The sequence below is a fragment of the Sphaerodactylus townsendi genome, linkage group LG03 (assembly GCF_021028975.2).
Source record: "Sphaerodactylus townsendi isolate TG3544 linkage group LG03, MPM_Stown_v2.3, whole genome shotgun sequence".
Taxonomy (NCBI): Eukaryota; Metazoa; Chordata; class Lepidosauria; order Squamata; family Sphaerodactylidae; genus Sphaerodactylus; species Sphaerodactylus townsendi.
The window spans coordinates 128,989,937-129,049,269 of NC_059427.1; the positions used below are offsets into that span (position 1 = coordinate 128,989,937).

The following is a 59,333-nucleotide window of genomic DNA, read 5'->3' on the forward strand; positions in this document are numbered from 1 at the left end:
AAGTTTCAACGGCACAGTGGAAATTCAAACCTGAATTTCCTAGGTTTTAGTCCAACACTTTATTCACTTTATCCACTTTACCACACTGGCTACATGTTCCATACATTACAAAAGCCCTTTCTGGTACTTAGTGAGGCTCTTCTTTTAATAGCATGGCTATATTTCAACCCAAATGGTGAGTACTTGCGCTAAGGCAGATGGGAGACTTCTTAATTACTTATAGAGCTACAGAATATATTCAGTTGTATAACGTGATCATGTAGCCTCTATCTACTGGTTACGGCCAAGGCAACCAAGACAGATCCAGCATCTTTAAGCCAGAAAATGTGATTTCTCACATGATCCAAGCATGACTGGAGCTCTACTTCTCTGTGCAGTACAGCTTTCTTGCTTGACTAACCAGGATAAGTACAGAAGGCTTTCAAGTTTAATCACACGACAGCTTGGGAAACATGAAACTTATAACGTTTTTCCGGCCTCTCCTGCGAAGGCTGCCTTTCCAGGGCAGAGAGATGGGAGATGAAACCAGTACTTTGTTACCTAAGGTAAAAGTCAGGATTTTCAGTATGTGCCGCCTTTCTGATTTGCCCTCACCTTTTCAGACCTTGTGCCTTTCTTCTTTGGATATGCTGTTGCTTTATTGTGGGGTGGAGTTCATTATCTGTCTCTGCATGAGGATGAATAAACTTTCTAAAGTTATGTGCATGTGTGTAGAAGCAGTTGTGGTCCTGAATTAGAGGATTCTTTCTATCCTGCTCCACCTTCACTGACCATGGCCAGTAAGAATATTCCATAACATCTATATTTATAACATCTATACTTGAAATTAAACCTGAGTTCACTGGAGCTTTTTTCCAAGTACTATGCTTAGGAGTGATGTGAAGACAGAAAATCATGAAAATTCTTTAAAAAAAAAAGGGTGAGGCATTATAAATTTGGTCATTGAATTGGTTCTTTACTGACATTTCACATGCAAGAAACAATATCATGTTTACACATACCACACATTTAGAGTACTAAGACCGAAGACAGTTTTCCTTCATTTGCCAGTTGTTGTCATCTTTAATGAGGAGAGTTGCTTTTTTAAAAATCATGGATTAGAAGATCTCTTGTCACTTCCACTTGTACACTTCTTGCTTCTGCCTCCTCTTGGATGAGATGGAGTCAGGGAGAAAGAAGTCTTTGTTGCCATTGTAGCCACAGCAGAAGGGGAACATCCCTAAAGTGAAATTTAAAACAATCTTTCCCTTGCCTTATCTAACTCTCTCCGCCCTATGTATGTGTCAAGGGTTTTTAACAGTACAGCATAGGGTGAAATAATACTTACTATACTCTTTGTCCCCACATCTCTGATTGTTTGCACTCTTTACTTCTCTCCTCTGCTGATCAGACAAACAAAGTGGATATATTTTATTCATCTAATGAACAGAGCTTGTCACCAAATCCCACCAGAGTAGAAGAAACTGGCTGGCCTAAGAAGAAGGTGATACCACGGCATGTTCTTCAGCCTTCTTATCACTCTCTGGACTCTGTAAGCAGCTGTGTGAAATACTTGATCTTCTTTTGGAACATGGTTTTCTTTGTGGGAGGGCTGCTCTTTTTGGCAATAGGGATCTGGGGTCTTTTTCACAAGGAGTCCCTGGCAAGTGAGCGGATAACCTATTTGGATAGTGACCCAATGCTCTTTTTTGTATTAGCGGGTCTAGTAGCTAGCACAATCTCTCTGCTGGGATGTTTGGGGGCACTTTTCGAAAACACTCGACTCTTGAAACTTTTCAATGGAGGAATCATCGTATTTGTGATTGTGGAAGTCTTGGGTGCAATCATACTCTTTTCTCTAAGACATCAAATCAAGGCCTCCTTGAAAGATTCCCTCATGGTGGCAGTGCTACGGTACCAGGATGATGCAGATCTCCAGTTCATAATGAATGAAATTCAGGCAGGTCTGCAGTGCTGTGGTGTGGAGTCTTACCAAGATTGGAAAGCAAATTTGTGAGTACAAACCTATTTGTTGTTCTTTCTGCTCTGTTTTAATAGAAATTTTGTCAGAACAAAAACTTCCCTCTAGCAATATTTTGTCCAGTTTACCAAATATATAACTCTTCACTAAGGCCCTTTCCGCACGGGCAGAATATGGCGGCCTGGGGACGGCAAAAACGCCATCCCCAGGCCGCCGATCTTCGCGACATTAGGCCCGGGACGGTGCCGCTGGCCGCCGCGTTTCCCAAACCAAGCTTCCCCAGCATGGTTTTTTTGGAAACGCCGGCTTGGAGCCGCTTTGCCGCGGTGTCGAACGAGCAGCAGCCTCTCGCATGACCTCACCCCCCCGGGCGACTTCATCATGAAACTACAACGGCCCCTCACGAGACGTCGCCGGAAGTCCTGGAGACCGCGCCCTTTGCCCTGCGTAATTCCCGGAGCCGGCTCACAAGAGGAAGGGGCGGTCCCTGGCCTCGGCGATGCGTCGAGGGTCAACCGCTGGACTGGTGAGTCAGCTCTGGCCCGACGGCAGCTCTGCGCCGTCTCCAGCCAGTTCCTGGGACCATCCATGCGGATAGTCCTAGCATCGCCGGGTCAAGCGTGGAGTTATTGACCTAATTCCTTCCGGCCCGTGCGGAAGGGGCCTAACTTTCTCTCCCTTCTAAAAAACTGAAATTAGAATTTATCAAGAGGTTTAACACAATTTCCACTCCCCAGGGTTGAACAAGGACTTAGGATTTCTTAGTTAACTATAGGTATTAGAACTTTGCTAAAGAAACCCTCCTTAGATAAAAAGAAGTTGTCTGACTACCATTCACTGACTAATCTACCTTTCCTGGGGAAGGTAACAGAGCAACCAGTGACTGATCTCTGAGCCTGGCTGAGAGAAAATAAGCAGGGAAAGAAGCTGAAAGTGTCAGAAATGGCAGATAAAGGAAGAGTTTGTTATGTCTGTTCTACCCACTACTTCTCTGCTACAAATCATCATTACTCATCTTGTTCTCTGATAACAACTGGTGCTGGAAGACTCAAATCATGTATTGTGATATATAGTTCCACTCTCACTAGGAAGCAAGCCGCAATATATATATAGACTTCCAAATAAATAGGCACAGGGGAGGATTGTTAGTTTTCTTTGCCCCTTGCACCTGACCTTTCACACTACTGACATTTAGATTGTAAACAAGATCCTCATGGCAGAGACCTCTCTCTTCTCTCTCTTTTCTTCTTATTCTATTCTATAAAATGCCACTTATCTAGATAACACTGTATAAATAAATCTTCATTCCCTGTGATACAATTGCTACAGAGGGTACTTTTTAAAATCCTACCATTCTGGATTGAAATCTTTCCTACAAAACAATCCTATTAGCCTCCTTGAATTTCTAATCTGCCTGGCTGCTTATGATGCAGTTGATAAAGGCCCTCTACTTCTATTCTTTGCTGATGTTGCTTTCTCTGTTTTTAGACTTGGTGTTTTCAAGTATTAAAGTCTACTTGATTTCATTAACTACCAAAATCATAACAAGAGAGGCTCTGATACAGTTACTCTGACATTCTGTATTGAAATAATGGAACATATTATTTGTCTTTCATTTGAGCATGATTCATTTTCTCTGGGTTGGGGCCAAAGTCTGTAAAGAAGTCTCACTGCTGGAGCAAAACATTTATAGCATCTGATCTCCTGAATAATTTCAGTTCCTTATAATGGCATACTCTGAGGTATTTTCATATTCCCTTACGAGAAGTCTTAGTGGATTTCTCATAATTATTGTATTCTCATCTTTCCCCCACTGGTAGGAATAACCATGCTTAAAATTTTATGTACAGTAGGACTTGTACGTGTATGTCCCCTCTGGACAGATGTGTATGTATTTTCTGGTATGGTCATGTTTAACCATGGAAGTTGACTGTTCGCGGGTGTAGTCGACCCACGTGGTCACCGTAAGAACGAGACGAGACGCGGAGATAACATCTGGTGGAGATCGCCAGCAGCTGGAGCCCTCGGAGGTCCGTGTTCCTAGCTTTGTAGTCTCCCGCAGCTGGTTCCTGGCACCTTTTATTGTTATTCTATCGGGCTGGTGGGAGGGAGGAAGGCGAGGGAGGAGTTCCGCAGAGCTGGAGGCGGGAGGTCGGGAGATCATCATGTGATGCGATCTCACCTGCCTAACGGCGGAGAGGAGCCGCAGCTGCCTGAGCTCTAATCCTCACCTGGGGGCAAGACTCCGCATTGTCCCTGCTTCCGCATTTGTTTGAGCAGAACAGTTCCACGCACCCGTGGACTCACTTAGAGGATGAGGTAAGAGTGCGGTGGCGACTCAGAAGCCGTTTGAGGTCCGCTATGCGTTCCAACGTTTCTACTACGGTGCTTCTTGGTCAGCAGTGCATTACTACATCTCCTCCTTTTTTTTACATTTTGTAGTGCGGACCCGAAATGCTAAAGCGCGAGGCAATTTAAAGGGACGCTTTGTCTCCTCTCCGCCTGCCTGGGTCAAGCTGACTGAATACTGCTGCGTAACATTAGAACTTGGTTCTGCGGAGTAAGGGAAATTCAGGGCTTCTTACACAATGCTATAGGCAATATTAGGACACACATTGAACGTAAACAAGATCCTATAACGAGGCACCACAATTAAACCAATGCAGAGCTGTACAACAGCACTCAATCCATCCTCCCCGGCAGCCAGTTCCAGAGTGGCTGACCACCAATGGGGTAAAACGGCCATACTTCAGGATTAGATACAACTTCTTGCAGCTCACGATTCTCTCATATGAATCCACCGGGAATTATCAGAAAGATTAAAACAACACATATTATGCACATTCCCTACAACCTTGGTGTGATGTAATAACAATAGAAGTATTAATCAATAGCGGCACGGTGTTGTCTAGGGTCGCTTTGACGAAGTTCCTGCTGCTCGGAGGCCAGGGCATCCAGGCGATGGAGGCAGAGTTGATGGACTTAGGCGCAGGCCAGCCGGCCATTAGTCTTAGTGACATTCAAGTAAGCGAACCGGGGACTCCCACTCAGGGAAGCGCGTGAGACCTAACTCCGCTTCGAGAGGGCGACCGCTGGGCCGCTCCGGGGACAGGAGGGGTCGAAGGAAGGCAGAGCTGAGCTGCGGCCCGTGGCGTCTCGGAGCTCCCCGGTGGAGCCTGGGGCAGAACCTACGGTGAGGCCCGACTGAGGCAACAAAGAGTTCCGGGCAGGGAGTCGGCGCGGAATGTAATTAAACGATTCTCTCCCCGCAGGTTCCAGAACCAGCCCCTGGGGAGCAGGATGTTTTCCAACACCGGGGAATCGTCCTCCATGTGTGTACCGCAGTTCCAATTGGCCGAGCAGCCGACGTATCGGGCCCGGTCGGTTCCCGTTTGCCTATTGCGCCCGGTGATGCGAGGCGCAAGTGATAGGTCGTGGTTAGCGACAGTCTTGGTGAGGCCAAGGGAGAGAGCTTCAGCCGGAGGGTTTGGACGACGGGTCCCCAGTCGGTAGCGTCATAGAGTATCTGATGGATGAGGTATCTATGAAGGGGCTTAGCCCAGACTCCGTAGGAAGTTCCTCCGGTACGTTTATAGACGGGGAGCAGGCAGGAAGCCAGCAGGCTCCGACTCTAGAGTACCAACCAGGCAGAAAGATGAAGACGCTGGCATGCCGCAGCAAACTGCTCCCAGATGTTGGTCTGAGTGAAAGCTTCGGCCAGGTGGCCGATCGCCATGCGGCAGGAGGCAGCAAGAGCAGGTAAAGGATGGTGAGTCAGCCGAGTTGGGAGCGGTGATGATCGCAGCGAGAGCTGCACAGAGGTTCTCGGTGTCTCTCGGGTGTTCCTGCAGCGCCCAGCAGCTCTAGGGCTTGGCTGGTGGTCGCCTATGAAAGCGCCTCCCCAGGTCATCTGGCTCCTACGCTGGCGACCGCGCTCATATGCTGAACCGACTGGCCATGGATCCTTTAGAGAGATGTGTTCCATCTCCGGATGGGGTTGGAGTCTCTTCCCATGCCATTCCATGGGTTGGCCTGTCATGGTTAATCCCGAGTCCACAGGGACCTGTAGGAAGAGTGGGACTGAAACACACCCTTCCCAGGTTATGGGGGGGGGCCGGGTCCCGCCAGGTCTGGGGTTCTAGAGCCGGATGGCGGGGAGATCCGGGATCGAGTTTTGAGTTTAGAATTTAATATAATAAAGGCTTTGTTTTGCAGCCCAGAAGGTTGCTTTTAATGCATCCTCCTGGGGGCGCCTACTCCTCTTTCTTTAGTTGTTTGACAGGAGGGCAGGAGGTAGGCTGCACCCTGGTGGGAATTACTTCAGAGGCGCCATCAGGGTGCGCCAAGGCTGAGGGTCCGAGCACCGCAGGGGGGGAGGGAACAGAGCGGGTCCTGGGGGGGACAGGGTATGCATGCTTAATCAGCAATACAAAGGGGGCTTTGGAAGCGCCTTTAGGGGATGGGTGTATCCGGGGAATGAAGCAATCAGAGGCTGATTAGAAGGCAGATTCCTCGCATACCACAAAGGAAAAAAGAGGGGGGGTTCTTTGCAAGGGAGCGTACTTACCGTGTGACCTTGGTGGCTACTTGCCGAGGAAGCTGGATGGTGCTAAAATTTTTTGATCTAATTGAGTCTTTGGGAATTGCTGCCCTTGAGACCGGTATCAGCCCTTAAGGGTCGGCCGGCTGAGCCTGGCGCTTTAACGCAAGTGGTAAATACCGATAAAGCGTTGTATGCTTGGCAGCCATAACCCAACGGGTTTTGGGTATTAGAGGCATAATGGCGGCAGCCCTTTTAAACTGTGGCCTGTCCTGACAGTGCTGCGGTATCAGGACGAGGCCCAGATTTTTAATCCAGGGAGGGCCAGTCAGCCAATTGGCCTCCCGCCTCTACTGGTGAAAAAAACAGAAGAGAGAGGGAGAGGAGGAGAGGGAAACTGGTTTTCTTCACGAAATTAGAAATGTAATTTTCGAAGGCACGCATTGGGATCAATGATCTGTGATGGCTTTTACCCATCCCAGACCAGAAGCCGCTTTTAACCTGACTCATGAGGTCCCTTCCCAGAGATTGACATGGATACCTAAAATGATGGGAAGCTGGACTGTGAGCTGCCGCTCGAGTCTCTGGGCGCATTAATCGTGGATGGGCGGATGCTCTGGCCTCGCTGGGTTCTTAATCCCCCCCCCACCCCTGATGTGGTTAAGCCTCGGTCGGGCCACTGGTCGAAGGCCCTTTTCCGCTGCTCTGATAGACGGCAATATCAGCGCCGGTGTCCACCAGGTCTCCTTGAACTTATCATCCTTCTATGGCGAAAGCTGACTCCAGCGTATGGCGGGAAGGCTCCCCTGAGTAAACGGCTTCCACCGCTGGCGACGGTGGAGTGTAAGGTGGCCAAGCTCATGTTGCTGCTGGGGCTTGTAGCGCCTTATTGGGTAAACGCTTGCAGCGGCATGGCGCGATAAGTAAGAGAATCAACTGAGCGCCAGCTGGTCTCGGCAGGCAACTCCTGTGGGATGTTTGTCCAGACTTGGAGATGGATGGGTCCTCTTGGTGCGTGGAGTCGATCACTCGGGACGCATGCGAACAGTCCCTGTTCAGCGGCAGAGGCTAACTTGGCAGCACTAAGCCCAATAGTCCCGGTAAAGAGGGGATGGCCTGGAAATCATACTGGGCTGGGGCGACAAGAACCTCGTGGGGAACTTAAAAGGAGATGGAAGCTGGAGTGCATGCGCAGCCAGAATGCCACGCAGAGGGTGTGGTTTTGGCAGGGGGCCTTGGTGTTTGGGTCTGCTTCTAGTATTCTCTCCTTGGTCCTGGGCTGGGGAGACGCCCGAGGCGGGAGTTTCCCACGGGCAGTCAGCTTCTCTCAGTGGAAGCCTTTCTTGGCAACAGCGGCACCGGGTTTTAGGTGGCCTTCTCCTCCTGGGGGAGGACCCTCCCTCCCATCGGGGTTGTAGAGGCCTCCCCACTGGCTGCCTACACTCCCTTCGAAGTGTCCGGTCTGCCGCAGTTAAAGCGAGGAGTCATCCCTGGAGGCTGCCTCCCACGTGGAGAGTGAGCGCGGCAGGAGAGCCCTAGCTTGGTGGCGGAGGATCCGGGACCGTCCTGGCAAGCCTTAAGCATACCGCCAGTTCAGGATTTTTGCCCAGGCCCGCGGATTGCCCGTTCACGGCACTGCGGTGAGGCATTCTCTTGGCGACTGCGACCTTATGAGGAGCTTCGCTTTGGGCCTCTTCGCCATCCTACCTGCCTCTCTGAGCTGCTTCCTGGTTTCGCTAGTTCACAAAACTCCGCATAGGGCTCCTTGAGGGTTTTGCCGGATGGAGGAGAAACTCTGGGCTGGCTGGGCCGGCATTGGGGACTTTGGATAAAATGCCTTATAAGAGAGCGCACCTCCAGAGGCGCACCGTATAAGTGGCCTCAGGCAGGAACAAATCTGATCGTTGGGGTTGGGCGGCTTAAAAGCATCAAAACCGTGTAAAGCTGAGCTGCTGTGTAGAGCGCCGCCGAGGCGGCTCCTGCGCTGATGCATTGCTGGCGGAACTCGCTTCCCAGATCACAAATTGTGCTGGGCTCAGGAGCATGTCACGAAAGGTGGTTTCTCCAGTCAGCCCGAACTATTATTAGGTGATTCCTCGCCGATTGCTCTCCAGCATGCCCCTCTCCTCAATCACGTGGAGCTAGTGATTCCTTTACTGCCTCTCGCATCAGCTTTCTTGGCGGAGCTCCAGTGAGTGATGTTATAGTTTAAAGGGCGGTACCACAACTCCGCCTGAATGATACGCCACCCTCCCCTCAGTATCTGTGGAAATGGACGGGAACACAATGCAAGAATCTCGGTATCGCCTTCCTCCGTCAGGGTTTTCTTTCTTCTGCAGATCGCGTGGCTACATACGTTCTCTGGCGTGAGGAGTTTTTTGAAACTCCAAGGCCATTACGCATTATATGCTTGAAGCCGGAGGAGGATGCAGTGGCTTCGAGGAAAATGAAGGCGGAGACAGGGAGGGGCGTTGAGCCGCTGGAGAGTTTGAAATGGGTGAAGGAGCAAGGGGGGCGGTGAAGGAGGACAGGCGCCCAATTTAGTGGATAGAGAAAAATCTCGAGGTTGAAATTGGAAGGTGAAAGATCGAAGGAGGGCGGCCTACAGCAAAGGGAGCCATAGAGTCTTGCAGGCTGATGGCTGACAAACATTCTCCACGCCAGTAGCAGCCGTATCAGACGGAGCGCTACAGGCTCCCAGCGAAGAGTCGCCTCGGAGTTTTCCCAGTCCTTAAGATTCACCGTCCCCCCCCTCTGGGTACCATGGACACTGAGCTTCAATCTCCTCAACCACCTCCCATGCAGCTCCCTTCTCTAACTACGGGGACTCCTGCCGCATTTCGCTAACAGCTTTCAGTTCGGCTAACGCGTGCTTGTCATAAGCCCTGCTTTTGCAAGTCCCCATACTCACCGGCGTTCGACCGGACTGACGGTGAGAGTGTCCTAGGACGCGCGGTTCTTCTGGATCTGCGCCCGATTCAGAGGACAAGGCGATGCAACAAACGTGGTCCCTGGATGCGCCCGACCAGCGGACCTGTATCGCCGCCCTTCCCCAGGCGTGTGACGAGCAGGGGGTGGAGGTTCGTGATTCCCCGGTTTTGGCACCAGGGGCTTGTAGGGTCGACTCCACGTGGTCACCCGTGAAGAACGAGACGAGACGCTGAGATAACATCTGGTGGAGATGCGCCAGCAGCCGGGAGCCCGGAGGTCCGGGGCGGTTCCTAAAGCGAAGCCCCCCGCGTGCTGGTTCCCTGGCACCTTTATTGTTATTCTATCGAGGCTAGGAGGGAGGAACGGGGGGAGTTCCGGGAGAGCGCCGGGAGGGCGGGAGGTCGGAGATCATCATGTGATGCATGAAGCCCACCTGGCTACGCAGCGGAGAGGAGCTGCATGGCGTCTGGAGCCTAATCCTCACCTGGGGCACTCTACTGTCCCTGCGCCCGGTGATTGGAGCCAGGCAGTTCACCACCCGCGACTCGCCATAGGATGATGAGGAGAGGGGTGCGGAATTAAAGCATTGTGAAGGCTTGCGAGGGTCCGCTTGGCGCCCCAACGCTTCTACTCACGGTGTGCTGCTGGGTCAGCAGTGCATTACTACAGCGGGGACTCGATTTTCCCCAGTCTAGCCAAGCCCACAGCCTACCTTCAAGATCACTGGTAGGGTTGCCAGCTCCAGATTGGGACATACCTGGAGAGTTTGGTGGTGGAGCCTGAGGAGGGCCAGGTTTGATGATGGGAGGGTCTTCAATGGGGTGTAATGCTATAAAGTCCACCTTCCAAAGTGGCCACCTTCTCCAGATGAACTGATCTCTATAGCCTGGAGATCAGCTGTAATAGTGGGAGATCTCCAGCCATTACCTGGAGGTTGACAACCCTAGTCATTGGGTCTGTCAGGACAGGAGGAAGAACTCCTTGTTGTTCTGAACAGCAAGCAAGCTTGACCTGGAAGCTTTTATAGAAGTCACAGAATACTACATTACCTGCCTTGGCCTGTTGTTTGGCTACCAGTAGTAGTTTCCCTGTAGTTCCTCTTTTGGCTAGAACTGAATGTGGGTGTACACAAACAGAAACTTCATGCACTAAGCTCCAGGTTCAGGACTTGCTGCAGGCTTACTAAATACGAAATACTAAAAAGTATTCTCTAAGTGAGCCATGCTATCCATCCCATATAGACCCAGTGAAGAATAGATTATAGTCTTAATTGCATGCAAGCCCAGGTGCTGGATGTGGGGTTTTCTCTTCACAGACTCCATTGGCCTTCATCCTGCTCTTAACTACTTTTTAAAAAATTGTTAATTTTATATACCGCTCTCCCCTTTGGAGAGGCTCAGGGCGGTTCACAACAAGGTTAAAAACATACGATTAAAAATTTCTGCACTTTAAATACTAATTACATAAAAACAGAATCCATTTAAAAATGTGGATGGTGTCTGGCTACCCCCCTCCCCCCCTTGTGCCCACGGGAGGCCAGATGACATGGTATCTATCTTTGTCTGGCTGTCTTCTATACATAGGTGCAGAAAAGCAAGTGGATATTATGAGAACCTTGGCAGTGGGATAGTACCACTCCATGTTGGACTGGCAAGTAGAGTGACATTTCCTGTTTGTTAACTTACAGGTATTTTAACTGCAGCTCTCCAGGTGTACAAGCCTGTGGCGTTCCATCTTCCTGCTGCCTGGATCCCCTGGAAAATGGCACCATCCTAAATTCCCAGTGTGGCTTTGGTACCCTGGGCCTGGAGGAGTTTGTGGCTCAGAGCATCATATATCTTGGAGGTTGTGTTCCCCAGCTGAGCAGATGGCTTGATAATCATGCTGGAGCAATCAGCTCCTATTTTGTGTTTCTCATTGTGATTGAAGTAGGAAGCTTATTACTAGCCACTAAGCTCCTGGCGGACATTACAGTTGCTAGGACTCTGTATTAGAGCTTCATGGACAGAACATATTTGGCCTCCTGTCAGCACAGATAAAGGCAATTTTACTCATGACCTTCTGAGGGCAATAAAACAAAATAGACTCACAGTTATCTTTTATTAGTTAACTGCTTGTGACATTGCCTGTTTTGTAAAAAAAATGCCTGTTATACATAGATAGCATCTGATTATCTTAACTCGAGTGCGATTTGCATGTCATTGTAACCTGATAAACAGCATTCATTCATCACAATCTCAAAGCTTCCCTTTCCCAAATATTTTGGGTACATCTCACTTGGTACAGCAAATGTTCTTAGAGTTTTAAAGACACAACTTCAGATATATCCTTTTACAGCATTTTGCATTTAAAATGTAAGTTCTGTAGCAACAAGATGCCATCATGCTCTATGAAGCACTCTTGTGTTGCAGTAAAGGAGCAAGAAGCCAAGGAGAGGCTCATAGGAAAAAGGGAATGCTTAAATCAAACCATTCATTCTTGGTAGACTGCAAGCTTTAAAACACCTTGCTTCTCATTTCCGTGAGGACAAGCACACAAACGCTCTAAAAGGAAGCACCAAACACCCCTTGTAATATACTATGAACACACTTTAGAGAACAAGTTTTAGAGAACAAGTAAGCCAGAATGTGGCAGAACAAACTGAGACCATGGCATCATGTGGATTCTGGCAAGAACACAGGGTACTTGGACCTAGTAAAAAGGGAGTAGAGACTAGTGTAGGGCAAACACTGAAGGGCTCCATCCAGAGTAAACAAATGCTTCACCATTGACTTGTGCTTATTCTCCTCTGACTGAATTATTGTAGCTGAGTGTTGGTCTTTAACTAATGGAAGCTAAGCCCTTTGGGGATGAGAAGTTCCCTGCTGGGGCTCAGAGAAACAGATTGGATCCATTCCTAGCCCCTGATTTTGTTTTGTTTTTTTAACCCTATTACAGGGTTTTGCTTTTTATTAATGATGCATTATATAGGAATGAATTCTGCTCTCTTCACCTTTTCAGCTTTATATTCTTATCATACCAGTCAATAGATTGGCTTCCTGTTCTAAATTTATCTCCTATTTGTAAGGCATTGTTGCCATGTAGTTGACAGTATCTACAACTTGCTTGGAATAAAAACAGCTGTTGTGATAAATGAAAAATGTGTTTTCTACTAGGAATGAGGAGATGAGTCATAAGGGGAGGGATGCTTGTGGCAGGACAAAGATAATACAGCTGGATGACTAGGATGAAGGGCAAGGCTTGTATCAGATTGTATGTATTGAGCATGCTTAATAGGCTAATGCATATTAGCTTCTCCTGCTCTGACGACAAACTGTATTATAATGAACATACAAAAAGAATATGAGAGGGGGCCACATATTAAGGAGTAACATGTAAATAGCAGGACTGGAAAGTTGTGACTTTAAGTACCCTTAGCCAATGGGGGAACAGAGAGGAGGTGGCGAATTTGGAAGAAGGGAATAAACATGCTGTGGATATGCTTTTGGCAGAGTCTGCCCTTGTGGGGACGGCTCCCCTTTCTTTGCAAATAAAGTTACTTAAAACTCTCTTCTGTTGGCTTGATATTTGGTTAAGAAATATTGGGCACCACACCATTGTGTGTTTCCAGGGGAACTGCAACCCAAAAGACTGTATCTTCTAATCTTTCCCATTTTTTTATTTTTTATTCAAATTGTGCAGGAAAACCTTTGTACTGCAATCAGAGGGGCAAGTGGCAAAGTGTAAAGAATAACTGAGCACATTAAATTAACCAGAAGAATCTCACTAATAGAGTGGGAGAGTTTCTTGATTTGTGGGCGGGGGGGGGGATCACATATTCAGTTTCTTGATTTGGTGGGGAGGGTATTACATATTCAGGAAATGCCTATCACTTTGGTATCCTGTATTAGTCAATTGTTACCACAGGCCAAGAATAAGAATCAAAGGAGGCATTGGCAATCTGTGCATTTCAGTGGCGTAACTCCCATTGGGCAAAGTGGGCAGAGCCTTATGGTGGGCGCCAAAAGTGCAGGTTCGTTTCTTGGTTTTTTTCTATTTTCAGTGTTTTTTCCGTTTTTGGCCTGCATGGGGCGCAATTTTTAGGCTAGCAGCACCAAGGGACTTAGGTGTAATGCTGGCAGCGGCTGATGGGAATTGTAGTCCATGAACATCTGGAGCACCATAGGTTGGCCACCCCTGTTCTAGGGCAACTTCAAAGTGCTGATGTTACTCTTTAAGGTCATGTATGACTTTGGGGAAATGTCCCTGCCACGTGGGACATGTGCTTCGCATACTGGATCTTTCTAACTATAGTGGAAGCCCTCCATTTCTGCGGGAAAAAAACCAAAGGAATTGCAACTGAATACACAGTTGAAGTAGACATGAAATCATGCACACAATATTGTTTTTCTCTCACCTCAACATCGTCTACCAAGAATAGCCCATTTATCTTTTCCCTTAGGGAATAATGGACATTATTGCTGTCCGTGGCTCATGCGTGACTTACCTTGAGGGGTTGTTATAAGGATTAATGAATGAACATTTGTGAAGTGTTTTAAATACTCAAAATTCACAATATGTGTGTAAGTCTGTATACACACATACACTCTTACAATCAAGATTCTGTTTTCCACTTTGTTGTTCTAAGTATAACCACTAAATGTAAACAGAATTTCTCATCAAAGAAAACCAAGCCACTCTCAAAATGCCCTGATATTTTTTCTCCCTTCTCTAACTTTCCCCTAACACAGTAAAAACACTAAATTGTTTTGAAAAACATGGATAGAGTGTTCTAAATAAGTTATCTGTTTTATTTCAACAATATTCAGGTTGAAAAACACAATACATGGATTCAAAAATAGGTGGACTTAATTTGTAAACTTCTCATGGCAAGGACCTGCTTTTTTTGCTCATGTTACGCTGCAAAAATACTACATACTTTAAGCCACTATATGAAAATTTATGGAGAACAGAACTGCCAATGTGTACTAGCGTAGACATTCAGATGACAAGATTTCATGTACTAGGTATGCATATGAATCATGGGCCATTTACATATTTGTGGTCTCCTTCGCATTGATCGTAAATTCCCTTTGGGTTGATTCTCAGTTCTACACATATTTTTCCCTCTTTAGAACTCACCACACTCTCACATTAGAACATCCCCACAGTTTCCAAAAGCTGTAAAGTGCAACTTTTTGTCTCCCTTTGCAGGGAAAGCAAAGGAGATCATTGTGTGTTAAGCTTTCTTTGGGTTTTCTTGTTCCTCTCCACCTTACCCTGCTCCCACAACAGCAGTTTCCCAGGTCCACCATTTCAAAAAGGTTTTTTAAAAAGAATTAAATGCTGAAGATCTATCACTGGAGCAATAGACTCTGTGAAATTAACATGAAATTGGTAAAGGAAGGGGAAAAGGTGGAAGAGGGAAAAGGTGGCGAAACAAGTGCTCCCAAACGGAGGCGTTGCATGAAAAGAACAAAGTGCTTAAGTGAGTAGGCAAACTGGTGGCTTGGCTAAGGACATTTCACAAGAGGAAACTCCATGTGTAAACAAAAACATACAGGAAAACCCAACTGCAAAGCAAATGCTGCAGGGTAAGTAGTGCATGCATAAATGGCCATGGTATAACAGAGGAGGTCAAGGGTTCACGGCAGAAAGTGATTCTTCTGCGCTTCAAGAGACAAGATAATCGGTGAAATGAACAACTCACCTGGCCTGCTACAGCACTGTTCTCTGCTTCTTCACTCTGAAGCTAATCCCATTGAGTTCTATGGAATTTATTCACAAGTAAATAGGTATAGGCATTGCAGCCTTAAAATATTACTTGTGTGTGTTTTATTAAATATTAGCTATGGACAGACTCACTAAGAACCCAGGCCTTGGTATATGTTTACTACTAAGCAAAACAAAACCCAGATGTGCAGAAAAATATAAAAATGTAAACAAAAATTAAGGAGGTTTTTTTTAAATCCAAAAAAGCAATATGAGATGCTTGGGCACAGTCTGACATTGTAGGGAAAAAATGAGTATGGGCAGCATTTGGAGCTGCTGCAGATGTTCAAAATTGCACTTGGGATCAAAATACCTTTAGCCACACCATTTAGTTTAGGCTAACATATTGCCCTGTTTGGCAATACATGGTGGCAAATAGAAACAACAGTTGAAACAGAAGGGATCAAGAAAGGGGGAAGTAGTAGTGCAAAAAAGGGAAGGTAGGAAATGGATGCTGATTCAGTGGGGAAGGGAAATAGGAAAGAGGGAGAATGGAAACAGAGACAGCAGGATGCAAACGGGGAAACCAAGCAAGCAAGTGGGCAGAGGAGCGGAGGACAGGGATTCCCCTCCCCTGCAAGTTGTTCATAATACTGAACATTCGATAACACCACACAACTATTGGACCAGAATCTTAATGCCTAGTGCTGCCTTGAGTCAAAGAAGATAAAGCAAGAAAGTAACTATGTAAATATATAGTGCAGGGAAAGTAGGTTGCTTGATACTTTAAGAACACTTTAGTGTTGCAGGGCAATATAGAGAAGGTGTGACTGATCTTCACTGGAAAGTCTGACAGTATTGTCTTCGTAGGGCAGCTAGGTTCAGTTTAAGCATGCCATAACTAAGATCAATATTGTCTAGCTTAGCCTCAAGTGAAACATACATGAGTGCCAGAATACTGTACATAATTCCATAAAGTAATGTAATGCAAGAATCACACCATTTCAAGCACAAAAACTTAACAGGAATATTGGGCTTAAGAACCTAGGACCCACATAATAAAATTAGTCTTAAGTGGCCTTATTCAGAAAGGACTATAAATACTTAGGATGTCTTCAAAATTTGATATGTCTTGGGACCCTGGTTCTCACAGGTAGCTTCACCAGCTAAAGAATTTCAGTTTTTCTTCATGCGGAATTTTATTTCCATTTTTAAAAGCATCTTTATGTTCTCATCCTGTATATGCTTCTCCACAGCTGCTAGTGCCTGTTCTCCACCATCCTGGTAATATTTCAGCAGCTCTTCTGTATATGCAATCCACACACAGTTGGGGCATCCACTCATGCAACAGTTAGTGGGAGGCAGCAGTGTTGGGGGTGTGGCAAAAAGTGGTTCTTCCTCCTTTGAAGACCCTGCTGACTCCTCAGAGTTAGACTCCTTGCTGTTTAGAGGGGCAGCATTTTGAGAACCAGTTCCATGGGCATGTACATGATGTTTTTCACAGTCTGTCAACACTGTAGGGAGCCTCCACATATTGATCATACACTTATGATAGGATCTGTGAAGGAGCCAGGGCCTTGAGATACTGAACTCCTGGATATGTCTGACCAGATACATGCACTCCTAACAGGAATAAAAAGATATAATTAAACCAGAACTGATCATCTCTTCCTATATTCCCCCCGCCCCTCCTCTTTCCAATAAACTCAGCCCAGGATTTGGCATGCCATATTGGTCCTGGAGTACTATTCTACCAAACTTGATAATTATAAATTCAGAAATTCCACTTCAAGTTACAAGTGTTTTAAAAATCACATCAAACCTTTTTTCCTTTTCCCTTTCTATACACTATATCTAATTATTATCACTCTTACACACAAAAAGGCAACAATCAGGATTTCACCAAATGGCTCAGTAAATGGATTTTGATTCTAATAAGCCTGGGAACCATCGGAGATTAAAATGGTCTGCCTTGCTTCAGACTGCACTCATGACATTTCAGTCCTCATAACCACAAACAGAAAACCAGGAGTGCAAGAAGAAATATGTTAACCTTGATACATGTTATGCTTGCTTTGTAATGGCAGGTTGCTTTATGAAACACAGAAAATAGGAAAAATCCAAAACTACCAGCAGTGTAATCAGTTATTAAGCTATCTCAATGTACTAAGGGCAAGGTTTGAAATTCCCAGGGACTTTTCAACAAGGTGAATGTTAAGCTGCAGGGGGAGGATGCTTAAGGCATGACAAAAAAAAAAAAAGCCCCAAATCTTTCTGTAGCCTGTAGAGGAAAACTGTTGCAATATTAATGGATCAGGTAGTAACAAGAGCAAAACAGATTTCAAACATAATATGGGGGAGAACCCCAAAAGTTGACCTCTAACAGTCCCCTGCACGTGTGGACCAAGAAATGCGTTCCAGGTAAACACAGCTGCCATTAGGCTGGAAAAACTCGTTAGCTACCTTTTGTTGACCTCTGGCCCGGAACCTCCTCGGTCTCCCCCCCACCCCCCACCCCGGTTTCCTGCAACCCCCTCCCCTCACCTTTCCATGCCCGGCAATTACAGGCTCCCATAGCCCTCGACTGCGCCGTACGGCACACAACAACAACATAGCCGACGCCGAAGTGGCTTGACAACTATTATACACCCCGCCCTTATACCGGAATTGATACTTCTCTCGTCCAATGGTCGAAGCCGCTCCTACTGCCATAATCCAATAGGCCGAGGACCAGCAAGTGAGCCAATGGAAGCGAGGTTCCTGGTCAGTCTTTGACGAGACGCCCAATGCAAACTAAGGGACGGATCGTATAGGCGGGCACAAAAGAACGTGAACCAATAGGAGCCGCGCTTCAAGGTAGTCGGGAAGTATAGGGTAGGCACACGTGGATAGTTCCCGTCTAAGGAAGCAACATGGGGAAGCAAAAGGTGAAGTCTTTTTCTGGGACTGGAGGTGTAGCTTCTTCCTTCGCGAGGAATGGAATAATGGATAGTAATAGGTCAGTAACTACAGCGTTAATAATAGTAATAATAAGGCATTCACAAAGTTTAAGTTTACGTGTTTGGAGAATTTCGCAAGCATCTCTTTATTATCGTGTAATTAGCATACGATGCAGGGTTGTTATAAGGACCGAGTGATCTTACAGCAACCTTGTAAAGGTGATCATTGTTACAATCATCCTTGTACGAGGCGGAGAGGAGTAATCATTGCCTATATTCACCCACTAAATTTAAGGTGCAGCCTGGTATATGTGAATTTCCCCTAGTACTACTTAGGTCACAATTTGCATTACTGTGCCACTGCCACTCCTTTGAATCGTTCATCTCTTTTCCTATTAAGAACTCGGGAGCATCCCATGAGGATGAGGCACTGTAAAACCAGCACAACCAAACACTTTTTTCGCACTACAAAGTTAACTCATTAAACTTCACATTGGCTGTGATGGATTCTTTGAATAATGTATTAGGCAGTATGGCTGAATGAACTTCTAGCTAAAAATAGTATGCCTCTGAATAGTTTGCCTCTACATGGCAACAGTTAGGAGAAATATTGGGGAGGTTTGCTTATAGTAGTTGGCTGCATGGGACTCTGGGCTTGATAAACCACTGGTCTGATCCAGCAGTGCTGCTCTTATATTCTTAGGCAAATTCTAACTCTTATTTCATGCATTATTACCCCACCCCTTTGATCCAGCTATGATAAGGGATCTTTGTCAGGTTTTACTTAAAGTATCCTTGCAATGATTAAAAGTATAAGATTAATGCACCATCCTATACTGTAAATAGTTGTGACCCACTCCCCCTACCCTTCCGCCAAATCACGTAGAAATTGAACACTTGCAGTTTTCTCTGTTATTACCCCTTCATGCTGGGAAAAGCTTCACCTTCTGAATTTTTGTTTGTCATGCAGATTCTGGGTGTTCAGGAACTGTGAAGAAATGCATTTCAAATTGACAAATGTACATGCAATGAACTGTGTGAAGTAAATGGCACTAAAAAACAAAATACTTAATTTATCCCTTTCCGTGTAGACAGGAGTGCTATGTTTTGTCTTTAAGAAAGTCAATTGCATTTTCTATCATCTGTTGCTCCTAAGATAGAAGGCTTACTGCTATAAAAGTTCATGACCTACATTTGTTTTGGTGGTGTGGGAAGTCTATGGACAAGAACTGCAGAGACTTATTTGTGTTATCCTACCAGTAGTGGTGTATTGGATAGCACAGTGTCTGCAACTGTCGCTGAGCCCAAGATTCCCTACAGTGCACTCTGTCATACATGGGAATACCTGCATAAATGATTAAGAATAACCATGGGTGTTTTTTCTTGGCAAATGTCTCATATGTATGGTTTTAAACCTTAGAATTCTAGTGTGGAGCAAGCTGGGAAATCATGAAGGTAACTTGTATTGTGCAGCTGGTCCTTTGTGTAGTATGGGCTCAGGGCATGTTTATAATACTGTACCAGAAAAGATATTAGGAGACAGTTCTGTAGAGTTTTTGCCAAGATCTCTGTTTGTCTGTCTACCTCTCTTTATTAGCCAAAAGAAGAAGAAAATCAACTCAAAACCCAAATGTCTGAATGAGCAAGAAATTCCCTATCGTCTGCGGGAGATCATGAAGAGCCGTGAGGAAATGAAGAACCCCAAGAAAAGGAAGAAAAAGAAAGCAGGTATGAGGCGGTGTATAGTATTGTTTCTGGTATGTTACTCATTGCCTTTTTAACTTAATTCCATTTATTTATGTAGACATACATCTGTTACATTAGTTGTCTAAATTCCAGTTACCGTATATACTCATGTATAAGTCGAATTTTTCAGCACATTTTTAATGCTGAAAAAGCTCCCCTCAAATTTATATCTTGAGGTCATTAAAATTTTTGTGTGTTTTACTTTGCTGGCTGGCAGGGGCGAAGTTTTATGCTAGAGGCAATTAAAAATTTCAGAGTACCCTGTGGAAGACTCTCCTGATGATAACAGCCAAGTTTGGTAAAGTTTGGTTCAGGGGGTCCCAAAGTTATGGGATCTCTAACGAGATGCCCCATTCCCCATTGTTTCTACTGGGGCTATTATTAGTAGATGGGGCTATTTCCTTTTGAGGGTCCATAACTTCGGGATTCCTTTCTGAACCAAACTTCACCAAACTCATTGGCTCTCATCAAGAGGAGAGTCTCAAGTATGATACCAGCCAGGTTTGTTGGAAGTTTGGGGTCAGGGGATCCAAAGTTATTATTGACCCTCAAAGGGATGCCTCATCCCCCCATTGTTTACAATGGAAGCTAATGAAGTAGATTTTTTCATTCTTGATAATATCCCTCTTAAAATCTAAATTGGGTTACATTTGGACATACAGATGATGATGAGGAGTCCAGTTTTGAAGGATTTTAACTCTTGTGTTTTAGCTTGGTTGCTGGTTGAGCTAAGGTGCCTGCACTTTTAAAGCTATTGTTGATAATGATATTGTTCTTGTTGACCCTCTTTTTCCAATTTACAGAGCCAGTTTACTGTTCTTCTTTTGAAATAAATATTCAAAAACATTTAACCTACTGGATGCCTCAATTGATGCTGCATTCTCCCAATCTCTAATTTATATAAAGTAGTCAAATTAGTTTTCCCAGTTTTTTGTGGTAAAATTAGGTGCCTCGACTTATATGCAGGTCGACTTATACACGAGTATATATGGTATGTGTTTTGGAAGGAATAGAATTGACCTTGTTTTTTTCCAGGATGATTTCAAGTGTATGGGTATTCCTAGTAAGCATGTTCGTATGTTTGACTACATTCTTGCAACTGTGCACTTCTCATAGTGTAATCCTAAACAGAGTTACACTGGGAGAGAGGACGATGAGTCTCCTGTCTAAATGTTATTGTGCACAATGTAATTTTAGTGTTGCGTGCTTGTCTCAGGAACCAAACAGAAGCCTAGCTCAGAGGGTGACATACCTGTGCCAAGATTCAGGAGGTGCAAGGGGGAATCAGAATCTTCCTACATGAGGCGTATGAACCAAGAAACTGAACGTGTGCTGTTCCTTACTCAAAATCAGCTGCAACGCGAGCCTGAGAAAGAAGAGCCAATCCAAGAAAAGTCCCAAAAGAAAAAAGAGTAAGTTTGTTAATTTACAGCAGCGGACTTATAATACAATAATAATAAAGACAATAATAGTGAGAACATTATTATTGAACCCAAAGCTTTGTCTGGACAGTTCCTTTGACCCAGTAGTAGAGGAAAAACAAATGCTTTTAACATTTGTTTTGCAGTAGCTTTTGTGATTAATTGTCCCCTGATGAAGACTTTATTGAAATATGTTTTGTCCTTTGTTTTATTCTAACATAATTTGTTTCTATTTGTTTTAATGACTTTGTTAGATTGTGAATTGTTTATTAAAGTTTATGCATCTTTTCTTTGAAAGAATAAACATAACTTTTTTCCTAATCTTTGTGGCTTTGAACTTATAGATTCACTAAGTTTAGCAAGCACTAACAAGCAAAGAAAAGGCCTTAACTATGAGAATCTTTATGTATTATGTATTTGCTCTTGTGAGTTTTCCATTGGACAAAATAAGTGATGCATTGACATGTTGATGGCAATTAAACTTTTTCTACCTGTCTGGAATTCATACTTGCAGTCATGTACATGTTGCTCCAAATGATTCTGGTCAGGTCTGATTCAGGTACAAGCATACACTTAAGAAACCCTAGGCATCTAGTTAGTTTTCCAACATCAGATCATTTAACTCCTAGCCAGAGGTAGACAGCAGTAATGCTGTAAGTTCATTCTGGGTGTAGTAAGCAAGTAAATACTGTTAGGGAATCTCTGTTTCCATTCTAAGCTCATTTTATTAAAGTATAATTATTGTGTTCTTAATATAGACTAAATGAACAAAGTAACATACCATCCATCATGTTACCTAGATAATTGAAGGAGTACACTTACATACGTCCATAAAGGTTTCTTACCAAAAGTAAGCAGGTCACAAACAAGGAGCCCCTTCTGAGAGAAGTACTCAATCAATACAACTTCTCATATTTTTAGGATTTTAGAATCATCTCTTCTAATGCAATAGGCTATCCGTCCGCTCATTTCATTTGAGGTAGCTACATTCTTGGCTAATTCTTTATAACTTCAAACCCCATCTTTAAGGTAAGGTTATCTTTGTGTACTTGAAATGTCTTCTTAAAACACATACAAACTGTTAAATCATTCATTCTAAATAAAGTCTGTTTAAAAATAGTAATTACAAGTTTCTCATAGGTAATAATATCTTTTGGCCCTCAACCAATACTCCTATCCTTGAATCATATCTTCACTTCTGTGAAGCTGGACGTTCTTGCCATTTTCAGATGCTTCTGCAACTGCACTGAAACAAATTGTCTATTGATAATGGGTTAGAGGTCTTATAATCCACACAAGGCCAAATAATTGTTACCATTTTGTATTTTTCTTGCCGATATTCTATTCTTGGTTTCTAGACTCTCTGACATGCTTCCCTGAGACACCAGGTTTGTTCTATTTATGTGTGCCACAACATCTTTTTGGTTCATCAGTTGTTCTGACTGTATCTGTGGCAGTGTGTTTACTTGGCCATAATTCTCAGTCAGTTCAATGGCAGTTTCTCCCAAACGGGATTGCAGCATTAATCTGCTAAGGCCTTCTCACATTCCTTTTTAACACATCTTGTTCTTTAGATTTCAGCAAAAGAAACGGGATAAAATCCAAAAACAAAAGGAAGAGAGGAAAATAGCAGTGCTGGAGAAGGACTTACTCAGTGGTAAGCAGGCATTTCACCTGGCAGTTGGGATTTGTACATACTGAGCCACCTTTGCTGTTCTTAAGCAGTGTGGAACATTGGCCTTTAGATGTCGATGTCTATGTTGCTTTAAAAAAAAAAATCTTAAAACCATCTTAGATATTGCTTACAAGATTTTTTCCCCTGTGGGCTGTTTATAAGTACCAAATACAGTTCTTTCAGATTCTGGGCAGCCAAAGTACCAGGATAATCAGGATTTTGTGCCAAGGGGAAGGCTGTTGCTGTAGTGATTTGGGGATAATGAGATTGATGTGAATCTCAATAATTGTTTACGATTGCAATAGACAGTGCTTAGAAAACGATTAGTAGATTCTTAGGCCCTTTCCGCCCATGCAGAATAATGCACTTTCAAACGTCTTTCAGTGCTCTTTGAAGCTGTGCGGAATAGCAAAATCCACTTGCAAACAGTTGTGAAAGTTTGAAAATGCATTATTCTGCGTGTGCGGAAGGGGCCTTAGTGTCTTTAGATTCCCTTCTGCTTAACGAGAAAGGGCAGCTCCTTTTGAGACCGTGTTCTTTTGCGTAGAAACAAGGAGGTGCTTTTTGCACATCATTTATCTCACGTAGGATTAGAAAAATGGAATGCAGTCACTTTATTGTAGCCCTCCTGCAAATCTTGACTTGTACCTGTCCAATGGAGGAAGGTGAGTTGTGGCTTCAGCTTTTTCAAAAGTGAATACTATGGTGTTAAAAGGTAAAGAAAAATGCTGTGTACTTGAATTGCTCTGAGTTCTGTGCTGGGGCATTTGGACTGGGGTTTAGCAGCTGCATTTGTCACAGCATCTTAACGTGATGTGCAAAGGGTGGATTTGTTTTAGAACCCTGCCCTCCTTCCCTTCCCACCTAGAAGTGTGGTTCGCATCCAGGATGGAAACACATTCATCCCATGCCTCGTGGCCTTATCAAGTGATAAAAAGAGGCCCTGTTGGATTATATACAGGGTTCTGTTGGATTGTAGACAGATAAAAGAAGAAGGTTACATGTATTTTGGAACCCTCCCTATAAACAGCTTTATCTGTAGTTTTAACTCACTTTCTATGGCTTTCAGACTCAATAGAGTTTGGAGAAGTTGCTCTGCAGCCCCCGACACTTACAGCAAAGCCCAGAAAGGCTGTCGCCAAAGAGAAGGTAATTCGTTTTGCTGCATGAGAATTTATGTCTCTCTCCTAGCTTTGCCAGTGACTTGTCCCAGTTGTCCAGACCAGAAGATTTAAATTTAATCTGGATAGCCCAGACTAGTCTGATCTAGTCAGATCTTGGAAGCTAAGCAAGGTCTGCCCTGGCTAGTATTCAGATGGGAGGCCACCAAGGAAGTCCAGGGTTTCTACTCAGAGGCAGTAGTAAACCACCTTTGAATGTCTCGTGCCTTGAAAACCCTACCAGGTCATCATAAGTCAGCTGTGGCATTTTAGGGAGATTGGTAAGCAGTATTAACCCTAATATGCCAAGTGAATTGTACCTAGATGTGGTGGTGGGGAGTATTGGACACCTGAAGCGAGCTCACGCTCTGCGTTTAGTCACTGCCTTTTCCACTTCCCATCACTCCAGCTTCAAGCAATCTCTTTCATGTTCCAGCTTGGCCAGAAGCAGCTTCTGTTAATGCCTCTCTTGGGCTCTGGTACATCAACATCTGCTCATAAAGTCGTCCATGCATCTCTCGCTCGCCAGAGAATTGTGCAGGAGGAGAGAGACAGGGTTGTCCAAGCCTACCGGGACCTAAAGAAACGTAAGCAGTCAGCCCAGAGCCATCTTGCTTTCAAGAAACTAAGGAAGCCAGTCTGAGGTAACGGTTCCAGCATCACAGAAAACACAGAACTTTTTGTGTGCACGAATATCTACTGGCAACCACTGTAGCTATCTGCTTGAAATGGTTCCTTTTCGAATGAGTGTCAGCCCAGTTTCTGGCCAATTTGACCTGTTGTGGACAAATGGGTAGTACGGGTTTTTTTTCTCCCAGCCTGCCTTTAGTAGCTGTCATTTTGGGAAGAATAAATTGCATTCTGAAGAATTATTTCCAGAGAACGAACTGTGCAGAAAGCAGCTTTTTGTGTGTTCCGCATTGAAACAGCAAGCCCACCCTGAGGATTGCACTATAATTGTTTTCTGTAGAGAAGGTCTGAGGCACAAGAACGAGCACGATTTCTTACACTGCCTTTATTTCGCTTCAGTGTTCTATGAGGCGTTTTGCAGTCATTGCAAGATTATTAGGAAATTCTTCTTTTGTTAAACGTGAAATTGTTTTATCCGGTTATAGGTGAGAAACACTGGTTTAGTTTATCCTAAAAAAAAAGGGTAAAGGGTGAGAAAAGAGTTAACTTAGTTTGAAAGGAATTGATTCCTACTACATAGAACTCTGGACCAGATTCAAGAGAAAAAAAATGGATGAATGACCTGGCTGCTCTTGTCTTCTACAAGCTTGATCCAGTTTTATCAGGTTTGTTCCTGGTCCCTTTAAAGACACTCTTGAGTCTCACTCAGCCTGCTACATGGGTTGGGGGCAGAAAGTGTGTGTCTTCAAGAATAAATATTTTCCTTTCAGAAGCTGTTTCTCCTGTCTTGTTCTTGCAACTGCTGAAGAGAAGGGAAACATTTTGCTAAAGAGCAACTACAGGTCAGATGTTCCTTTTGAACCTACCCAACACTGGTGTTTGGTGGGAGACTCCCAGGATACCAACATCAGAAGGCGCCTTCACTTGATAGTGCTAAAGGCAGAGTGGAAAGTCAGCATTCTTGCTTTGCAAATCCTTTCTTCAAGCCTTGAATATAGAGACCATTTCACACACAGGTTAATTGTCCCATCTTTGATGGTGATGGGAAGTGGGATTTTTCCTGCTTCCCCACAGCATCACGTGTTATGCATCACCTGGGGTTTTCTCAGGACATCTTTCCCAAACTTGCTTGTTTGAAACGTTTTGGAAAAGTCTGCATGTAGGTGGGAAAGTTCAGATTTTCCCACCTTCATGGCAGCCATTTTTCTGGTGCCTGCCCCTGCGTAGCCAGTCAGGAGCAGCAGTGGTGTAGTGGCTAAGAGTAGGTGTACTCTGATCTGGAGGAACCGGGTTTGATTCCCAGCTCTGCCACTTGAGTTGTGGAGGCTTATCTGGGGAATTCAGATTAGCCTGTGCACTCCCACACATGCCAGCTGGGTGACCTTGGGCTAGTCACAGCTTTCCAGAGCTCTCTCAGCCCCACCTACCTCACAGGGTGTTTGTTGTGAGGGGGGAAGGGCAAGGAGATTGTCAGCCCCTTTGAGTCTCCTACAGGAGAGAAAGGGGGGATATAAATCCAAACTCTTCTTCTTCTTCTTCTTCTTAATTGGCAATTTAGTATTCTTATATTGTTAAAGCAAAATGAGTTGCCTGAATTACCAGCTTTCATTTAAAAATGTCCCTTTAATTGCAGAGATATGCCTTTCCCCTTATATTTCCCAACAAAAGGGGCAAGACACACACTTTTAAAAATTAAAATGGGGGTACTGGAGAACATGATACACATCTTGCTACACTTTTATTAAATTATCAGTTTTTAAAGCCTGGAAAAACTCTGGTGATGTGGGGGTGGCTCTTGGATCCTGCAGTGAACTTCCCTTGGAGGCTCTGTGGTACAGGTAGCATCAAGTGCAGTGAGACCACAGAAGGGGGCTCCCCAGTCCTCGAGGAGGCTCAACCTCACAGGTTGAGACAAGGCAAGTCTTGCCAACCTGGAACTATGTATGTGGTCCTGAATTTCTTTGACAAAGAGCAGGATTTAAAAACACTATGGATATTGTAGCACCATACTGATGGCAAGGTGTATGTGTGCAGGAGCTATCTTTTTATGTTAACCTTGAGACATTAATAACATTTTTATTTTTTTGTTTTCACCCTGCCTTTCTGCCCCATGGGGATCCAAAGCACCTTGCATTACTCTTCTCTCCTGTATTTTATCTTCATAGCAAGCTTGTGAGATAGTTTTGGCTGAGAGTTCCTGTCTGGCGCAAGGTCGCCCACCAAGCTTCCATGGCAGAGGGGGAATATGAACCTGGATCTCTGTAGTCTGAAACTCTAGCCACTATCCAATGCTGTTTTGTTATGATGTGATGCTCAAAGGAACCTAGGAGAATAGAAATGTGCAAGGAATGTGCAAGGAGGAGTAAATGCTACTCTCTTCTGGTCCCTGCTTCCTCCTTTCACTTTCTGCCCCCTGACTTTCTTACTCTCCAGCCAACTCCTCCTAGTGTTTGTTCCTTCCTCCGATTCGACTTTTTCTCTTGTGCCTCTGTCTCTCTTGCTACCTCCACTGCTGCCTCACTCAGCTTATTTTGGTATGACTGCCTGGCAGCTGGCCTCCCCCCCCCACCACCACTGCCTGTTTTTTCTATTCTTTCTGCTTCATTCACCTATGACACCTCTTTGTTTCTTTGCTTGCTCACCTGCTAGCAACTCAACCCTTTCCGCTCTCCCAACTACTGCCACCTCCTTCCATCCCTGCTGCTTTGGTCATCTCCTCCTCCAGCCATCCTTCCCTTCTTTCCCACTCTGTCCATCCAAATCACTTCATGCACTCAATTTCTTGTCCGTTGGCTCCGGCCACAGTGACAGCATATCCTCCCTCTTCACATTTGGCTGCAGCTAACCACTCTGTTTATGTTACTATGCTACAGCCTCAAAATAGCGCTGGTTTTTTCTGGTAAGAATAGTGGTGGCGGCACTAGAGGCGTGGATTACAATTCCCATCAGCCCCTGCCAGCATGACCAATTGGTTATGCTGGCAGGGGCTGATGGGAATTGTAGTCCATAACATCTGGAGTGCCAAAGGTTCGCCACCATGGGGCTAGGTTTTAAAGAGACTTTAAAGTTCTCTTGCCTCTTATTTTCTTATTTGAAATTTTTTCTGCAAACCCGGTAGCGCCCCCCAATGTTTGTAGAAAGATCTCCTTTTTTTGTACATGGCCCTAAGTTACAGATGTAATGATCCACATACGGACCTGTGTTCAGAATTAAATATGATGTCTTGAACTGTGTAGCACAGACCCAACAGTAGGTGGCAGGATGTGCATACAACTGCCAGAGATACTTGCTTAGCAAATGCTCTTTGTTTCTTTCCTTCAAGGTGTCAAATTGAACTCTCTGGGCAAGGGAGACATGGCCGTCTTTTGTAGAGACTGAGTGGTCACATCCAGCTAGGATGCAGGAGATGCAGACCTTGGTGCATTACTTGGTCATAATTAGTGTCCTTACAAGTTTGCATTTTCTGAGCAACCCTTATGCAGAATTTAACCATAATGGCTAGTTGAGCATTTAGTGCTCCACATGGCCTTCATAGGATTGCTAAGAGCTCCAAGCGAACCTTGATAAATTAGCTGAGTGGGCTAAGAAATGGCAAATGCAGTTCAATGTAGCAAAATGTAAAGTGATGCACATAGGGGCAAAAAATCCAAACTTCACATACACGCTACAGGGGTCAGTGCTATCAGTCACAGACCTGGAAAGGGATTTGGGCGTCTTAGTTGATAGTTCCATGGGAATGTCAACTCAATGCATGGCAGCTGTGAAAAAGGCAAACTCTATCCTGGGGATCATTAGGAAAGGAATTGATAATAAAACTACAAAGATTGTCATGCCCTTATATAAAGCAGTGGTGTGACCGCACTTAGAGTACTATGTTCAGTTCTGGCTGCCACATCTGAAAAAGGATATCAAAGATATAGAAAACGTTCAGAGAAGGGCAGCAAGGATGATTGAGGGACTAGAGCACCTTCCTTATGAGGAGAGGTTGCAGCGTTTGGGACTCTTTAGTTTGGAGAGGAGACGTCTGAGGGGGGATAGGATTGAAGTCTATAAAATTATGCATGGGGTAGAAAATGTTGACAGAAATTTTTTCTCTCTTTCTCACAATACTAGAACCAGGGGGTATACATTGAAAATGCTGGGGGGAAGAATAAGGACTAATATAAGGAAACACTTCTTCACGCAACGTGTGATTGGTGTTTGGAATATGCTGCCACAGGAGGTGGTGATGGCCACTAACCTGGATAACTTTAAAAAGGGCTTGGACAGATTTATGGAGGAGAAGTCAATCTATGGCTACCAATCTTGATCCTCTTTGATCTGAGATTGTAAATGCCTTAGCAGACTAGGTGCTCGGGAGAAGCAACAGCAGAAGGCCATTGCTTTCACATCCTGCACGTGAGCTCCCAAAGGCACCTGGTGGGCCACTGCGAGTAGCAGAGTGCTGGACTAGATGGACTCTGGTCTGATCCAGCAGGCTCTTTCTTATGTTCTTATATGCCACATGGTCAATATTGGTCTTGTTTGGGTTGTTGGCATGTTCTCTAGAATCATGTTCTGTAATCCATATCCATGACTGGTTTCAGCTACATTTCCCTATCATTTTGAGTAGTCCACTAGTTTCCTCTAATGACTGTACAAGCAGATCACCAATCTTAAGTTCTAAAAGTACTTATATGCAAGCTATTTATTCCAGGTGAGGAAAAAGGCACATTCCGCAGCCCTTCATTTGCTCAGAGACTGGCATAAAAGTTGTGATAGATCTTGAGGAACATTCCTAGATTGAAATCTTTTCAGCTAGTGCTGGATCTTGGCATGTCTCCCCCTTCTCTCCTTCTGTTATTGCTTTTTTTTAATTCCCAACCCCTGTAAGTGATTGTCCCACTCAACTTCTCAGTTTATTCTAAAGGTTCCTGAGGCTGTTGATACCAGGTTGCTTGAAAAGTTGGACATGTACCTTCCATTCAGTCATGCTAATCTAGATGAGCACCTGTGGATAATTATACATACGCTGCATTGTGCTGTTGCGTATACTGACTTGGAAATAAGTCCAAATGACTTTAGTGAGACTTAGTTAGAGTAGATATGCATTGGAATGTAGCTGATGGATCGTCATTCAAGATCTGTAGTAACTGCAACTGTAAAATTATTTTTGCTTTGTAAGGTACCAGAATGGATGCCAAAGGAAGTTGAATGCCTCAGTGTGGGAAGGACTTGGCAGATGGGCTGGGTTGATTTATGTACGGTGCCCTCTACTGTCCTCCTCCTGAGGCAAATGCAGCCACCCAACTTCTCCTTGGCTGTCTGAGCCCTCTTTTATGGAGGCAGCCCAGCCCGGCACATAACCAAACTACCTGATTCATTACAGAGGAGGGCTATCTTTTGAGGGAAAGCCCTGCCTCCCATTAGGGTCCTCCCACTCCCTTCTGTGCCACAGAACAGTTGTAGCTTGATGCTCTGGGATTTTTGTTGCCAGCGTGTTTTGCAAGCCAGAGCTTCTAAGTGGGGTAAAACCCCATCTCCCAGCAAAGGGGGCATCTATTAGGCACTGGTGGTGGTGGGGGGATGACTCTGGGGCAGTGGTGGGATTCAGCAGGTTCACACCACTTCGGCAGAACCAGTTGTTGAAACGGTGCTTGTAAACAAACATTTGTTAAATTATTTGAATCCCACGACCGGAACCGGTTGTTAAATTATTTGAATCCTACCACTGCTTTGGGGCACAGTGCAGACAGTTGACCTGCCCTGAAGATAATAAACTGAAGGTTCTGAGTAACATCTGGAATCTTTGCATGCTCTTTACACAAGCAATGATGTCAAAATACAGAGAGCTGCATTCTGCAGCTGCTGCTGTTGTGTAATGGGAATTCAGTGATCTTAGAAGAAGAGGCAAACTGTATGTCCCGGAAGCAGACTATATTTATTAGTCCTCTTAATTCAGGACAGTACACTCACAGTACAAGCTCAAATTGTTTTTAATTAAACCCCAGCTCAGTGGTTTGAGCCAATGACGTCCAGTCCCTCCCCAGCAGCTCCGGAACATATATATCATCATTTTCTTTCTTCTCTGGACAGTCGAGTAGATGCTTGCCACTCCTTTCCTTCTAAATGCAGAGTATCATTGAAAACTATGTTTGGGCCCTGCTTTTGCTTTGCCTAGTGGTGTCATCTCCATGCATATATTGGATGGTGGGAGTTGACGGGTTGGGGGCATCTCGCACAAAGGAGGCTGGTTTGCTCTTATACTATAATAGTTCTCAGAAAAAAGCAGTAAAACTTTTCATTATTATCTTCAGGGCAGGTCAACTGTCTGCACTGTGCCCCAGAGCAGTGGTAGGATTCAAATAATTAAATTAAAGCAGAGGTGGGATCCAGCAGGTTCTCACCAGTTCCTGAGAGTGGGTTACTAATTATTTGAGTGTGCCGAGAGGGGGTTACTAATTGGGTCTGCTTTTCCGTTAAAATTCCATTAGGTCCAAAAATCATAAAGTCCTGTTGTTTCCTATGTGGCTGGTTAGCGAAGGTAGAAAACGGGATAATTCTCCCTGCTGGGCTGTTTTAAAAACATGTTTTAGAAATATGGTAAAGTTCCTTGTTTAAGGAAAGTATCCTTCTTTTGATTTCTAGAAACAAAATTAGGTATTTGAAAGTATTAAGTATTTGACAGGCAGTCAATTAGAGGAGAAGTAGTTGTTTCTGTTGGTAGTAGACGATAGGACTTGCTATAATGAGTTTAAATTATGGACAGAAAGATACCAGCTGGAAATTAGGAACTTTTTTTTACAGCAAGAGTTTTTTTACAGTAACAGAGAAATTATTAATGCCCCACACCCAGAATGCCTGGCCACGCTTCCGTCGTGCCCCGCCCAGCCCCATTGGCACTATGCCACTGTTTGAATCCCACCACCATGGGAACCTGTTACTAAAATTTTTGGATCCCACCACTGGTGTAAAGATAAACATTATCCCCTGGAGCAGCAGTGGTGTAGTGGTTAAGAGCAGGTGCATTCTAATCTGGAGGAACTGGGTTTGATTCCCCGCTCTGCCGCTTGAGCTGTGGAGGCTTATCTGGGGAATTCAGATTAGCCTGTGCACTCCCACACACGCCAGCTGGGTGACCTTGGGCTAGTCACAGCTTTTCGGAGCTCTCTCAGCCCCACCCACCTCACAGGGAGTTTGTTGTGAGAAGGGAAGGGCAAGGAGATTGTCAGCCCCTTTGAGTCTCCTACAGGAGAGAAAGGGGGATATAAATCCAAACTCCTCCTTCTCCTTCTTCCTCCAACAATCCCACTGTCAAAGGGCAGGCAACAAGCTGGCAACCCTTTGGAGCCATCAATGCTTCAATTATGCTGTGTTTGTATTTTAGGAACCTCTACCATTGGTGGTTCTTGTCCCTAAGTATGCACTGATTCTCAGTGCAATCCTATGCAGAGTTAGTCCGGTCTGAGTCCATGGGAATAACACAGGGATTTACTTATAGAATTTTTATGAGGTGGGTTTGGGTGGCAGGGCTCAGGGTCCTGCCCCACCCACCCCTAGGGGTGTGGCCCTACCTCCCCAAACTCTGCCTCCAGCTTGCAAGCCAGCCAGAGCCCGGGAAAGAAAGTCTCTCCTCTTGCAAGACCTGCTTTGCGAGAAGCGAGACTTTCTTTCCCAGGCTCCAGTTGGCTTGCAGCTTGCAAGCGTGTGATGCAGGCTGTGCCTGTGTGGGTGCACAGGAGCGCCCACCCCCACCAGACATGCAATGCGGGGGGGGGGGTTAAACCCCTTACCTACGTCCCTGTAATAACAGTATAGGTTTGCTGATTCAGGCAATCTTCTCATTCTCCTCCCACCCCTACCCCTGGACAATGCAGCCAGCTCTTTCCTTTTTCCTGCATGGTTGATATGGCCAAACTGATTGGCAGCTCTGAGCAAATTGCAAATTAGCAACTGCAGCTTCTTAGCTGACCAGCTACTGGGATTGTCTGAAGTGTCCCCTTTTCCAGGATGCTGTAGCATAATGCACTATAATGAATGCATATGATTTATTTTAGGCATCTGGTTGCCAAATATTCTTCATTGCCACTCTTTGTGACCCTCAAGAGAGGAGGCACCCCAGCCTCCTTGTGCTCCTGAATTTTGTGAATGTGCAAGATGAAGCAGGTGGCTGCCCTCTGAGCCGTCTTCTGAGATGAGCCTGGGAGTCCTTCCCCAGAGTTTGGAGCAGATATTTCCCACTCTTCCCTGGCAGATGGCTGCTGTCACTGTTTGCTCACTCATTTTACAGGAGAGAGAAGAACAGATGCCTGGCCCAGCTGGGAGTGTCTGACATATTGAGTCTCTGTGTTTGCCCCTCTGCTAAAATCACTCAATGTTTGGTTTGCAAATGCAATGCATGATACTTTTTCCAGAAGCAAATGTTTCCTGCAAGTAGGTTCTTGCTCATCTAAATATTGGATGCACTTTAGGTGACTTGAGCTGCCCACACCTCCCTGAGTTTACTTGGAAGCAAGCCCCATTGAGTTCCAGGAAAAGTTTCCAAGTATGTATGCTTAAGATTGTACTATAAGTCTTAGGCCAGAGGCGTAGCAAGGGGGGAAAGCGCCTGGTACACCGGTGCGTCCTTTGCCCTCATCCCACCCCGGAATGCCCCCCCACCCCCCACCCCCACAGGGGCGCACGCCTGGTGCATTGCGCACCACCACCTCCCCCCTCTTGGAACTACACATCTGTTTTAGGCTTACGTACCTGGAAATAAGCCCCAGTAACTACACTATGTATTTCATTCAGTGGTGCTCAGCATCTTTTCTTGATAAAGTAAATCCACCTGTTGCAACAGACCCTGCTTTGAGACAAGCAAGGTTCTGCAAAAGAAAAAGAAAAGTCTATATAGGATGCGTTCCCTTGGCAAGTCGTCCCACTTATCCAGGCATAAGAGTAATTCACAGTATAGATTCATTACAATAGCGGAATGTGTGACTAAAATGTTTGCGAATCAGTCTCTAGTTAAAGCAGTTTCTCAATGGTGGATTAGGATTCTTTGGTAAATTTCAGAGGCTTTAACAGTGAACCTGTGAGGTTGCCAAAAAGACCCACAGAGAGACAGAAACTGTTTACATATGAAATGGTTCTAGATGTCAAAAGCTGAGGACCAGACTTGGGAGGTTATGATGAAGTAATTTCATTTTGTTTTGAGAGGCACAGAACCAATTCCTATAGAGGCGGCCTCCAAGGCGGAATGTAATTGAAATATATTAGCCTCTGGCTTTTTGGAACTGCCAGTAACTAAACTGCAGAGTTTCTGCACAGGAGATGATTAAGCTCATTCATTGTGAACTGTTGAGGGCAAAGTGCTTAAAGTTTGTTTTTTAAAATTACATGGCATGATCTATCAGTTTCTCCCAAGGGTAAGGATGGAGTTGGGTAATGAATGCTTGGGGGCAGAAATCATGATTGTGAAGTTTCCTATGGTCTTCCATTTCATCATTCGAATTTGGTGAAGCTGTGTAAAGTCAGAGTTCAGGATGAATTTTGTTCCTAATGTTTTACTGGGGATCTGTGGCTGGCATCTTCAGAGGTGTATCACAGAGATACACCTCTGAAGATTCCAGCCACAGATCCAGGCAAAACGTTAGGAACAAAATCCACCAGACCACGGCCACACAGCCTGGAAAACCCACCAGAACCAGTTGAATCTGGCCGTGAAAGCCTTCGACAATCCATTCAGCAACGTTTGGCCAATCAAGGCTCCAGCAGCAGCAGCAGAACTGGACAAATGAATTGAGGGGTGGGAAGGGAAAACTGAAACGGTGCTTCAATAACTAGAAAGGCAGAGCTATGACACACACACTATATATAGATTCACACTCACAGATCCATTGAGATTAGGTTGTTTTTGGAGTAAAGAACAGTTTTATAATTAATTCTATAATTAATTTTAATTTAACTGACAAGTGGCGTGGAAAAACAATTTTTCCATGGTACAATACCCAATTGCCAGGCAGGTAGAACTGCCCAATCAAACTTTCAAACATAAGTGATATTTGAATTATGCCTGCTGTTCAGTACAATGCTGAGGAGAATGGGTATTGCAGTAGTAAAGTTGTTAAGTATGTTTGGGAAGCTGTTTGTTGAGAAGGACAATTTTCCCTGGAGAAATCACCTCTTAATGAATAGGTAATTTAGGCCTAGTTTTCACAAACAGCCAATGAAAGAATAAACAGGTAGTAGCTTAGGGGCTGAATGCTCTTCTACACATCCCTGCATATAGAAATATCAAATGAAGAAAAGTTGTACTCCAGCTTTCCTCTGGACATGCTGATTTTCAATGTTCAGGGTAGAGGTGAATATATGCCATTCAGTCATGAACACCCATGTTCAGTCTGAGGTGATATACCGGTAATCCACAAACAGGTCTATCATCCATGTCAACTGCTCTTTTGCCTCAGAAAATCAGTGTGGAGGTCTGGATGGTTAGGGAATGTAACTCTGTGGCACTGCTGCTTGGCATGTTAGAAGGTCCCAGATTCAACCCCCGGTATTTCCAGTTGAAAGGACCAGGTAGTAGGTGATGTGAAAGAACTCTGCCTGAGGCTCTGGAGAGTCACTGCCAGTCGTAGTAGACAATAATTTTCCCCGCGCTGCTCCCGGTCCCCTTTTACCTCCTGCTGGCTCCTATCACTTTTTGGAGGCCAGGGGACATGCCTCCTGGCCTCCGACCCCAGAGGCGTCGCTATGGCCATGGAGGCATGTCCCTCTGGCTACCACAAAGCAGGAGCAGTACGGCTTGTGCAAATGCTGCGCCACCAACTGCTGGGCCAGCAGCGCTGTTCATGTGAACGGCCCCGGGGATGGGGGGTGGTGGTGGTGGTGGTGGTGGTGGTGCACTGGCATGGACTATGCTGGTGTACCTCCGCCCACATTGCCCATGTGGAAAGCGCCTAAAGTTCCCTCCCATAGAATACTGTACAAAAAGCAACTAAGCCCATTCTAACTAAGGGTACAACTGAGGCTTAAATAAAGAAAATAGTGAGGGTGTCTCTAGGGGCATGACAGTATCCCTGCACTAAAAGGATGGCAATGCTGTTGAAGCACTCCTAACCCAGTGTGGGCCTCAGCAAACACCCATTCACAAAAGCTTGAAGAAGCATCTCACATAAAATGGTCATTCTCCATCACCATACTTAATCCTGCTGTGGTTTCCCATCTGTAAAATAGGTATGATAGTAACTGATCGCAGAGCTCCTGAGGCAGGACATATTTTGTACAGGATTTATCTCTGAGCCCTATTTTCAGTAGCAGGGCTAAGACCACTAATTTTGTAAACATTTTATGGGACTTTTTTGCCACTTTTGTAGGCCAACTGGAAAGAAAATGTTTCTCTGTGTGTGGAATCCATTTCCTTCACCAGTATATAATCCCACACATCTCTGATTATTCAGCATGACATCCAGGGTGATATGAGCTCTAGGAACTTATGTTCTAGAGACCCGGGCCAGGTAACAATAGGCACAATCCAGATAAAGTTAACTCGCTGAAGCTAAGCCCCTTGATTTCTATGGGAATGTTCTATGGGAACTAAAATCTCTCCTGCTAAAATCAGTGGGTCTTACAATCCTACTATGGGCAGCTACTTTGGGTTAGAGGAAATAGACATTTGGCATGTGAAATGCATTTCCATGGGGATGTCAAGAAGGCCAACAGCGCATAGCTGGAGTTCTTTCATGGGAATGGTTTGCAGTAACATTGGTGCTGCTTGTGAACTCTTACATGTTCAAGTAGACGGTTTCCAATACCTTCTCATCACTTTTGATCGGTGTGCTTATTGTTGCAAACGATAGCTGGTTAATGGCAGGTTGATCTGCTAGAGTGTTTGCAAAAAGTATCAGAGTAGAATGAATGTGGGGGGGGGGGGGCTGCAAGAAAGAGCAAACAGGCCTCTGCCAAAGGGGAGGACAGCATGGAAGTGTGACTGTTTAATCAGGCCTCTGCCTATCGTGTTCTTGACTGGCTATTGTAGCATCTCGATGGTTTACCTGTATGATAGAAGAATCAGAGCCAGACTGCTTTCTGGAGCAACAAACCTTACTAAGCAGGATTGCTTAAATGAGGTTCTAGCTTTTTAAGTGAGTCATGTGGACTACCAAGGGTTATGCTGTGACATTTGCATGTCTGGTTAGTAGGATTTCAATACACTTACGCAAAGTCCTGCTGTACCACACCAGGAGTCCATCTAGTTCAGCATCTTTACATAGTGGCCAACCAATTTCCCTGGAATGCCAGCAAACAAGAAATAGAGGCCAGGGCCTTCCACTGATATTATTCCTTAGCCCTGGAGTTCAGAGCTTTACTTCCTCTGGATTTAGGGATTCTCTTTAGTCACCATGGCTAGTAGCCATTGATTGACCTCTCCTCCATGAATCTATCAACCCATCCCCACCGTTCAAAGCCATCTATGCTTGTGGCTATCATTATGTCTACTAGCATTCAATTCCACAATTTAAGTGTTTGCTGAGTAAAGAAGAATTTCCTTTTGTCTGTCTAATTGCCCATCAACTTCTTTTGTTGCCCTCAAGTTCACATATTATGGAGGAGAGAGAGCAAAGGTTCTCTTTATTCACTTCTCCCACCTCAATCATAATTTTATGTCCCCTCTTGGTCATCAGTTTTCTAAAATGGAAAGCCCCAGACTCCTTAATCTTTCCTCATAGGATAGGTGGTCCAGACCCTTTCAGGTTGTCCAATTCTGCACTTTTTCCAGCTCTGCAGTATATTTCTTAGGACAGGATGACCACAAATGTACACAGCCTTTCAAGTGCAGCCAGTGGCGTAGCGCCCAGGGGACGGGGTGTGTGTGTGCGTGGTGTACTGGGCGTGCGCCGGTGGAGGGGGCGTTCCGGAGGGCATGGCAGGGGCACAGGGCGCACACGTGCCCTGGGCGCAGTTCCCCCTCGCTCTGGCCCTGAGTGCAGCCATATCATAGATCTATACAAGGGCATTGCAATATTAGTCTAGTGATAGCACGCTTGTTTTGTAACATGGAAGTGGCTGTACCAATGGATTCTGTTCATCTCTCCCCCCCCCCCATAATCCTGAGGTATTTTAAGTAAGTGTAATGTGTCATAAGCCATTATACCTGGGAGCCTCATTCATCAAATGCAGACTTGACAGAGACGTTAAAGCTAAATATACTCTGCCTTAAACACCCCCTCCCCACTTTCTTGTACTAAGGTAACTCAAATTCTATGCCAAGTAATCCTACGGACTGTCTAAATTATGCACTTTAAGCTCAATGAGGTGGGGGCCCTTCTTCAGGACCTGAAACCTGCTTTGAATTTGCACAAAGCCTCTTTCCCCCCAAAGCAAATACTTGTTGGCTCTACTTGCACAGGATTGTCTGTCCCACTTTTCAAGCCTAATTCCTCCCTTTAAGGATCTTATTGTAATCGGGTTGAATAATCCTCCAAACCAGACCAAGCTTTTACTGTTAATTCTCCATTAAACCATGTTTCTGTGCACCTCTTCTCCCCCCTCCAATTGTGGAACACAGGGATTTAAGCCTTCTTTCTTTCACACTGATGCTGTTTTACAATGCCATACTGGCTGTAAGGGAAACAAAACTCAAGAAGAACCTCCAGGTGATTTGTTCATGTGTTATAGTCTTGTCACCTGACTGCAGCATCAGGACCAATCAGGCCCTTTACTGAATAATACTGGACTGAAGGGGATGGATGGATAGTAGTAAAAAAAATGAATCATACATGACTATATTTTCATTCAAGGCTTGAGGATGATAAAACTTGTGAAATGTTCCAGTAATGAGGATGGCTGGGAAGCCAGTAGAGAGAGGGGAAATAACTCAGACTTCCTCATGTGAATGACCAGACATTAATGGTTATAATAATCTGGCCTTCCCATTGCATGTGGCTTTTTTAAAAAAGGAAATGCTTGTCCTAGAAGAAGATTTATTAGGAAATAAAATTGGCTTCTTGCTGTTATATGGGTCTGTGGCTCTTTGGTCTCAGTAAACAGACAGAGTTATGGCACCATGCTGTTTTGATGTGGACACCACCTTGCCCAGAGCTTGGTTTCCTAGCCATCAAAGTAAAAATGGCTGAATTTATGGCTGAATTGGCTGAATTAACAGCTAGAACTACTGAAAGGGCCATAGAGAAAGGGAGGACACGCTGCTGTTGCTGCTATCAACTCAGTGGCCACTTTATTGAGGGGAACAGGAAATGTGATCTTGGGACCATGGTTATCTCTGAGCCTAAGTTACCTGACAGTGTTGTTGCAAGGATACAATGGTGGTTGAGGACTTCTTGGAGCTCCTTGAATGAAAAGGGATGTAAGGAAGACAAGTATGGTCCATTGACAGAAGGAATTATCAGTCATGCTAAGACCAAGTCATGTGATTTGTTTTCATACAACATTTGTACTGGGTCTGTGTGATGGTGGTGGGGCACTGAGGGAATTACTACCTGAACAGGGAGTAACTCTCAGCAAGCATTCCTGCTAACTTTGAATGGACCTCACTTCCTATTAAACCTCACCTCCTATTAAACTGTCCTCATGCTCTGTCATCTGCGTGTTCCCTGCCCCCCTCTCCATAAGTGACTCCGCTATTAGAAAAAGTCTACTTCCTTTCTTTACAGCAGGGGTCCACAACATAGTGCCGGGGGGAGTTCCATGGCACCCACCAACACTTCCCCTTTCCCTGAATTATTTCCCTTCGGTGGTGTGTTCCGTTCACACCTTTTAATGTGTGTCTCATCTTATCTGTCCATTTGTTGATGCTTTTAAATTCTATACTTGGCTGGGTACTGAGTGGCCTTCAGCAAGTAGCTGTTTATTTTGCAGGGCTGTTGTGAGGCAATGTGTTTCTTTGAGATTTTCGGAAGGAGAATAGGAATATATAACCAATAATTATGAGTACTGAGTAAAACTTTGTGTGATATTTTATTAAGAAGGTGGGGAAAAGGGAAATATTACTCTGTGCACAGGTTGCCAATATACTTTGGCAAAAATCATATGTCTTTACTGGCTGTGTGGTAAGCAGAAATCCACAGGACTCTCCCTTCCTCCATGTTGATGATGTAATGATGAGAAAAGCTCTATCTGCTGAATTTCTGCTTGTCTGGCAGATGTTAAATGTTAAAGGCAAATGAGCCCTGCTGGAAAACAAAGTTTGGCAATCCCTAACGGCAAAATAGTCCCATAAAATCAAGAATATATGTTAAGGTCATTGTGTATGATGTATCACAACTGTAGACTTCCAATAGTAACGAAGGCAAGGCTAATAACAGAGACATTATTTCATCCAGCAAAATGACATACACTGCAGTGAGAACAGATTTACATGGCTCAAGGAGCGCTTGTGCACATTTGCAGAGTTAGTTGTATTTGATGTACTGTGTTTATTTAAAGGGGCCCGGGGAACCTGGCAGCCCTAAGCAATACTATGATCCGCTGTAAAGGTATGCTTACATTTTATGCAGTTTGCAGATACTTTTTTTTTTACGGATTCAAAATCTTCACAGTGCGGATGCTACAGTTTTGTTTGGTGGTGCCAAAGGAAAGGAGCTATTCCACCTAAGCCCTGTAGCCCACTGCACCAGTAAATATCATCTCCACCCCTCTCTACTGCTGTTTTTGTCCCCAACTGGGGAAACCTCTTCAAATATTTGCCTCAGTGGCTTCATTGGCTGAAGCAGAAGTCAAGGCAAAGTCCCACGTGGTTATGTATCACATGTTTTAGCCCAAGACAACTTGGCGTATTCATACGTCCTGTTCAGGATCCTACCTGGGGAGCTATTTGGTGCCGGCTGCTCATGTGTCATTCTGAAGGCCCAGCAGGAGGAGAAGGCCTCCTGCTGCCCTTCTTGGTGGCCAGCTCTGTAGCAGGCCCGTAATGATTATTTGTGGAATTTCCCCAGAAGTTACAGGTCAGTGCCAACATGCTACATGTGCTGTGCAAGCCAGGGCCAGTCTTTCAGAAAACAAACCTGAGCTGTGGAAAGAAATAATCTCAAGGAAACAGCAAGTGTCCTGGTTGCCTTCTGTGATGGGTCAGCATTTATTGCTGGCAGGAATGGCAGCTCAGGGTCAGGCGGCTTTGTTGTTGTTGCTCAAGGACAAATTTTTCCCATAGTAGCAGCAGCTGCCTGCTGCCAAGCTGATGGAAATACTCCCTCAGCAAAGCTTTAGCTCACTGTGCGAAGTGGGCCAACTTGGGGGCAAGAATCCATTGAGGAAAGGTAGGGTAGCAGGCTCTTTTTCATACCCTCCAGTGTTTCATAAAGGCCAGCAGCAACATTCTTGCATATCTGTCACACCCCATCCTCACCTTGCCTAGAGGCTTGATGACAGCACCGTTTGCACCCCTCCCCCCTTACACATTGCTGGAATGTTTTCTTTGCCATCTGTATGCTGTATTCAATTACTTTGCAGTAATCTGTCCTGCACTGTGAGAAAGCAAAGAGGGTTTTTTGGGGGGTGGGGTGTTAAAGATGCATTAATGGAAGGCCACCCCAGTAATCTGTCACAAGTGCAGAACAATGAATGTCTCAGTGAAGTGAACAGAAAAGACTCTGGCAAAAGAAGTATAAATTAATAATTATGCAAGGGAAAAAAAGAATGTGAGGAGGGGATTGCTAAAAGCATCAGGGTAACCCATAAGCGTCATTAGTTATACCTAGAGCAGGAAACCAGTCAGGGAGGCATCTGGGCCTTTGAATGACCAAGATGTTAAAGGAAGATGGAGAGATGGCAGGTGAATTCTTTGCACCTGGTTCACTGGAAAGTCTGGTACACATACCTAGACTACAGTCACTGTTTTCAAGACAAGAATCTGGAGAACTGAGTTAAATTGAGGTGATGAGATGTTATTCTATATTTACTGGGGAAATTAGAAAACCACAAGGTCATGATGGCATATACCCACAACCTCTTAGAGAACTAAAACGTTTGATAGGTTACATATACAGATTAGTAGATCAACTGTCGCTAATTTCAACCACTGTACCTGAAGACTGGACAGTTGCAAATGTTACAGTGATTGTACGGTTGAAAGCTTTAATGGCCGGAATCAACTGGATTTTCTGGACTGTGTGGCTGTGGTCTGGTAGTTTTAGCTCTTAATGTTTCATCTTCATCTATGGCTGGCAGAGGGGAACCAGGTAATTACAGGCCAGTCAAATACCTGCACCAGGCAAGATAGCCCTTTCAGCCCAGTTATAGCTTCATTTTACATGAATCACTTTGAAAAACAAGCCCCAGAAATGGCACTCCAAAAACCCACAATATGGTTCTGATTTGTTATTGACACTTTTACAATTTGCATGACACTCTACAATTTGCATGACAAGGAAGAGTTGATGAAATTTCTGGACTACCATAAATTTCTGGACTATCCACCCAAACATTCAATTCACCATGGAAAAAGAAGGAAAACTGCAATTTCGTATATCATTGTCACCCTCAAAACAATTGGGTGACTGGAGTCTATAGAAACCCAATCCATACAGACTATTATCTACACAAAAACTCCACTACCCGCAACAAAAAAGGAGCACAATCAAAACTCTTGTAGACTGTGCAAGACAGATCTGCAAACCTCACTTTCTCAATGATGAAGTGAATCACCTAGGCTGGGCTCTGTAAACAAATGGCTGCTCCACAACAGAAATCAGAAGAGCTATAAAAGTGTCAGAAAAATGCAGGACTGTGGAAAAACAGCGCCCCCCCCCCCCTCCGGAAAGGTATTTATACCGTACATAAAGAGAATAACTAATCTTATGCGAAAATTGATGGAAAAACTTAACCTTCCCAGTTTTCAGACCTACTGGAAAAATACAACAAATGCCAGAATCAACAAAGGACAAGAAAGATCCCTTTGCCTTCACAGGGGTCTATTGCACACCATGCAGTTGTGGACAAGTATACATAAGAGACTACAAAATGCTGCATTTTCATAAGAATTAAAGAATATGAAAGGCACTGCCAACTAATCCGACCCAAGAAATCAGGAGTAGCTGAATATGATCTAAACCAAGCCAAGCATAGGATCTTATTTGAAGAAACATAAATTCTTGACAACTCCAACAGCTACTATGGCAGATCCACAAACACCAGGACAATTCCAACAAAAAGGAAAAGAGTCTGAAAACCAACAGAACCTGACTACCAGTACTAGAAAATGCCCAAACCAAAAAACCAGAGACATTCAAATACAATTGCAAATGAACTCCACCCAGATGCATGCAAATGTTCCTCACCATCCCACTCCCACCTGTGAGGTGGATAAAACATATTCCCCACGGCACAGTCATTCCACACTGTGCCATGGAGAGAAATGCCATGACATGCCTCTGAAGATGTCAGCCATTGATGCTGGTGAAATGTTAGGAGCAAAAACTACCAGACCATGGCCACATAACCTGAAAAACCCACAACAGCCAGTAAATTCTGGCCATGAAAGCCTTCAACAATACAAAGGCTGAAAAGTCTGGGTCTTTCCTGTTTATAAAAGAGATAACTAAAGGGAAATGTGACAGAAGTTTATTATATTATGCATGGGATAGAGACTGAGATAACTTCTTCTCCCTCTCTCAAAATACTAGAACTTTTAAGGCCATACAGTGAAGTTGATCAGTAGTAAATTCAGGACAAAGGGAAATACTTCTTTACACAATGATTAAAATGTGGAATTCACTGCCAGAGAATATATTGATGAACATAGGCATAGGTGGCTGTAAAAGGGAACTAATGGAGCAGTGGTTCTTAAGCTTCCTAATGCCGTGACCCTTTAATACAGTTCCTCATGTTGTGGTGACCCCCCACCCTAACATTTATCCATTTTACAGATCGAGAACACTGATGCAGAGAGTCTTAAGTGACCCCTGTGAAAGGGTCGTTCAACCCCCAAAGGCAGGGGTCCCCAAACTTTTTAAACAGGGGGCCAGTTCACTGTCCCTCAGACTGTTGGGAGGGCCGGACTAAAAAAACTATGAACAAATTCCTATGCACAAATCATTGTAAAATGTTTGATTTCACCTTTCAGCCTTTCTGTCATGGTCTATTTTTAGAACAGTGACCAAAGTATGTCAAGTACAGGGTGGGCTCCAAATATTGTTGGGGAGGCTGTGGAATACCTTCCCCTGTAAAAAAAAGCAGAACTATCCCAATGAAGCATTCCATCTAACCCAGGATTAGGCATCTTCCTGGGTTCTTCCTCCCTAGCAGCCAGCGAGCGATTCGCCAGCCTGGCTGATGCCAATAGGAGTGAGGCGGAACAGAAAGCCTGAGAGCAACACATGGAGTAGCCGAGAGGGAAGGGCGGAGCAGGAGTTGCCACGTGTAAGGTTTCCAACTCTGGGTCAGAAAATTCATGGAGATTTGGGGGTGCCATCATGTAATTGCAATCAACAGCCGTTGGGGCCGGTTCCTCCTCTCCCTCGAGCCCGCACTGCACATGAATGGAGCCATCGCCGCCATGCCTGGCGGGCCAGATAAATGCCTTCAGGGGGCCACATTTGGCCCCCGGGCCGTAGTTTGGGGACCCCTGCCCAAAGGGGTCGCAACCCACAGGTTGAGAACCGCTGTAATGGAGGAAAGGTCTGTCCGTGGCCATGGTGACTAAAGGAAATCTCAACATGCAGAGATAATAAACCTCTAGATACCAGTGCTAGGGGGCAACATCAGGGGAAGGTCTCAATCTCTATGCTTGTTTGCTGGCCCTCCAAAGTATGGTTGGCCACTGTGTGAGATAAGATTCTGGACTAGAAGGATCATTGGTCTGATCCAGCAGGCTCTTCTTATGTTCTTACCAAACCTGCCCAACTTTTGCATGTGAAATGGCAAGCACTCTGGGGCTTTTATGTTCAGGTGTTTACACAGACATACCCTAGAGTGATTTTCTCTGCTTCCAACTCCTTCATGCGTAAATGCGCACAGATTGGTTTTAACTCAAGGATTTCATTGCTAGAAAAGCAGAAAAGGAGATGAAACTTTAAGAATAATAATGTTTCCAGAAGGTATCTTGAAAATACAGATAATTTTTTTAAAATCATGAATGAGTACCGGGTAATATTGACTGTCCCTGGTAGATGGAGACCGTATAATTTATCCTTCTGGCTCTGAGCTTGTTGTTTTTCAACTGAGTGGATATCCATTTTTTTAGAAGGTGGTGACATATCCTAGATGTGTAGTGACCATATTTCAATAGGTCTTCTGGTGCTTGAAGTGTTTCATAGACCACTTCTTAAAAGCATGTTAAGGGGGCAGAATTCATCAGATGCAGCTAGTGTGGGTTGGGAAGTGCTGACCACAGACTCAGAACAGTCTTAACCGGTTTCCTTGTGGTAGGAATTTCTGAAAGCAACAGCCTACTGGCATCTGGGCCTGATGGTTCAACTTATCTGCTTGGGTGATAACAGAACTAGGCAGTCTTAATTAGTTTCATAAGGTGGTTGTTGCATCAACAGTGTGCCCAAGCAGGAGCTTGGACATAGAGACAGCTTGACAGAAACAATCTTGAACTTTAACCTTTTTAGCATATGAAAGCTGTACAATACTGGTTAAGTGCATGAGCTATGGTATCAGATCTGTTCTCAGTAACGAGTTCCACGAGCAGCCTTAAGAAAAGCAACGTCCTTTATCTTCTTTGCCTGACCAATAGTAGTATGGACTATATGAGTTATGTATAGTGGCATCAAAGTGCATGACTCTTCCCAGGATACAAGAAAATAGATTCCTGCCCCGAGGAGTTAACAATCTAAAATCTGTCAAAGGGGAGTTATGCTTTACTCTCTCTGTGTGTATGCTTTAAACTGCTGAATTGTTTTGTGTTTTGTTTCCTTGCAAATAGCCACCTTGAATTCAAGAAAACTAGGTGAGGTATAAATATTTTAAATAAAGAAATAAATGGAGATTGGGGACCAATAGAGAATATATGCATTCTCTAATTATGTGCTTAGGTTTCACTTCCTTTGGGAAAGGGGATTGTGCCAAAGGTGAAAAGACAGTATTGGAAAAAGAATTAGAAGAGAATCAGAGATGGCATAATATAAGGTGGCAGTTCCAACTTCAAGGCAGAAGCTAAGGGCAGAGATGAACAGGACTTCATATTTGCAGTGTTGGAAAAGGTAAGGCAACATGGCCTGGCAACAGGCTGAATATGGGCACTAAAAGAGAGAAGAGTCAAAAATAAGCCAAGACTTGTTTTACAGGCCACTGATGATGTTGCCTGGGAGTAAGGTGTGTATTTGAGTGTGTGTAGGAAGATCAGAAGTTCAACCTTTGACATTCTTAGTTTGAGGTGATGATGAAACATCCAAATTGGAATATCAAACAGGCCATCACAAGTACAGGATTTGGTGACAGTCGAAAATTCAGAGATAGAAAGGTGGAGTGTGGTATCAGCTCTGGAATTTTCTAAGATCGTTCATGTGTGAATGGAGGATAGCCCAGGACAGCCCCTGGGAGATCCCAATGGAGAGGAAAGGGGAAGCAGAGGAAGAGCTTCCCCCCATGAGGAGCTTCTGAAATAATGTATGTTGTTAAGCACTACTTTGAGCACCTGAAAAAAAAGCATTGTTGATTTCGGAGAAGGCACCCGTTCATTTTCATCAGTGGTGCTCCCTAATTCAGTATCACTGCATCCTCATCTTTTGGAAAGGAGATGACCCATATCCTTATCTGTTAGGTTGCTTACTTTGTGAAAAAAAGAAGGTGGCACGGTTTTTTGTATGTAATCATATAGAAAGGATTTAGTTCTGCTGTGTTTTCATGTATTTTTCTAACATAAAGCATTCTTCCCTTCCCAGGTTAAATCAGTGTCGGGGATGGGGGTGGGTGGGGTGGGAGGGAGGGAGGGTTCCTCCCAAATGCTTTTTTATTTAAAGTTCAAGTAGGTTGTTTCAGAGAATTTGTTACCGCGCTGCTCAGGATAACACTTTCCGTTCCAGAGGTATCCCACTCTCGGCAGCGCCCAGGAACCCAAGCAAGACCCGACAAGGCTTGGATAAATAAAAGTGATTTATTGAGATGCTGACCTAAGTGTCAGCACCTCCCTTCCGCGATAAACACTTTCTGGCTGCCTAGCAGCCTTACAACATCTTAAAAACCCTTTCTCCCCATCGGGAGCTCGGGAGACTCCAAGACAGCCCACCACCATTCATTAACAGAATTAAAACAACCAATCATTCATTTGCAAAATAACATGCAGGAACCAATCAGAGTCGATAAGCATTCCCTTCTTGAGTTTGCAACAGAGTAGAGGCTGAGGCGTGGCGACGTGATCCACTGGCGGGGAAAACACAAAAGGTTCCCCCCAAGGTGTGTAGGGTCAGGAAGCAGAGGGTGATGGCGAGATCTTCCATATCTGCCTGCTTACTGGCCAGAGTTAGGCAGAGCTTTGCGGTAGCTTGACTGAGGTCTTCCTTTGTCAGCGTGCGTATCAGTGAACCTTTACACGTGAATAGGATGTGCCCAGGTAGGGGAGATGGCACAAGCTGTAGGCTAGGGAGGTTCCATACAATGCCAAATACAAGGAAACTTACAAATCCTACTTCTACCTAATACAAATCGAGACACTACCTAATAAATACAAAACAAGGATAAAATCTTCCAATCGCTTTTAGTTCGGACGCGCATAGTCCAGGAGCGGGGATTCTCTCCTGGTCTGCATATCATTCCCCCTTTCTGGGCTTTCTAATGCCATGGCCATCGCCGCAAGGATGCTTGAACAATTGTACGCCGGAGAATCACGGGGAGGGGCCCTGGAAGCTTACCGGGTAATCCAGAGACGCCGAGGAGCATAAAGAGGTCCCTCTTGAACAGCGGGAATGTCGGGACTCTTCTAAGAAATCGTACATCATACACATACAAAACAGAGCATCAAAGTACACCTATAAATCAGGGAAATCATACACGTAAACCCAACTAAAGAAGAAACAAAGGGGTAGTCCAGGCACTTCTTAAAACGTTCCGAATTAGCAGGCGGAGGCAAGTTATTCCGAGCAGCGGAGAGGCCTTGAAACTGGAGTTGCTTGTGGTGACACGAAGGAAGGCAAGCGTCGGGCCCCAGGATGGAAATCTTGATATGAGGATCAGTAGTAGAAACGAGGGTCCGCTTTGAACACAACGGATTCTCAAGCACAGGAGACAGTTGGCTCCGGCGCCGAGGCCCAAAGCGCTACTGCATGCGCTTCCATCCAGGGAGTCCGGACTTTACGTTCTGTAGAGAGTCCTCCAGTGTTCCTGTAGAGGCCATTTCGAGGGTCGCGGGATCACTGCACCGCGGAGAATGATGAATGAAAGGTCTAAGCGTCAGCCGGAGGCAGCTCCCCCTTTGGTACTTCACAACGCCCAGTATGGCAAATCAACAGGCATGGCAACCGCTCTTCACATCTTAGCAATGAAGTAGGTCAATGGCATCTTCGCCAAACTCCTCATCACCAGAGGCTTTCAGCAGCATCGATCCCAGGTCGCTGACCTTCGGCGAAGACATCCCAGCACAGCCCGGAGCATGGGCGCGAGTTAGAAACCCGGGCTTGTTCCAGAACTATTGCGTCGAACTCCAGAGTCAGGTTCAATAAAGCGAGACCACCAAAAGTCCCACGGATCTTACAAGGAATGTAAAGTGCCTGGAGACCCCTCTCTCCCCGGTATGTAACTTTGCTAAATGGTCTTCACATAGGAAAATACTAAACATTTGATGAATCAATTTCAGGCAGAAACGCTGAATTTACGTTCATATCTCAGTAAGGGTAAAAGCGGCGAAGCTGACCCAAGAAGGGAGGCGAGGTGTCAGGCGAGGCAAGTTAAAGGCAAAAGGGCAAGCCGACGTATAGTGAGGCAGCTTCAGCTACATAGCGTGAGTAGGTTCCACGGTGTCTGGACATACCTACCAACCTGGGCTGGCAGAGGACAGAATCAAAACCCAGAGGGAGCAACCCTACACAGAGGGATGGATTTTAACAGAAGGGGACGTTAGGAATCGCAACAGGAGACTCCTATATGCCACAATAAGTAGGGGCCATAATGATAGATCACACCAACCATCTCTTGAGCACCTCCGTTCCACAAGCAATGCTTTCACTGCAGGGAAGGTCGGTTTGAAACAGGGTCTGTAAGACTCTGTCCAAAAATATAATAGCCAAAAAATAAAGCGAGAAACCTGGAGCACCGGGTGACAAAATGGGTCTAGTGCTGGTGAGCTCTTCAAATGTCGCAAACAAAAAAGCATACACCCAAGTAAGCAGTAGAAGTAACATAATAAGTGGGCTCCGGCCCCCCTTTGGTCCCGTGGGCCTGAAACCGACCTCCGTCCCCGATGAGGCGGCTTTCAGTGGCAGCTGTTACTGAAAATATTCCTAAGCGCGGTGTGGATATGCAGAACTCCTTGTTTAGATCTTTGTTGAGCCTAACTTTCGTCTAACAAAGGGAGGCTCTATTTTTTTGGAAGCTGGAGGCTGAGGTACCGGATTCGACAAATCCAAACACGCGTGTCAGCCTTGAGATCTCTTCCTATCAGGGACTCACAGCCACTGGTCCCTTGTCTAAAAGGTTTAGCTGAGGCTCGAAACTGAAACTCTGCACATGCTCCTGAGAAAGGGCTGTAACATCTATTAAAGGCAGGAAAAAAGAATTGGCTGGTTGGATCGGGAATGTGCATCCATTTCAAATGTGGTCTGGATTCTCTTACCCCCCCTCTGGAGGCAATATCTCAGAGACAACGCAAGGGCCGGGCAAACCCGAACCCACATACCATGAGAAACACCCCAAAAAGTGGAAGGATAGAAAGGAGCAGTGAAGGGAAGAGACGCCCAGAGGAGACAGAAACAAGGCAGACAGCAAAACCACCCACAGGCACCCGCGTAGCCAGGAGAAGTCAAGCGGCTGATTCCAAATCCATGAGGGGAGAGAAAAGAAGGGCCGTTGGGCTGACAAAATTTCGGGAGCTCGGAACGTGCCTCCAGAACAGGGGCAGGAGGGGCCTGAGCAGCAGAGGCAACATTCCATCACACATGGGAATCCCACCAATCGGGAGGTCCGATGCAGGAGAATCGCGACCACGAGGCGATTGAGAACAGCAATGTCTAAAGCTGCGGTCCATTTCCCGGGTTGAGCAGTAGGGAAGGACTCATACAGAGAGCGGAGGCGGGGAGGTATGCAAAGTCAGAAAAGGGAGCATAACCCAAAAGGGAGACTGAGCAATCCGCCACTCCCGGCCGCAGCTCTCCGTAGAGCGCCAAAATGGGACTCGGGGGCAAAAGGACAGGAAGTTCTGAGGCCTCCGTGACCTTAAGCATGGAAACGGAGATGCCTCACAACAGCTTGCCCGGGGAACAGGGCCATTCAGAGGCAGCCCGGGAGGAGGGCGGGACTGAGGCCAAACCAGGCAAAGAATTCCACCTGCGTGCTCAGAGGCCACAGTCCTACATGCATCAAGCAGGCAAGGAGCAACAGGTAAAGCTTCGCACTCCAAAAGAGCAGGGGTGCGAAAAGGGAGAACACTCCATTAAAAGTCCCAAACGCCAGGGCAAGGTGATCGGGTGAGGCCACAAGCCACGCGGCGCTTTGCTACCCGCGGAACATTGCTTTGCCGCGACTGGGTAGGCATCTGGTTTCAAGCAAACACGGACGGGGGGAGCCGCGGTGAGAGACATGAATAATATTTTGGGTGTCTACCAGACGTAACGGATCCACAGCCTGCAGGGGACGGACTCCAGAACAGGGAGTAGCAAAAGCGGGACCAGCAAAAGCCAACCCCCCTCTCCATTTCGAATCCAAAACCAATGAGCAGCCTGGCAGAATCCGAGAAAGCGAAATGGAGGCGTTAACTTCAGAGCAGGTGCGCCCAGCTCCAACAGGGCGAGGTCGGGCAATCCTCCATATGTTAAAGGAAGGAATGCTTGATTGTCACAGGGCGGCAATGGAAGCGAGTCCGAGGCAAAATGGCGGGGAACAAACTGCATCTTGCCACTTGCCCCCCACTCCACGCCAAGCACTCTCCTCACCCGTGCTTGGGAGCGGGGCGTTAGGGAATTCAGAACAGAATAAGGAGGCCCGTATCCCAGATTCAGCAGCATGGGGATAGAGAGGCCCCACCGAGATACAGAAATCAACGGTGGGAGGGAGATAGGGGAAGCGAAATACGGGGGCCACCACAGAACAATCCCTTTCCAGTAAATGGGCAGCAAAGGCTCCGCCACGACTCTGACACAGGCACCGAGTCCATTGAGCAGGTCTACTAGGGTGAACCCGGGTCCTCTGGGGGAACAGAAGGGAGAAGCGAGCAGAGGAGAGCAAGCTTTTGCATATGCTCTGGCGCGCCAGAAAGAGGGCTGGCAGCTTTGGCCTGTGGGCTGGCGTCAGCCGCGGGAGGAAGTCTCCCAGACAAGCGGCGGGGAGGCACCGGATGCATGAGAGAGCGACTAAGCCTGGGTAGCCTCGGGGACCACAGGGGTGGGCTGGAGGACCCTCAGCAACCACGGCGGGGGCACTTGGGAGGTCGGGGACAGGGGCTTTGGAAAGCGGGCTGGTGGGCACCGCCAGCAGCGGGCTAGGTGAAAAGCTGTGCCCAGCGGCGAGACTTCCAACCTATCCACCCGTTGCTGGAGAAAGCTTCTTGGTAGGGGAGCATTCAAGCGTGTGGGAGTCCTCTCAACCCGGCAGGGGAGACTGGCATGACTTGTTTCAAGCCCAAAGATCCCAGAGCCTGCCTTGCAGCCTCCGGTCTCCAGGTTCGATAATTCCGATCCAAACGGGGGGGCTTCCACGCCTGAAGAGGGGGGACCCTGGCTATCCCAGCCGAGGGGTTTGGGGAGTATTGCAGCTGGGATTCAAAGTAGGAGATTGAGTGCGGCCGAGAACCAGGGTGCAGAAGCCTGCTGGCAGCGTTTCCCTGCGCTCTTGCGAGGGCTTGGCGATCCTCCGATGCCAACCCTAGCAGCACAATTTCATGCGCCAATGTAGTGGCTAGCTGGTGGCAATAGCTACATTGGTTCTATCTAAAGAAATTCTGGCGAGGCTGGTGGTGGACTGCGGGAGAGTCCCTGGTAACTCCAGGCTACTGCCAAAATCCCGATTCCACCCACAGTGGCTCTCTAGTGCTCCTACAACCTCCTGCAGAGATTTTTTGAATCTGATCTAGGGGCTGGCGCCATCCCGGGCAGTGATGGGAGTAGGTCTTGGAGTACATGACTCCCATAATGTGGCTCGACCCCAGTGGTCCCGGATTAGTGCCTCACAGCTGCCTGCAAGGCTCCCACTCAATTAGCGTGATTGGCGGTTCTCTTTTGCCTCGTCTCCCGCATCCAGCATAACTCTCCTCCCTCTCAAAATTACGGTATTGGCAGTCTTAAGGAGATCTGCTGGGTCCTTAAGGGTGGTATTGTCAGGGATCCTGTTCCTAACTTCTTCCTGATATCTAGGGGCTTCCTCCAATAAACACACTATTGAGCAGGGGCGGCGTAGACCAGATCTGTGGGGGATCTACCCGTGTCCATTTAGGCACTTTCAGGAGCGGATCGTTCCATAAAAGCGGCGGAGTGACTCATCCTTTGTTCTGAACTAACTGGTGGAGCCTTCGACAGATCATGGCGTGATGAAACGCGGGGCCATTCTCGAATCCTGATAATAAAAGCGGTAGTTCCCCTAACTTGTCTCGGTCTGCCTCTAAGTTAACATTCCATCCTGGGTCTACATCGGAAACACCTGGTCCAGCGTGGCGGGGTTTGCACCTTCTATTGATCATCTACGTACTCGGGTGGCTTCTATCTTAGCTGCTTGCATAACTAGGGCCCTTTCCTCCCCAGTCAGAAGAAGAAGTCTCAGCAACTGCTGGATATCAGCATAAGTGGGCAAGTGAGTAGCTAAGATAGACTCCTACCAGCTGGGTCATAGCCAAAGGGATCAGTTGTGTATCTGGAAGGGACCTCTCTTTCCAATTATACAAATCTGGAGCAGTAAAGGGGCGATGAAGGCATTACAGGGGCCGGGGTTCACTTGATTTGGGAATACCATTCGAGTGCGGATGGGATACATGCCGCCCGGCACTACCTGGGCATTGGGCTCCAATTCTGACCTGAAGGCCGGTTGGGAGAGGCGGCACCCTAGGCGGGCAGTGGCAGCCATTCCTCCGAAGCTGGTAGACAGGGTGTAGACCGGGAGGCGAAGTCTCTACTGATTCCATCGAGGGGAAGCACTCAACTGTAGGGGTTAATGCTTACAGCGTTGGGGAACTCCCTAAGGGCGAACTGCATGTTCTTTACCCGTGAGGCCCACATCCTCTAGCATCTGAGTTAAGTGTGTGCTTTCTCTGGGGGTCAAAGGAAGAGGAAGCTTTCGAGGGTTCCCTTCCCTTGCTGGGGAGGGAGGGTGTAGTCCCCTCTGGGGGGAAAGGTGAGGGAAGTACCTAGGTGCACATCGCTAAGCTGGGACCGGGGAAGGGGTCCCATCTCCCGGCCTGGAGGAAGGGCAGGCGGGCTGACCAGAAAACTAATCGAATCCCTGTTACTATGGCCAGCCTGAGCTGAATTGAGGCCATGCTTATGGAACAGGGAAATCCAGCAAATTGTGTCTGGGGGAGGGCAGAATCCCAGGGGGGTGGCTCCTGAGAGCTATGGACTCTCCGTGGACTCCTGGTTCCACCCAACTAGGATAATCTTAGCTCCCTGAATGCAGGAATAATTTTGTAGGATTTCTATATATTTCCATAAAAGTTCTATCTAATGTTTTTTGGCCCGCTTCTTCGATCCGGTACACCCCAAAGCCTGATAAAGATTCTGGAGGATGGGGCCAACTAGAAAGGAACCTGTTGCCACCCAAGAACCAGCTGACAAATTATAATTGACTCCATTCTCCCCTGCACCAAGACTCAAACTTCTTCGCCTTGACACAGGGCTGGGCTTGCGTCCGAGGCTTCCATCCCAATTATACAAGACACAAGCCAGTGGGGTAGGTCAGGCAGAGACTGGGAACCTCCATTCTTAGATCCACAGACTCCCATTTCTGCCTTGCAAAACTGAGCACAACTCTACTCATTCAAAGCACTGCTCTCTGACTTGGGCTTCGTTCCAGTCCTTCCTGGACAAAAGCCATTTCCTGATTCCTGGAGCCCTGGGACACACATTGGGTTTTAAACCTGGCCTGGGTTCTTTCTTGTCCCTTTTGGACCAAGCCTTAATGCCGAGGCCCTCCGTTCCTTCTTGTGGCTATACCTAAATCCCCCTCCCTTTTCTCTCTCTCTCTCTGCTGGGATCTGCGTCCCTTCCCCTTTTGAAGATCTGTCTCACCTGTCCTGCAGAGGACATCCCACAACCCTCCGGAGCAAGCGAGGTCCTCGACTCTCAAACAGCTGCCGCTCTTCTTCGAGACTTCACTCCGCCTGTCGAATTCGGTTCCTCGAGAGCTATATAGGTTCTCCCGTCGGTTCAGGGAATCCCAGCGAGCTCCCCCAACATGCTACCGCTTGCTCCAGGATAACACTCGCTTCAGAGGTATCCCGCCTCGGGCAGCGCCCAGGAACCAAGCAAGACCCGACATAAGGCTTGGATAAATAAAAGTGATTTATTGAGATGCTGACCTCAAGTGTCAGCACCTCCTTCGCGACAAACACTGCAGCTGCCCTAGCAGCCTTACAACATCTTAAAACCCTTTCTCCCCATCGGGAGCTCGGGGAGACTCAAGACAGCTCCGGTACCACCATTCATTAACAGAATTAAAAAAACAACCAATCATTCATTTTGCAACATTAGAAAGGAACCAATCAGAGTCCGGATAAGCATTCCTTCTTGAGTTTAAGCGCCAGCAGGGCTTAGAGGCTGCATGACGCGGTGTCACTGGCGGGGAAAACACAAAAGGTTCCCCAGGTGTCGAGGGTCAGGAAGCAGAGGGTGATGTGAGATTCTTCATATCTGCCTGCTGGCCCGAGTTAGGCAGAGGCGAGGCGCTGACTGAGAGTCTTCCTTTGTCAGCGTGCATCAGGGAACCTTTTACACGTGAAATAGGATGTGCCCATGGCAGGTGGGGGCGGAGATGGCTCGCTGCCCTTGGGCTAAGGAGGTTCCATATGTCGCCAAATCCTGAGAAGCTTACAAATCCTACTTCTACCTAATACAAATCAGTTTCTACCTAATAAATACAAAACAGAATAAATCTTCCAATCGTTTTAGTTCAGACATAGTCCAGGAGCGGGATTCTCTCCTGGCTCCGCTATCAAATTCATTGCACAAACTGCAGGTGAGCAAAAACCATTTTGCAATCTAATGCACTATTAAAGATGAGAATACTTCCTGGGAAGTAAGGTACAACTTCCAGCTGTGGGGGTTAAAAAAAATGCCAATGCCTTACACCACGAGGGAGTGATTTGCCTACAAAGATTCTTACACATGCAAAGTTCTTCTGTGGGGTGGCAGCCATTTGAATTTTGTTTCGTTGTCATTGCAGGAGGTAGAAACGCAGAGAAGGAAACTGGCACTGCTGAGTTCAAATTTCAGAAGGATCCTCCCCCCTCTAGGTGCCTCTTTCTCTCAAAATAGCAACCTCTCAGCTGTGGCTGAGAGCAGTTTCCAGATGGCTACAAGGCACAAAAGTGGTTCTCAAGTTCAGGCGACAGAGGAGAATCAGGGATTTGGGTTAGCTGATCCAAAGGGCATTTCTAATCCATCCTGACTTATTCGCCAAGTGAGAAGGTGTCTTAAGGACATATCCAGGCTACAGGCACTCATATTTTCCTGCCAGAAAATTTTGAATACTGTAATTCTATATAGGACTGGGGAAAGAATAGGTGTAGTGGTTAGTGTGTGGGATCTGGGTATGGTGTGGGACCTAGATTCAGATCTCTGTTCTGTCATAGAACCTTGCTGAGTGACCTTGGACTAGTCACACTCATACTGCCCAACCTACCTCACAGGATTGCTGGGTAGATAAAATGGAAGATAAGAGAACAATGTAGGCCACTTTAGATCCTCACTGGGGACCAAGGAGGAATATAAATTAGGTACATAAATAAACCTCACCAGACTGCATGATATATGTGTGTGTGTGTGTGTGTAGTGCTATCAAGTCACAGCTGACTTAATGCAGTCCTATAGGACTTTCAAGGAGATATGCTAACAAAGGTGATTTGCCTCTGCCTTCTTTTGCATGGCAACTCAGGTGTTCTTTGGTGGTCTCCCATCCAAGTGCTAATCAGGGCTGACACTGAAAAAGATCTGAAAAAGTAAGACTAGCCTGAACTAACCATGTTAAGGTACTTTAAATCACAGGGACAGTTAGAATATTGTACATCGGATGTATGTTTGTGTAGAGAAAGGGCTCAAGTCTTTGTATAGATAGCTCTGGCATAGTTTATTTCTGGGGTCTGCAAAAAAATACAGATAGTTGTAATCTGCAGCTAACTGCCCTGTTCATGTCCCTAGATTAGTGGGTTAGATACCTTTTACAAGATGATTGGGCTACATAAAACACAAAACAAAAACTCAGATTCACAGCCTTCGGGGTCAGAACTAACCAGTTTTTCTGCTGGTGAAAAAGGGAGACGAGTGTCCCTTTCGACTACACACACTGAAAAAACGTATGCCGGAGATAATGCAACCTGCAGGGACGAAAGGTATGTGGGAGGGAGGTTATAGTAAGGACGATCGCTGGTAAGATGGAGCAAAAAGGCTGGTTGGATCCAGCCCTCGGGTGCCGTAACTGGACTAACACATGTCTGAGGTCCAGATAAGTGCTCATCTCTGATCTGGATCAAAGATCATGGATGTTCCTTGCTCTGCAAAAAGTGAACTGGATCCTGTATGCTCATACATATGGGGTTGTTGCTTTTTAGTTACTGGCAGGGTTTTCTGTCTTCAAAAGCGCCATGAAAAGAAGGTCCACACCCAACACAATGTTATATCTAATAACATCAAAATAATTTTTTCAGTGCTCTGCAATTACGTAGTGACAGAAAGGTTAGTATGTTCAGACAAAAATGATTAGTTGCCATATTAGCTCCTAGAATAAGAAATCCCAGAAGCCTTTTTCACAGGTTACAGTGAACACATGTGGAATATGTGTACACTTGGTTTTTCTTTATATGTTTGCGGAGTGATCTGCATGTCATATCCAATGCACATCTGGCTGATGTGTGATACGAACCTCACATTTATCCAGGTGCTGGTGCCTGCTTTCAACTGCAAAGTATATGAACATTGGCTCTTTCTTCCAAATAGATGTACATACAGGATGCGTGTGCATTCACTGTAATGTGGGAACAGAGTTACTGCTTCTTATCATTATAAAAAACTCTGGTCAGTTCAAAACTAATACAAAAACATGGCTCATTTTAACTATGATTTGTTCGTAAAGCAATTTTTGCCTTTAAAGTGATCACTCAAATCCTAGTTTCTCTGAAGAAATGTTTTTTCATTGCCTTTGCTCTGATCTGAGCATCTATTCAACTGGAGAGTGTGCAAAAGCATTTCCAGAGAACTAGCCAAGATGCCTGCATTTATGCATCGCTTGAAAGTGTAGTGAAGTAGAAGAGTTTGGGTTTATACCCTGCTTTCTAAACCATACGGAGTCTCAAAATGGTTTACAAATTCCCTCCTTCTCCCCAAAACAGACACCTTGTGTGTTCTAAGAGAACTGTGACTAGCCCAAGGTCACCCAGCAGGCTTCATGTGTATAAGAGGAGAAACAAACCTGGTTCACCAGATTACAGTCCATGGCTCCAATAGAGGAGTAAGGGATCAAAGCTGGTTTTCCAGATTATATCAACCACTGCACCACTAACATTGGTTGACAAACCAACTTCAAACCATGGTTTCAGATTTTGCTTTAGTAGATCCAAATTTACCATAATTAAGCAAATGGTCCATGTTTAGACAGTCTTATTAACCACATTTAGTTGAACTAAACCAAGGTTTTAAGTTGTACCTGTGACCGGAACATAAGTTTTGTTTTCTAACATTCTCTGTTAGTGGTATGTTGATCAGCCCATAAACAATCATGTGACCCACTATTTGGAAATCCCTGCTCTGGTACATCTATTTACCAACCCTTCTCCTATGAACCCCTAGGAGATATTTCTGCCTACAACAAATGGTGATTAAATGCAGGCCCATGGTTGCTAGCTCCTGAGAACACTTCCTTGTTCTAGCAGAATCCTGCATTTGTGCTTCTGCTCCTAAGCTTGGCTGGCTTGGCATTTTCCCAGTTTCCAGTTCATTGGCTTCTGGTTACACTTTTTAAAAAGAGTATTGTTAGATAAGAAACATGCTCAGCAAGAAAGGGTGGTGGCACATAGCAAGTGAAACTGTACCCTTGATGGAGCTAACTAATATTTTAAAATGCTGAAAGCAAGCTTTCATGTCACACGACTCTGCCTTATGCTGGATGTTCGGAAAAGGTAGATAGATGGGTAGATGTCACTCTGCCAGTGTTCACTCAGCTATGCCTGCATTGCAGTCTTTCAGTATCAAAGTGCAGGAAGTAGGTTAAAACAGAGACTTAATTACATTACGAAGAGGTAATGGTGGTAAAGGTTTGTTACATAAATGCTCTTGGGAAGGGAAGAAATACATAATACTGAAGTAAGCTGAATCTGTATTTTCACGATCTCTGGGGTCTTGCAGAAAGCACGTAGCAAGAGAGTCGCTATATTAACAAACATGATAGTGGAATAGAAGGTTAATTCACAGAAAACATAGATACAGTGCTAACTGAAATATTGTTTGATAATTTTAGCTAATAATTGGAATGCTTGGTGGTGAAACGCTAGGTAGAATAAAGAAGAGCATCATTCTAAAATTACACAAGATCGTGTTGGTGCGTACATCCAGCCTTGACATACACTTCTTCTGCCAGCGGCATTTTGTTTCTTCTTGCTCTTGTACAGTCTGTGTATATTTGTTGAGATTTGGAACCAAGAATTCCAAAACTCAGTTATCACATGAAAAACGTATTAAGCTTCAGTTCAGTCCTGGAATCTCCACTACTTACCATTTGTATTGAGCTTTGGAGCTCTGCAAGAGTTCTATAACAGTTCCCAGATGTAGACTGACCTTTTGTGCTAGCTAAAGTTCAGAATGCTGCTACTTCAATTGGAAGGCAATAGCAGACCAACAGAGACATTTGGTGTATGGATTATACTGTTCTCTGTATGTTTGGTACGCCCAGATTTACAGTTGTAAGTGTGTAATGGGTCTTTCCAGTCTTGATCAGGGGGTCTCAATAGGGGCCTAATACATTCTTATTTAAGTTGTTGTAATGTTCAGTTACACAGTGCGTACTTTGAACAGTGCTTATGATATGTGAAGTGGACCTAGTTTATAACGTAATGCCAACTTTTTCCTGTTCATTGAGACACATGTGCTGTTAAAAAAATCCTGAAATCCTGAATGATCATATTTTTTATTTTGTTCCTGTATGCCTACTTTGGTCTCTAGAATGAGACTTAGAGTTGTTTTGGGCTTCACATTGATCTGGAAGAAACAGGCAGTGCAGATGCTCTGGACTTATAGATGAATATATGAAACTGCTTTGTTAGTCTCTCCAGATATTTTGACTAGCTAAGATTCTTTCAGTTACCGATGCCAGGGATTGAACTTGCGATCTTCAGCGTGAGAGGCAGATGCTTTACCACTGAATTGCAGCAGCCACTTCCT

General features: G+C 45.5%; 3 protein-coding genes across 4 annotated transcripts; 2 read left to right on the plus strand and 1 right to left on the minus strand.

The window, feature by feature from the left end:
* The first annotated feature begins 451 nt into the window (after window positions 1–451).
* Window positions 452–12,779, plus strand: TSPAN10 (tetraspanin 10). 2 transcript variants are annotated; one of them, XM_048490550.1, is made up of 3 exons: window positions 452–545; window positions 1,391–1,992; window positions 11,119–12,779. In XM_048490550.1, exons 1-3 carry the CDS (start codon window positions 453–455, stop codon window positions 11,423–11,425), a joined length of 1,002 nt encoding a protein of 333 aa, XP_048346507.1. In that variant the 5' UTR covers window position 452; the 3' UTR covers window positions 11,426–12,779. The 2 variants fall into 2 exon arrangements, with proteins under 2 accessions (XP_048346507.1, XP_048346508.1); XM_048490551.1 differs by having other exon boundaries at window positions 481–545; window positions 1,430–1,992.
* A 1,419-nt stretch (window positions 12,780–14,198) lies between these two features.
* Window positions 14,199–17,771, minus strand: OXLD1 (oxidoreductase like domain containing 1). The gene is made up of 2 exons (XM_048492256.1): window positions 17,667–17,771; window positions 14,199–16,745 (listed from the first exon to the last, which is right to left on the minus strand). Exons 1-2 carry the CDS (start codon window positions 17,733–17,735, stop codon window positions 16,299–16,301), a joined length of 516 nt encoding a protein of 171 aa, XP_048348213.1. The 5' UTR covers window positions 17,736–17,771; the 3' UTR covers window positions 14,199–16,298.
* Window positions 17,772–17,989: 218 nt separating this feature from the next.
* Window positions 17,990–25,462, plus strand: CCDC137 (coiled-coil domain containing 137). The gene is made up of 6 exons (XM_048487686.1): window positions 17,990–18,120; window positions 19,659–19,789; window positions 21,024–21,219; window positions 22,803–22,885; window positions 23,973–24,052; window positions 24,500–25,462. The coding sequence occupies exons 1-6, from the start codon at window positions 18,035–18,037 to the stop codon at window positions 24,704–24,706; spliced, it is 783 nt and encodes a 260-aa protein (XP_048343643.1). The 5' UTR covers window positions 17,990–18,034; the 3' UTR covers window positions 24,707–25,462.
* The last annotated feature ends 33,871 nt before the right edge of the window (window positions 25,463–59,333 follow it).

Excerpts from the sequence above, each read along its gene's own strand:
- TSPAN10 (XM_048490550.1), top strand. The coding sequence starts at position 453 with ATGAAACTTATAACGTTTTTCCGGCCTCTCCTGCGAAGGCTGCCTTTC. Across the intron at positions 546-1,390 it reads CCAGTACTTTGTTACCTAAG|ACAAACAAAGTGGATATATT; the intron begins GTAAAAGTCAGG and ends TCTGCTGATCAG. Across the intron at positions 1,993-11,118 it reads CAAGATTGGAAAGCAAATTT|GTATTTTAACTGCAGCTCTC; the intron begins GTGAGTACAAAC and ends GTTAACTTACAG.
- OXLD1 (XM_048492256.1), bottom strand. The coding sequence starts at position 17,735 with ATGTTGTTGTTGTGTGCCGTACGGCGCAGTCGAGGGCTATGGGAGCCT. Across the intron at positions 16,746-17,666 it reads TAATTGCCGGGCATGGAAAG|GAGTGCATGTATCTGGTCAG; the intron begins GTGAGGGGAGGG and ends TATTCCTGTTAG.
- CCDC137 (XM_048487686.1), top strand. The coding sequence starts at position 18,035 with ATGGGGAAGCAAAAGGTGAAGTCTTTTTCTGGGACTGGAGGTGTAGCT. Across the intron at positions 21,220-22,802 it reads AAGTCCCAAAAGAAAAAAGA|ATTTCAGCAAAAGAAACGGG; the intron begins GTAAGTTTGTTA and ends CTTGTTCTTTAG. Across the intron at positions 22,886-23,972 it reads GGAGAAGGACTTACTCAGTG|ACTCAATAGAGTTTGGAGAA; the intron begins GTAAGCAGGCAT and ends TATGGCTTTCAG.